Source organism: Nicotiana tomentosiformis, chromosome 2 (genome assembly GCF_000390325.3).
Source record: "Nicotiana tomentosiformis chromosome 2, ASM39032v3, whole genome shotgun sequence".
NCBI classification, from domain to species: Eukaryota; Viridiplantae; Streptophyta; class Magnoliopsida; order Solanales; family Solanaceae; genus Nicotiana; species Nicotiana tomentosiformis.
The window spans coordinates 182665294-182737382 of record NC_090813.1 but is presented as its reverse complement, the minus strand read 5'-3'; the positions used below and the strand labels follow the sequence as shown (position 1 = coordinate 182737382).

Here is a 72089-nt window from a genome sequence, read left to right as displayed (position 1 = left end):
TTTGTCTCCTATTTAGTTTTGGACTTAATTATTTCGTCTAAACCTTTTTCCTACACATATAAATAGTCATTAAACACAATTTTTAGAAAAGGAGACCGACATTAGATCGAATTTTGACCTAAGGAGGCAAGAACACACTAGGAGCAAAGCGGAGAATTCTTCTACAAGTTTTTCACTTCCTTCTTCCTATTTCCATTATTGGTTATGAATTCTAGTATTGTAGTTTTGCATACTATTATGAATAGCTAATTTGTTATCTAGAGTTTTGATGGAACCTATTGGAGGATGATTTTCCTGTTACGTTAATATAGATTTGCCGTAGTATTTTCTCTATTTGTTCAACTATGTTATTATTGTGGTTGGTTGAAGAGCTCTCAATCGACTGTGCTTATTTAGTATGTATTACTCGGGAGAGAGTGCATATTTAGGTAGTTGTTGAACAATATCACTCCTAACGTATATGAGGGATCAATACGAAGGGTTTAAAGGTGAGATTAGGGATAACGAAACCTTGGTGCGATCCGAGTGAGCCGTACGTAATGCCAGTTAGCGTAATTCGGGAGAATATATCTAGTAAATTGTGGTAATTACTCGGGAGAGAGTTACGACAGTTAGAGTGCTCATGATCGATAGAGAAGACTTAGGCAAATTTATAGAAAACGTAGCGGAAAAGATTCCGACAATTGGGGAAATCATAACTCTAGACTTCTTTAGTCTCGTCTCAAATTTCATCCTTGTTAGTTGATAATTTTACTGCTTTATAATAGTTGTTAGTTAATTAGTTAGAAATAAATATTATAATCTCTATAATTAGAAAATTGTTTGGACTTGTGTTTCTTAGCAATATTGAATAGTTGTAGCTAATTAGCCTTAGTTCTTTGTAGGATTCGACTCCGGACTTGTAAACCGAATTATATTTGCAACGACCGCTTAGTCCTTTTTATAAGGCATAGTTGGGCGTGATCAAATTCTCAATAAGTTAAAACTCGATATATATTTATAATAAAACATGAAATGTTAAGTTTTATCAATAACAACTATCCATCAATCCTATACAAGTTGGGGTCGGCTATATAAACTCTTGCTGATCATGTTTTTTCTTTCAAATTTATCGATCTCAGACCAAAATAAATATAATAATAAAAAGGTACGAAAAATTATCTATATCTTCTATTGCCGTAAAAATTTCTATTATATCTAAACACTCCTGAAAAGCATAGTACTTTTATAAATAGTAGATGTAAAATATAGTTTTACTTGCAATTTTAAGACATAACTGCGGCATGTCCAATAAAAAACACATTCATAGTTAATGGACCCCTTAATCCTTAGTAAATGCTCAGTTATTGGAATGTCTTGGAGCAGAAAGGATTGAAGGAGCTAGGGTCGACAAGAAAAGAAGAAAACTATTGCTAATATATACCGTCAGTTTAACTAATTTTTTATACTGTGTGTCACTCAAAAAAGATATCTACATATAAGTCTTCTTAAAATGTGAGAGTATAATTTTGAAAATATAATAAATACTTGCTACTATAACAGGTAAAAATGATCAATAGTACTGTGTATATATATATATATATATATATTACTTAAATACTTTTGAAAAATGGACGGGCTGCTAGTAAAGACAGAAAATGCTAGACACATGCAGGAATGGGACGAATGTGATATAAACGGGGAAGACTCAAGTAATCTACCGTGAAATTCCCACTTTTATTTGATTTATACGAAACCGTTTCATTTAATGTGGCCATGTTTGATTGTATACATAAATATTTTTTAAAAAGAAAGACTTTTAAAACTTATGTTTTAATAAGCTGTGACATTTCTGTTGCTATGACAATACATACTATTTTAAAATAGTAAAAAATGTGTTAGGTTTTTTTAAATAAACTAAAACGAAAAGAATGTAATATAAATAGAACATAAAAAGCGACCAAAAACAAGATATAACCATACCAAATAGGAGTACTTAACACATATGTTGCTCGCACTCTTCTAAAATGTAGGCGGGTGCGTGCCGGATCTTTCAAAAATAATATATTTTTGGAGGATCCAATACGAGTGCGACAATATTTTAAAAAGTATGCGCAACATAATTTAACAATGCAAGGATTATGGTTACATATACTCATTAATGAGTCCATGGACATAGCTTGTTCCAAAAAGGCAACTCAATGTAGCATTAACTAAATAATCCGTGTTGTGGATATTATAGTATTTGTTTTTCATACCCTCGCTAAAATTGGGAAATTTATAATGTGTTTATAATTAATAGAAACCCATTATTCTTTGGTGTTAATGAAGAAAATGACATGAATGATAGTGGAAAATTATTTAATTAGTGGTCAAATCAGCAGAAAGCAATGTTAGCTGCCAGCAAAAGCAGAAAAGGAATGAGGCTGTCTTGATAGCAAATGGGGGAATTGCAAATTTCATATCTCTTTCTTTCTCTGTTCTGCTTCATATGTAATTTCCTCTTCAACTGTAGCTGTCTCACATGGCATTATTTCTTGCTCTCTATGCATGTGAAACAAACCGTCAATCATCCACAAGCATTAAACTCATATTTCACCTTAATTATTGAGTTTATAATTAAATATTTATGCATATTTAATGAATATGCATGATTAGAACTAAAGCTATCGAATTCGTCTGAATACATAGATAATACTCTACCTCGATCCTTGTTCACGAGCAGGGCAGAACCACATGATTTAAAGAGTAATACTAAATCTCCTTTATTGAAAAATTATGTTGTACGTATAGGTAACATATTCATACATATAGAATCTCTTTTATATAAGAGAAGGTTCTATTGTTATGACAAATTTGACTCAAATTTGCTTTAGGATGTAGGTCTCAATCTCATGTGTGGCATTTTATAAAAAATTTCAGTATTCTTGGATATGAGCGGGTTAAAAACGAATAATTCAAAAAACGGATAAATTATCCGATCCGATCCATATTTAATACGGATAAGAAACGGGTTATCCGGCGGATAATATGAATATTCATATTATCCATGGCTTCTTGAATATGATCACTTTTGGGAGAATTTCTAGTCTCCCAAACTTGAGAAACCTCCATTTTGAGACTTTACAAATATAAAAGTTAAACCCATTAGTTATCCATTGGTTATCCATTTTCTAAGTGGATAATATGGTTCTTACCCATATTCGACCCATTTTTAAAAAAGTTTATTATCCAACACATTTTTAATGGATAATATGGGTGGACAATTATTTTCTTTTAACTATTTTGCCATCTCTATATACCGAATATAAAAAGTAAGCAGTGAATCCAACAGACTGTTTGTATAAAGATCCTTTTATCTTTTGTGTAATCCAAAGGAGTTTTTAATGAAGTGGTTGCGTCTTAAATGTTAGCCTTCTTGAAGACTCTTCAAACCAGGCCTTCATTCTTCAGTTTTTCAGAAATAGACCTTTTTATTCTTTTGGGCTTCACGCTTTTTGAATGTCAAACTTTTCAAATGGGCTTTTCAAATATTTGAGATTAATCAATTCGTATAGCTATTTATTAGGGGTTTTTTCGTTCCTATACACTATTTGAAATTTTATTACTAAAAATATCCATGTTTAGTTAATTACCCGACCTAAATAAGTTGTATCTACAAAATATATGCATTCTACCTTAAAAGGCTCTCAATCCATTATTAGTGCCTTCAATCAAGGGATTTAGTTACACTATTTTTCTTTTCTTTTTTTCTCTTCTCTTTCTTCTCTCCGGAATATTGGTACGGGATCCCTCCTACGGCTGCTTTGAACCCTTGGGATCCATGAACAGATGTGTCTACTCAATAAACTATTCAAAGTTGTTTTCTTGTTACAAATTAATATTAGAAAAAGAGAATAAATATTTGTTTATTATAGAAGAAGATGACCTCACAAATATGGGGAAAAAAATCATTGTTTGATCAATTGCTCTGAACTTGTTCCAGTTATTGTAGAAGTATTCTTTACCTGTGAAAACCGTTTGGAATTTTGGCAAAAGTTCTGATGTTGATAGACCTGCTCCTTGGCCTTTTGAGGCAGAGAAAAAGGTTCATACTGAAACAAGGAAGAAACTGGAAACCAAACGGTCAATCCCATGACTGAGCTTATGGTAGGTAATGTAAAGTCATTAATCGAATAACTCAAAGTTAGAAAATTTATTTTAGTTTAACTCAAATTTATTTTTCTAATATCAATGTGAACCTTTTTCATACAACTAATTATATATTATACAACTTATCTACAACTTTCACATATTATTTCTACCCAGTTATATACAACTACAATATCATACCACTTAAATATAATTTTTATACAAATTTTATACAATATGTCTTTTGGATATTTTGTATCTGATTTATACATAGTAAAAATAAATTTCATACAACTAATTATATATTATACAACTTATCTACAACTTTCATACATTATTTTTACCCAATTATATACAACTACAATATCATACAACTTAAATATAATTTTTATACAAATTTTATACAATATTATTCAACCTTCATACTCCCTTAATTATATATATATATATATATATATATATATATATATATATATATATATATATATATATATATATATATATATATATATCATACAACTTAAATATAATTTTTATACAAATTTTATACAATATTATTCAACCTTCATACTCCCTTAATTATATATATATATATATATATATATATATATATATATATATATATATATATATATAAAACATAATACAATTTACCTAAGATTTTCCTACAACTTTACTACAATTTCGTAAGTATAATGTAAATCATGTCTTCTTCTTCTTCTTCTTCTTCTTCTTCTTCTTCTTCTATCTGAAATTCAGCCAAAATCAAGTCTAATCTTCACCAAAATACCCTCAAAATTGAGATATAAACTTCAAGCAATATTCTCAATTGTTTGCAACAACACCCAATCCAAACAAATAATAATTTTTGAAAACCCAAATTCGAATTCAAAGCTTCAAAGATTTTTAATGGCTGTCAATTGTGAAATTATTAATCTCTTTTCCTTTGCTCTATATTACTGGAATTAGGGATTGAGAGATAGACAGAGACGTAAAGAGAGAGAGAGAGAGAGAGAGAGAGAGAGACGGAGAGAGAGAGAGAGCGCGCAGGATGAAGAGAGAATAAGGATGAGAAATAATTGATTCCTAATATAAAGGGATATTTATTTAATTCCTAAAGCAATTAGGGATTGAGAGATAGAGAGAGACGTAGAGAGAGAGAGAGAGAGCGCAAGAGAGAGAGAGAGAGAGAGAGAGAGAGAGAGAGAGAGACGGAGAGAGAGAGAGCGCAGGAGGGAGAAAGAATAAGGATGTGAAATAATTGATTCCTAATATAAATGGATACTTATTTAATTCCTAAAGTGTATATAATTGGTAAATTTATATATAGAATGTAATTAAATTGAAACTTGAGTAGGGATGGTAATAAAGTTTCAAATAGTGTATAGGAATGTAAAAATTCCTATTTATTATGATCATAAAATTTTAAACCTAAAAAAAATGTTTATTCAACCATTATTCCAGGTTTAGATCCTAGAGTGAGTTGCATATGTACAAGGCTCAGATCTACATACACCATAACTTAGAGGCGAATTCAGAATTTAAATTTTACGGGGTTAACTGATAATACCTTTGAATATATGTGTGTGTATTTCTTATGTTAAAATACTGAGTTTGGTTAATTTTGTAGTTTGTTTACCCGGAAAATCGGATATAGTTGAATTTATTAGTAGTTCTAAGGATATGTGATATAGCTTGACATAAATCGTACGTAGAGGTGGAAATGTTTAGATTTTTGGCTATAAAAACGGGATATGAATTATTGAATAAGAAGAGTGAGTATGCTGAGTAAAACAAGCTCAAGAGATTTATTCGTCAATAAGAGAAGTAGTCTTTTCTTACAATGTGCCAACCTTCTGTGCTTACAAGGATTTCTCCTTTTATATTAGGGGGATCTTACTTTATTTACAATAAAAAATATATAGTGGAGAACCCATGATGAATTGTCTCTTCCTCGATTCCCGCCAAGATTCTCTCCCCTAGTGCGGTTGCAACGGCTCTTGTCTGCGAGCTCGATACTAACTCGAGCTCGGTATTGGGTCGAGCCCTCGGCCTTGGTTCGAGTTCGACATTCGGGATGAGTGTTAATCGGCCTGCGCGTCTCCGACTATCTTCACGTCGCCTTGCAATTCGATTTGGTCATGGGCTCGACAATGATACCAAGTCGACTCCTCAGTCGGTCTTGGAGCTCGAAGCTTGTTTGTACTATCTTCGGAACTCATCTCGAAGTCTTACTTCGGTCGCTTACCATTTGACCTCGATCAAACGTACGAGGGCCGAAATCTATTTCGACCGTATACAGATAGTCCCCTCATTTCTCAGGAAGAATGTGGTTAGAAGCGATATGATTTTCATCGGCTCGATCGGGTTATAAGTTGACGTTTTCATCGGGCTCGATCATGACGTACGTGATAGCTGTCCCATTGATTTAGTCTTTCAAGGTATTTAATGCATGTCAGATGGTGGTCGGACACCGCTGTTACTGAATCGCCACGGTATAAACCTATAAATAACCCCTCCATTTATCGTTTATCACTTTTACATCTTCAATCTTCTAAATTTTCTTACTCTTTCTGCCTCTATTTCTCCACTCGTATAGCCACCTTCACCAGCGTTTGGTACCATCAGCCTTTCATCTTCCTTTGCTTTTCTTTTTCTTATGTCAATGGAAAAAACTTCAAAAACCGTACCTCAGAAGGAGAAGGCTTCCTCTTCACGGCCGTCCGGCGACAAGGCACCGGTGGAGCCGCCTCCCCATGAGTATGTTCCTGACCCGTGTACTCTAAAGATCGATTTTAAGGTTGAAAATCCTTCATCGATTCCGGGTCGATGTGAGCATGTGTCGATGTATAAGTGCTCGATAACAGAGGACCATCTCGAAGCTGTGAGGAAAGACTATAACTGGGGTCCCAAGGTTGTATTGCAAATTCCCTCTTCCGAAGAGAGCATCATCACTCATGTGGAGGGGTTTTTAAGTGTTTATGCTTACTCCTTCACGCTGGGTCCCATCGATCCAGTGATCATTGATTTTTGCAAAAGATATCAGGTCTCCCTTGGTGGAGCCGCCTCCCCACGAGTATGTTCCTGGCCCGTGTACTCTAAAGATCGATTTTAAGGTTGAAAATCCTTCGTCGGTTCCAGATCGATGTGAGCATGTGTCGATGTACAAGTGCTCGATAACAGAGGACCATCTCGAGGCTGTGAGGAAAGACTGCAACTGGGGTCCCGAGGTTGTATTGCAAATTCCATCTTCCGAAGAGAGCATCATCACTCATGTGGAGGGTTTTTTAAGTGTTTATGCTTACCCCTTCACGTTGGGTCCCGTCGATCCAGCGATCATTGATTTTTTCAAAAGATATCAGGTCTCCCTCGATCAAATTCATCCTTCTTTATGGCGCATAGTAATCTTACTTTGCTTCTTCTCCGACAAGGCTGGGGGGCTGGATTTCACCCTAAATCACCTCATACGATTGTATCGGCCTCAAATCTTTCGAGGACTAATCAGGCTCCATCATCGGGCATCGAAAGCTTTAATGTAAAGCATCGATGAAGACAAGGATCGGGGTTGGATAAGCCGTTATATTCGGGTGAGGACCCATGACCTTATCCCGGAAGAGAAGATGTCGTTCCCCGAGGAATGGAATTTCGACCGTAAGTGATTTTCATAAGGCGTTGCTTTTCGTATCTTTCTCTGATTCTATCTGATATCTCCCTCCGATATACAGCTGCCCCTTGGATGCCATAAGCGGTACCCGACCTCGAGGATTGGGTTCGAAAGTTAGACTCGACTTTCTCTTATGCCGAACGCGCTCGGCGTGATTTGGCAAAAGGTAGAATGGAGGCGAAGAATCACGGTAAGGGTCACTTCTCATGTTTTTCGAAATATTTTTTATGCTCCATTCATTACTGACTTCCTTTCATGCAGGTGTAATCAAGGATGCCGTTTTGAGGCCTTTGAGTGGTGAGGAATGAACCAAGTCCCCGGTCCCGAAACCGGGGAAAGATAAAAAGCGAAAAGCTGTCTCTCGGTTAGAGGACCCCAAGCCCAAAACTCGAAGGGTGAGGAGGAAGGCAATCGCTCTTTCGATGGACTCGGTCCAATGACTGAGAGAAGAAGAAGAAGAAGATGCTTCGGCTTTGGTTATCCGATCTGCGAAAGATATCGAGGTCGCCAGACCTTCTGAGCCGATGATGGTTATACTGGTCGAGGTCGGTTCCGATACCCCGGGTCTCGATCAGAGCGTCCCGAGCGATTCGCTCGGGACCATGATAGTAGGTCATTTGCCTTCTATTCCGACCTTTTTTTAGGAGGCATTAAAGGAAGCTCGAGAATTGAAGAACCTCGATATGGGTGGAGGCTCTAGTGTAGGGGACCCTTTTTGGGATTGCTTTACTGGAGTTGATGATGCCTCCTATATTAGTGACGCTTCTCTTCTCCTAGAAGAGGCCCAATGTTTCATTTCTCGGGTAATGATTTTACTGTGCTTGGTTTCTTCGTTCTTTTCTAAACCTGACTTGTGTTTTCTCCCTACTGTGTAGGTCATTAGCAAGTTTTGAGCTGACCTCAGCCAGTGTGAGGTCGAGCTTCAGAAGGTATCGGGGGAAGGAGATGCTATGCGGCTTCTTTGTAGCCAAAAGGACGAGGTTATAAAGGACCTCCAAGCAGATTTGGCTAAGGCTCGTGAAGAAGAGGTCGAACTAGATAAACAGGTGAGCCTCGTTCTGTTAGAGTATGGGTTTGACCCAACTGTGGAAGCTAACCCTTCGTTATCTCAGCTGCAGCAAAAGGTTGAAAAGATCGGGTTGCTTCGGGAAGAAATCGATCAAATCAAGGCCGAATGTGACCGGTGGAAGGAGACTATCGACCGCCTGGCTGCAGAAAAAGAAACCATCTTGGTCAAATTATCATCGGCCGATGTTCAACTTTGAAGTGTCAAGCAAAAAGGTTCGGCTCAGGCCAAGAGGATCGAAGAGCTTGAAACAAGGCTTGCTGAGGCCAAGGCAGAGATTGAGTCATCGAAAGTCATGGCGGACAAGTCCATTGCCTTGTATCGAGCTGATGCCGAGGCTGCTCAAATGGAGGCAAGGGAGGCAGCGGATACTGCCGACACTCGAGCACATTGGGTTGCCGAACTTGCTAAGTGTCGATCTCGGAGGGAGACCCTCGCAGAGATACACACTCGAGGTTTCGATCTTGCTAAATAGATAAAAAGGGCTAAAGAACTCGAAGCTGATGCTGAAGCCTTGGCTTCTGATGGTGATGGTGATGATGATGATGATGACGGTAGCAAGAGCGGGTATGAAAATGGGTGGGAGCCCGGTGGAGAAGAGACCGCTCTCGATGATAACATAGAAGCTTAGCCCTTAGCTTCTTCTATGTTGCATTTATTCATGTAAACCATCTTTGTATATCTATACAAATATCTTTTTCTTTTACTGACTTGCTTCGTGAAGATTTCATCCATGCCTTGCGGATGTTTTCATAAGGATTTAGGTGATTTCATCGAATTCGGCCTTTGTAGCCTTTATGGCCGAGTGAGTGTTTTCTTGAACTCGAAATAAAAGTAGCCCACAGGCTTAGTAGTCGAGTGAACGTTTCGAACTCGAAGTAAAGTAGCCCGTAGGCATAATGGTCGAGTGGGTGCTTGCCCGAACTCGAAAATAAAAGTAGCCCACAGGCTTAGTAGTCGAGTGAATATTTTGAACTCGAAGTAAAGTAGCCCATGGGCGTAATAGTCGAGTGGGTGCTTGCTCGAACTCGAAATAAAAGTGACCTGTAGGCTTAGCAGTTGAGTGAATGATTCGAACTCGAACTTAAAGTATCGTAGCCCGTAGGTTTTTTATGATCGAGTGAGTGATTGCTCGAACTCGAAGTAAGATGGCTCTTAGGCTTTTTATGAGTGGGTGGTTGCTCGAACTCGAAGTAAGATAGCCCTTAGGCTTTAATAATTGAGTGAGTGATTGTTTCGAACTCGAACTCAAAGTATCTTAGCCCGTAGGCTTTTATGATCGAGTGAGTGATTGCTCGAACTCAAAGTAAGATAGCCCTTATGTTTCAATAATTGAGTGAGTGATTGTTTTCGAACTCGAACTCAATATATCTTAGCCCGTAGGCTTTTTATGATCGAGTGAATGATTACTCGAACTCGAAGTAAGATAGCCCTTAGGCTTTGATAATTGAGTCAGTGATTGTTTCGAACTCGAACTCAAAGTATCTTAGCCCGTAGGCTTTTTATGACCGCTTGAATCAAAAATTCTTTTGATTGTGGTTAGCCTTTAAGCCTGTTTGAATCCTGAAGCAGGAAGATCTTTTCAAAGTGTGAGATATCTGGAAAAAGAAATTCTCCTTTATAAGTCATTATACATGTGTTTGAATCTTATGCCAGAGTTCGAGCCAAACTATGTGGGCATGGTTCTTCTTGACCATTTGGCCCTTACACTTTTCTCTATTGAGACCTTGTTCGACATGAATTTGATATGAAACAACTTTCTTGTGCTGAACTCGATTTATTCCGATTGGTACCCCCCCCCCTCCAGTATTCGAGGTTGATTACGAAGGAGACTCGGATACTATGGATTTGTCCTCGGGTAGCACATAGTTGTTGCCTCGTTAAAAACCTTGCCGGAAAAACCCATTTGGGATAAAAAGCCGAACCAAGGAAAAAGAGTACAACGCATGCTTTGAAACCAAAGGTCTTGATGTTTTTTGTCCAATTCCTACAATGAGTTAGTGTCGAGTATACGTATATAGACGATAGAGAAGAGAAGATCATACCTTAACAATAATATCGTTTGAGAAGTGATATGTTCCAATTGTTTGGTAATGGTTTTCCATCCATTGCTCCAAGTTTATAAGACCCTTTCCCGACTATATCGAGGATTAGATAGGGTCCTTCCCAATTTGGGCCGAGCTTCCCTTCATTAGGATTTCGAGTGTTGATGGTGACCTTCCTTAGGACCAAGTCCCTGGTATTGAAATGGCGGAGGTTGGTTCTTCTGTTGTAGTACCTTTCAATTCATTATTTTTGTGCAGCCATTCGAACCAGTGCCGCTTCTCATTTTTCATCTAATAATTCGAGGCTAGTGTTCATTGCCTCGTAGTTCGATTCTTCCGATGTATGTCGAAACCTTGCGCTTGGTTCCCCGACTTCGACCGAAATTAAAGCTTCGGAGCCATACACTAAGGAAAATGGAGTCGCTCCTGTACTAGATTTAGATGTTGTCCGATATGCCCAAAGGACTTCGGGAAAAATTTCTCTCCACTTTCCTTTGGCTTCGTTAAATCTTTTCTTTATGTTTTGGATGATAATCTTGTTTGTTGATTCGGCCTGTCCGTTCCCACTAGGATGATATGGTGTTGACAGTATCCTTTTTATTTTATGATCTTCGAGAAATTTTGTCACTTTTTCGCCGATAAATTGCTTACCATTGTCACATGTTATCTCTGATGGTAAGCACCCTCCACTTCCAACCAAGTGGTTGTGAGTTCGAGTCACCCCAAGAGCAAGGTGGGAGTTCTTGGAGGGAAGGATGCTGAGGGTCATTTGGAAACAGCCTCTCTACCTCAGGGTAGGGGTAAGGTCTGCGTACACACTACCCTCCCCAGACTCCACTAGTGGAATTATACTGGGTTGTTGTTGTTGTTAGTGGTTCGAGGCCGGAGTGGTTTCCACAAGTGCCCTCATGGACCTCACGTAAAACATAATTGGTGTCTACTGGTCCCAAGCATACTGCCAGTGGTCCGTCGAACGTCCTTCTGTACAATGTTCCATCTTCAACCAACGTGAATCAAGCAGCCTTGGTTCGTAGAACCCTCGATTCTTTAGAGTTCGATGGGAGTTTTCTGTTCTTTAAGTATTCAATATACTTATTCCTCCAATCCCAGGTTAAGCTTGTAGAATTTATCTCGGCATTCCCTCCCTCGATTATAGATCTCAAAAGTTGAACGACAGTTCCCGAGTCAATCTTATCTTCTTCGACCGACGACCCTAGATTTGCGAGTGCGTCGGCCTCACTATTTTGTTCTCGAGGCACATGTTGTAGGGACCATTCTTTGAAACGGTGTAGAGTTACCTGTAGTTTGTCCAAATACCTCTGCATCCTATCTTCTCGGACTTCGAAAGTTTTGTTCACTTGGTTCACCACTAGCAAAGAGTCACATTTGGCTTCAATGACTTCTGCTCCCAAACATTTAGCTAGCTCGAGACCTGCAATCATGGCCTCGTATTCGGCCTCATTGTTAGTTAATCTAGTAGTTTTGATGGATTACCTAATAATTCCACATGTGGGAGGTTTTAATACGATGCCTAGCCCGGATCCCTTCACATTTGAAGCACCATCTGTGTAGAGGGCCCAAACCCCCGACGATGTACCTGATTTTAACAAGAGTTCCTTTTCAACTTCGGGTACGAGGGTTAGTGTGAAATCGGTCACAAAGTCTGCTAAAATTTGGGACTTGATGGTCGTTCGAGGCTGATATTCAATATCGTACCCACTGAGTTCGACGGCCCATTTGGCCAGTCGGCCCGATAGTTTGGGCTTGTGCAAAATGTTTCGAAGTGGGTAAGTTGTTAAAACGCATACGGGGTGACACTGAAAGTATGGTCTTAACTTCCTAGAGGTGCTTATTAATGCAAGCGCCAATTTCTCTAAGTGTGGGTATCTAGTCTCTACCTCTCCTAAGGTCCGACTTACATAATAAAAAGAAAATTGCGTACCATGCTTTTCTCGAACTAGGACACCACTTATCGCGATTTTCGATACCGCTAAATATAAGTAAAGCTTCTTATCTGTCTTTGGAGTGTGAAGCAATGGTGGGCTCGATAGGTACCGCTTCAGTTGTTCTAGTGCCAGTTGGAATTCTGGGGTCCAGGTGAAATCGTTCTTCTTTTTGAGTAGAGAGAAGAATTTGTGGCTTCGATCTGATGACCTTGAAATAAATCGGCCTAAGGTAGTTGTCCGTCCGGTTAGCCTTTGCACTGCTTTCACACTATCCACGACGATGATATCTTCGATGGCTTTGATTTTGTTGGGGTTGATCTCGATCCCCCGATCCGACACCATGAACCCGAGGAACTTGCCCGATCCAACCCCGAAGCCACATTTCTCGGGGTTGAGCTTCATGTTATATTTTCTTAAAAATTTGAATATTTCCTGCAAATGAGTCAAATGGTCCTCTACGTACAGGGACTTAACTAGCATGTCATCAATGTAAACTTCTATCGATTTACTTATTTGTTCTTCAAACATTTTATTCACTAGGCGTTGGTACGTAGCCCCTGCATTTTTTTAGCCTGAGTGGCATTACATTATAGCAATAAGTTCCATACTTAGTGACAAATGAAGTTTTTTCTTGGTCCTCCGGGTTCGTGCTAATTCGATTGTACCCGGAATAGGCGTCGAGAAAAGTGAGGATCTCGTCGCCGGTTGTGGCATTGATCAAGCGATCGATGCTAGGTAGTAGAAAAGAATCTTTGGGGCATGCTTTGTTTAGATCTTTATAATTTATACACATTCTACGTTTGTTCCCCTTTTGGGGGACTACAACCACATTAGCTAACCATTCGGAATATTTTACTTCCCGAATCGACCCTATTTTTAGAAGTTTAGTTACCTCATCTCTTACAAATGCGTGTTTTACCTCGGATTGAGGTCTTCTTTTTTGCTTCACCGGTTTGAACGACTATCTAAAAATTTAAAAAATTATTTAGCTAGTGAATTTCTTTTCCCTAGTATGACTTCATTTTGATATTGGAGTATTGGACATTAACCATGTTAAATATCTGAGTTATTTGAATTATATGTAAATAATCTTAAAATTTAAACCTTCTAGATAATTATAGATAATCGTTAGATATTAATTAAGAAATACTAAATGAAAAAAGAGTAACATTTTCTCAAATCTCGTAGTGATAATTTTATTTTTGCACCATTCTCATGGTGTCATTGGAACCTAAAAATAGCCACAAAGTGAAATAATAACTCGTATTTATGGCAAAGTACAAAGGTTGACACAATATGAACGATTCTTTGGTTATGACGTGACTCTTTTACTACGACTTGAACTCTTATTTGGTATGATGTTATCCTTCAAAAAATATTTTTATTTTAAAATTCCAATTTCTAAAACTTTATATATATTTAAATAACAATTATCTTTATAATGATGCAAGTGAAAATATTATCCTTAATTTAAAATCCACTTTAATCGGTTATCTAAAAATTTAAATGATTCTTTAGCCGGTGAAACTTTATTTCAGTATGACTCCGTTTTGAGTTTATCGATATCTCTAGCCACAAATTTTAAATTTTGAACAAGCTATGTATACAGATTTTTCGTTCTTTGAATCACTAAATGATAAATTAGTTGATTGTTATTATATAACATTGCATATATTATCTTAAAATTGCCAAGTAGTTTTTTCTCGACACCATATTTTGCTTAACCCAAATGCGAACTACTCAAATTGCATTTAAATTCAAATTCGAATATCATATCAGTTTGTTATTAATAGTGATTTTTTTAAAAGGACACACAATATAAATTAAAAAGCAATATTCTAAGATATCCTTATCTTATAATCTATGTATTTGAGTTGAAACAAAAATTTAAAATCGATGAGATCGGCTTTCAAATTTTTATGCTCAACAAAGATGAAACAGAAGAAGAAAATCATTGTCATATCTTATTTATGGTTTTTTTTATTTTTCATACATTTTTTCTAAATTTATTTTCTTTTATCTTATTTTTTGTCTTTTTTATTTTGTTACAAAATTTAATTTATTTCGATATAAAAGGATGAGTTTTAATAGAAATTGTCTACATAAGAAATTTATTTATATTTTTAGTCTTTGGTTGAAATTCTTTCATATTTTCACTTTTGACTTTATCTAATCAGCCTAAATAGGTTCTTACCCAACCACTTAAATTAAAAAATTGAAGGATGTGTAATTTATATATAATTCATATATAATATGTGTATAATCGTGTGTTGTTTGTATATCATCTATGTATATTAGCTATAAAAAGTAAACAATACATCTGGCGGGATATATATATAAATATCCTATAGGATTTCGGCTTCTTGATTTTATCCATGACATTACTTCTTGTAATGACCCGGCCGGTCATTTTGAGTATTACAACCCTGTTTTCTCATTTACTGCTCAAATTGTACTTTACAGTTGTTGTGTGAATTGCCGGGATAAATTATTCGGGTCCGGTAAAGTTTTGAAATGAATTAGAACACTTAGTTCCAAGGTTTAAAGCTTAAGTTAAATAATGACCGGATATCGACTTATGTAAACGACCTCGGAATGGAGTTTTGATGATTCCAATAGCTTAGTATGGTGATTTTGGAGTTAGGAGCGTGCCCGAAAAATTATTTGGAGGTACGTAGTGGAATTTGGCTTGAAATGCCGAAAGTTAAATTTTTGGAAAGTTTGACCGGGGGTTAATTTTTTGATATCGGGGTCGGAATCCGATTCTAAAAATTTGAATAGGTCCATAATGTGAAATGTGACTTGTGTGCAAAATTTGAAGTCATTTCAGATTGATTTGATGTGTTTCGGCACAAGATATAGAATTTGAAGTTTCAAAGTTTAATGATTTCGAATTGAGGTGTGATTCGTCGTTTCGATATTGTTATGTGTGTTTTGAAACCTCGAGTAGGTCCGTGTTATTTTATGGGACTTGTTGGTATGTTCGGATGGGGTCCCGAGGGGCTCGGTTAAGTTTCGGATGGTCAACGGATCAAATTCGGACTTAGAAGAAAAGGTTGAAATTTCTGTCATCTGATACAATCGCACCTGCGGAAATTCCATCGCAGGTGTGAGCTCGCAGAAGCGAGCCTGGCAAGCGCAGAGCGGGCAAAGGGTTGTGAGGCATTGGTCGCAGGTGCAAGGGAAAATTCCGCACCTGCGTGATCGCGGATGCGGAAGGATGCGCGCAGAAACGAAAACTGGGCAGGCGAGTGAAGTCCGTAAATGCGACGTTTTGCTCACACAAGCGGAGGCACAGGTGCGCAAATATTGTCCGTAGATGCGGATTAACTGGACAGACCCCCCTTAAGTTCGAGGGTTTGCGATATTTCACCCATTTTCGGAATTTGGAGCTCGGTTTGGGCGATTTTGGAGAGGAATATTTTCACACGACTTGGGGTAAGTGTTCTTGACTCCCTTGTGATTATATTTCATGAATTGTTTATGTGAAATTTTTTAGTTAAATAATCTTGGCATTTTCCATGCAATTTTATGTGTTAAAGAAATTGAGCTGAAAAGCATATTAAAAATCTTGTTGAGGCTATGTGCTAGTATTATTGGGACCCACATATGTCATATTTCTTTGAATTATTTGATTTAAATTAAAAATTCATACTTAGTCATATTCATGTCATTACATATCATATCTGAGTCTCTGTTGTTATTTATTGATACATCATATTATCATTTTTGGGCTATTTTCATGACATTGTGAGCCCATGAGAGAGAGACTGGAGAGATTGATAACTGAGTGAGGCCGATGGCCTGATTGTGAGGATTATTATGTGGATCGGGGTTGCCCGCCTACAGCAGGCCTTGTAGGCTTTATTATCGAACTCAATATATCTTAGCCCGTAGGCTTTTTATGATCGAGTGAATGATTACTCGAACTCGAAGTAAGATAGCCCTTAGGCTTTGATAATTGAGTCAGTGATTGTTTCGAACTCGAACTCAAAGTATCTTAGCCCGTAGGCTTTTTATGACCGCTTGAATCAAAAATTCTTTTGATTGTGGTTAGCCTTTAAGCCTGTTTGAATCCTGAAGCAGGAAGATCTTTTCAAAGTGTGAGATATCTGGAAAAAGAAATTCTCCTTTATAAGTCATTATACATGTGTTTGAATCTTATGCCAGAGTTCGAGCCAAACTATGTGGGCATGGTTCTTCTTGACCATTTGGCCCTTACACTTTTCTCTATTGAGACCTTGTTCGACATGAATTTGATATGAAACAACTTTCTTGTGCTGAACTCGATTTATTCCGATTGGTACCCCCCCCCCTCCAGTATTCGAGGTTGATTACGAAGGAGACTCGGATACTATGGATTTGTCCTCGGGTAGCACATAGTTGTTGCCTCGTTAAAAACCTTGCCGGAAAAACCCATTTGGGATAAAAAGCCGAACCAAGGAAAAAGAGTACAACGCATGCTTTGAAACCAAAGGTCTTGATGTTTTTTGTCCAATTCCTACAATGAGTTAGTGTCGAGTATACGTATATAGACGATAGAGAAGAGAAGATCATACCTTAACAATAATATCGTTTGAGAAGTGATATGTTCCAATTGTTTGGTAATGGTTTTCCATCCATTGCTCCAAGTTTATAAGACCCTTTCCCGACTATATCGAGGATTAGATAGGGTCCTTCCCAATTTGGGCCGAGCTTCCCTTCATTAGGATTTCGAGTGTTGATGGTGACCTTCCTTAGGACCAAGTCCCTGGTATTGAAATGGCGGAGGTTGGTTCTTCTGTTGTAGTACCTTTCAATTCATTATTTTTGTGCAGCCATTCGAACCAGTGCCGCTTCTCATTTTTCATCTAATAATTCGAGGCTAGTGTTCATTGCCTCGTAGTTCGATTCTTCCGATGTATGTCGAAACCTTGCGCTTGGTTCCCCGACTTCGACCGAAATTAAAGCTTCGGAGCCATACACTAAGGAAAATGGAGTCGCTCCTGTACTAGATTTAGATGTTGTCCGATATGCCCAAAGGACTTCGGGAAAAATTTCTCTCCACTTTCCTTTGGCTTCGTTAAATCTTTTCTTTATGTTTTGGATGATAATCTTGTTTGTTGATTCGGCCTGTCCGTTCCCACTAGGATGATATGGTGTTGACAGTATCCTTTTTATTTTATGATCTTCGAGAAATTTTGTCACTTTTTCGCCGATAAATTGCTTACCATTGTCACATGTTATCTCTGATGGTAAGCACCCTCCACTTCCAACCAAGAGGTTGTGAGTTCGAGTCACCCCAAGAGCAAGGTGGGAGTTCTTGGAGGGAAGGATGCCGAGGGTCATTTGGAAACAGCCTCTCTACCTCAGGGTAGGGGTAAGGTCTGCGTACACACTACCCTCCCCAGACTCCACTAGTGGAATTATACTGGGTTGTTGTTGTTGTTAGTGGTTCGAGGCCGGAGTGGTTTCCACAAGTGCCCTCATGGACCTCACGTAAAACATAATTGGTGTCTACTGGTCCCAAGCATACTGCCAGTGGTCCGTCGAACGTCCTTCTGTACAATGTTCCATCTTCAACCAACGTGAATCAAGCAGCCTTGGTTCGTAGAACCCTCGATTCTTTAGAGTTCGATGGGAGTTTTCTGTTCTTTAAGTATTCAATATACTTATTCCTCCAATCCCAGGTTAAGCTTGTAGAATTTATCTCGGCATTCCCTCTCTCGATTATAGATCTCAAAAGTTGAACGACAGTTCCCGAGTCAATCTTATCTTCTTCGACCGACGACCCTAGATTTGCGGGTGCGTCGGCCTCACTATTTTGTTCTCGAGGCACATGTTGTAGGGACCATTCTTTGAAACGGTGTAGAGTTACCTGTAGTTTGTCCAAATACCTCTGCATCCTATCTTCTCGGACTTCGAAAGTTTTGTTCACTTGGTTCACCACTAGCAAAGAGTCACATTTGGCTTCAATGACTTCTGCTCCCAAACATTTAGCTAGCTCGAGACCTGCAATCATGGCCTCGTATTCGGCCTCATTGTTAGTTAATCTAGTAGTTTTGATGGATTACCTAATAATGCCACATGTGGGAGGTTTTAATACGATGCCTAGCCCGGATCCCTTCACATTTGAAGCACCATCTGTGTAGAGGGCCCAAACCCCCGACAATGTACCTGATTTTAACAAGAGTTCCTTTTCAACTTCGGGTACGAGGGTTAGTGTGAAATCGGTCACAAAGTCTGCTAAAATTTGGGACTTGATGGTCGTTCGAGGCTGATATTCAATATCGTACCCACTGAGTTCGACGGCCCATTTGGCCAGTCGGCCCGATAGTTTGGGCTTGTGCAAAATGTTTCGAAGTGGGTAAGTTGTTAAAACGCATACGGGGTGACACTGAAAGTATGGTCTTAACTTCCTAGAGGTGCTTATTAATGCAAGCGCCAATTTCTCTAAGTGTGGGTATCTAGTCTCTACCTCTCCTAAGGTCCGACTTACATAATAAAAAGAAAATTGCGTACCATGCTTTTCTCGAACTAGGACACCACTTATCGCGATTTTCGATACCGCTAAATATAAGTAAAGCTTCTTATCTGTCTTTGGAGTGTGAAGCAATGGTGGGCTCGATAGGTACCGCTTCAGTTGTTCTAGTGCCAGTTGGAATTCTGGGGTCCAGGTGAAATCGTTCTTCTTTTTGAGTAGAGAGAAGAATTTGTGGCTTCGATCTGATGACCTTGAAATAAATCGGCCTAAGGTAGTTGTCCGTCCGGTTAGCCTTTGCACTGCTTTCACACTATCCACGACGATGATATCTTCGATGGCTTTGATTTTGTTGGGGTTGATCTCGATCCCCCGATCCGACACCATGAACCCGAGGAACTTGCCCGATCCAACCCCGAAGCCACATTTCTCGGGGTTAAGCTTCATGTTATATTTTCTTAAAAATTTGAATATTTCCTGCAAATGAGTCAAATGGTCCTCTACGTACAGGGACTTAACTAGCATGTCATCAATGTAAACTTCTATCGATTTACTTATTTGTTCTTCAAACATTTTATTCACTAGGCGTTGGTACGTAGCCCCTGCATTTTTTTAGCCTGAATGGCATTACATTATAGCAATAAGTTCCATACTTAGTGACAAATGAAGTTTTTTCTTGGTCCTCCGGGTTCGTGCTAATTCGATTGTACCCGGAATAGGCGTCGAGAAAAGTGAGGATCTCGTCGCCGGTTGTGGCATTGATCAAGCGATCGATGCTAGGTAGTGGAAAAGAATCTTTGGGGCATGCTTTGTTTAGATCTTTATAATTTATACACATTCTACGTTTGTTCCCCTTTTGGGGGACTACAACCACATTAGCTAACCATTCGGAATATTTTACTTCCCGAATCGACCCTATTTTTAGAAGTTTAGTTACCTCATCTCTTACAAATGCGTGTTTTACCTCGGATTGAGGTCTTCTTTTTTGCTTCACCGGTTTGAACCTAGGGTCCAAGCTTAGCTAGTGTGTTGTTATCGATGGTGGGTTCCCTGTCATGTCTAAATGGGACCAAGCAAAATAATCTATGTTATCAATAAGAAATTGAATAAGTTTTTGCCTGAGTTCGGGGGTCAACCCCGTTCCCAGGTATACCTTTCTCTCGGGTAGATGTTCAATTAATATAACCTGCTCCAGTTCTTCGATCGTTGACTTGGTGGCGTCGGAGTCGTCAGGGACGATGAGATCCCGAGGTGTCGGAAACTCTTCCTCGTCATCTTCTATTTCCTGCTTCACCGATTCGGTCGAGACTGGTTGTTGTGATTGCTACTTGGTTTCTCGCCTATCTTTTGTGTTCGACTTTTCTGAGGCCGATAACATTGGTATCAGTGTTATCTCATCGACCGCAAACATTGCCTTCGCAGCATGTTGCTCCCCGTACACTGTCTTCATGCCATCCGACGTAGGGAATTTCATCACTTGGTGTAGAGTCGAAGGCACTACCCTCATATTGTGGATCCATGGTCTTCCGAGTAGGGCATTGTACCTCATATCGCCTTCGATTACGTGGAACTTGGTATTTTGGATGTTCCTACTACATTTACGGGCAGAATGATTTCCCCTTTAGTTGTTTTACTGGCCATATTGAAGCCGTTTAAGACCCGAGCTGCGGGCACGACTTGATTCTGTAAACCGAGCTTCTCCACTACCCAAGATCAGATGATATTCACAGAGCTACCTGGATCCACTAAGACACGCTTAACTTGAACTTTATTTAATAGGATAAAAATTACCAGAGCATCGTTGTGAGGTTGAGAGATGCCCTCGGCTTCTTCAATTCTGAATGATAAAGTGCCCTCGGGTACATAACCTCGAGTTCGTTTTCCTATGCGGCCGGTATCTTGCCGTATTTGAGCACGGGTCCCTGTGGAGTATCGACCACATCGATGATCATATGAATGATATGCAGAGGTTCCTCTTGTTTATCTTTCTTGCTGGCGTCCCTTTCTCTGAAGTGATTCTTGGCTAGGTCACTGAGGAACTCTCGAAGGTGGCCCTCATTGAATAGACGAGCTACCTCCTCTCTCAATTGTCTGAAATCATCGGTCTTGTGGCCATGTGTACCATGATACTTGCACATCTAATTCGGGTTCCTTTGGGAATGGTCGGTTTGCATGGGTCTGGGCCACCTAGTATCTTTGATTCTTCCGATCGTCGATACAATGCCCGATGCGTCGACGCTGAAATTGTACTCCGATAGCCGAGGTGCTTCTATAGGATCGGCATATTTATCAAAGCCACTCTTGCTCATAAACTCTCGGGAATTTTGTTCTCGATCATTCCTTCGATTGTTCCGAGCAGCATTGCGCGTTGAACCGTTGTTCATTCGATCTGCCACGTACGGTTGATATCGGTCTCTGTTTGACCTTTGCTCTCTGTCGATGTCCCTCTGGTTTTTAATAGCTGTCCTGTTCTGATGCATGGATTCGGAAGGAGCTCCCAACTGGTTGTCTTTGACCATAATTTTTGACTGATATCGGTTGTGTACATCCGCCCAAGTTATTGATGGATACTCGATCAAATTTTGCTTCAGATGCTACTGAACTTTGTTCGTTCAACCCTTGGGTGAAAGCTTGGACGGCCCAGTCGTCTGTGACCGGTGGCAATTATATGCGTTCCATTTGAAATCGGGACACGAACTCCCTCAGCATTTCATTACCCCTTTGTTTTACTTTGAAGAGGTCCGATTTCCTTGTTGCAACCTTTATGGCACCAACATGTGCCTTTACAAACGAATCCGCTAACATGGCAAAAGAATCGATGGAATTTGGTGGCAGATTATGATACCAAATCATCGCTTCCTTCGAGAGGGTCTCTCCGAACTTTTTCAATAACACAGATTCGATCTCATCGCCTTCCAAATCGTTACCCTTGATGGCACACGTGTAAGAGGTGACGTGTTCGTTGGGATCGGTCGTACCGTTATATTTGGAAATTTCGGGCATACGGAATTTTTTGGGGATTGGTTTTGTGGCTGTACTCGAGGGAAAAAGCTTATGTACAATTTTTTTCGAATCTAGCCCTTTTATCATTGGTGGAGCTCCCCGGATCTGATCGACCCTGGAATTATATGTTTCTATTTTTTTATCGTTGGCTTCGACTTGTTTTGTGAGTTCCTCGAGCAGTTTAGTAATTTCGGGAGTAGTCCCCGATTCTTGCTCGTTTGACTTCACTATGGCTGGCTCCGTTCTGTGGGTGATTTCTCAAAGCGGATTGGGCTCTGGCCTGCTTTGTACCTGAGTTTGGCTCTGCAACTGAGCTATCGCTAATTGCTGGGCTTCTAACATCTTGAAGATCATACGTAAGCTGACTCTGATCTCCTCCACGTTATGGGTGTCTCGAGCTACGGATCAAATACCGCCCTGAATGCTTTTTTCCGGTTCGGAACATTGGTTCGCCTCAAGAGCCACTTGTGAATTGACATCTAGCGGTACTTCGACTCGAGCTTCGGTGACATCGTTAAGTGGCCTTCCGGCCCTGGGTATCAAGTTGTTGGTTTCATCTTGAAAGCCGGCTTCGTGGTCGATAGGTAAAGCCATCAATCGAGGGTTTGCCATTGTTGATTCGAAGTTGTAAACTGGTGTGTATTGTAGATTTGTATCAAACAACCACTGTTACCCTTAGCCCCACTGTGGGCGCCAAACTATTTATCCGAAAAATCGGATATAGTTGAATTTATTAGTAGTTCTAAGGATATGTGATATAGCTTGACATAAATCGTACGTAGAGGTAGAAATGTTTAGATTCTTGGCTATAAAAACGGGATATGAATTATTGAATAAGAATAGTGAGTATGCTGAGTAAAACAAGTTTAAGAGATTTATTCGTCAATAAGAGAAGTAGTCTTTTCTTACAATGTGCCAACCTGCTGTGCTTACAAGGATTCCTCATTTTATATTAGGGGGATCTTACTTTATTTACAATAAAAAAAAAAATATAGTGGAGAACCCATGATGAATTATCTCTTCCTCGATTTCTGCCAAGATTCTCTCCCCTAGTGCGGTTGCAACGGCTCTTGTCTGCGAACTCGATACTGACTCGAGCTCGGTATTGGGTCGAGCCCTCGGCCTTGGTTCGAGTTTGACATTCGGGGTGAGTGTTAATCGGCCTGCGCGTCTCCGACTATCTTCACGTCGTCTTGCAGTTCGATTTGGTCATGGGCTCGACAATGATACCGAGCCGACTCCTCAGTCGGTCTTGAAGCTCGAAACTTGTTTGTACTATCTTCGGAACTCATCTTGAAGTCTTAGTTCGGTCGCTTACCATTTGAACTCGATCAAACGTACGAGGGCCGAAATCTATTTCGACCGTATACATAGTTCTAAAGTTACAGCTACCACTACATACAAATATACTATTTGTATTATATGGCGATTAACTAATTTGCTATCCATATTAAATATGAACATGTCGGGTATTTATCCCTTTTTGCATTATTCATTTTTGGCCCGCCCGTGTCCATCGCCACCCGTAGTTCCAACGAGTGATATATCTTGCAGTCTTGGAAGTCATGAATAATATGTTTTTCTGCATTTTCTATAGCAAATATGCTGATTGTTTTCTTATTTAGAGTAAACTCAGTCCACAAAGGTACCACACCTTTTGCACAAGGTTACTCCTTATCGACAAAATTGGGCCCACCTGATCCTCCATCTGCGGTATATATGCTGACTGAACTTAGCCACCTATTCTCTATCCGTTTTAGAATTTACTTTGTACCAATTTTAAGTAATGGATTTTTTACCGTAGTTTTTTTAATATGTCTTTTAAGTATTTGAAATTATTAAATATTGTAACTTATAGTATTTTTTAAATATTTAAATTTTATTTTTAAAAAACTTAAAAAGTTCTACGCCACATGGCCAGAATTAAAAAGTTTGAATCATGAAAAGCAAAAAAATATTACTTAAATTGGAAAAAATAATAGTATAAAATTTTATGAATATACAAGTGATAAACTTATTGTTTTGATACAAATGTTTATTAAATTATTGTATTCTCCTCAATCTATTACAAGTGATGAGAATCTGAGCAAGCGTTTGGACAATATATTTTGGTTGAAACAAGAAAAGTGTCAGAAGTTAGAAGCTGAAGTGAAGATTTTACAAAATCTCGAATGCTTTTAGAGGATTATCATTTCTTGTTATACAGAATCTTAATATTTTTTTGGTTTGGACTAAGAGACAAGTAAATCTAGTTGGTCACTGCTTGGCAAGAGAGTCTACAACTTATAAGCTTTAGACAACTAAATCTAATGCTAGTTTTATTGTAAACTTGTTGGTCGCTCATTCACCCTAATAAAAGTCTTTATTTGAGTTTAAATTTTTTTGAAAGTTTAAATTGTATTTGAATATTCAATTTGAATAAAATTGAAAATTTGTGAATAAATACTATTATTATTTCCCTTGAAGTGCTCCTCATACAAAATTTTCAATTATTCAGTAATATTCATGGATTTAACTTACATACACTTGCAACGTAAAAAAAAAAAAAAAACGTTTTCACTTGGAGTGTATTTTAACCTTTTAAAGCAAGTAATCTATCTTATTTTTCACGTAATTAATTTATCTTTTTATGGACGACTCCTCTAGTTACAATTTAGGTGATATGATAGTTTGAAAAATCCTTTTACAATATTGATACATAAAAAGCTAAACTCCTAATTTCAAATACAAAATGTCAGTATTTACAAATGCTGATAGCTAAAGTAGTACATTTGAAAAGTACTGAAATACTATTATTCATGGGCAGATTATCATACATAGCGCTTCATGCATTGGATTGAACAGCTAAAAAATAGTACAAATTTTCTGATACTATGCCTTGGTTCAAGAATCTTATCAAAATTTCCACTACCATTTTGAACCAACCATCTTCCAAATCAATAACCCCATTTGCCTCAGCTCCACTGACCCAATTTTTTCTACAATTCACTAAAGATTACTCTACTAATATTGGTTCTAAACATGCTGGATTGGAACCAACAAAAACAGTAGAAAAACCAAGAATTGTGGTGTTAGGTTCAGGATGGGCTGGTTGCAGGCTAATGAAAGACATTGACACAAACATTTATGATGTTGTTTGTGTCTCACCTAGGAATCATATGGTTTTCACTCCATTGTTAGCATCTACTTGTGTTGGAACTCTTGAGTTTAGGTCTGTTACAGAACATATTGGGAGGATTCAACCTGCTATTTCAAGAGAACCAAGTTCTTATTTCTTTCTTGCTAATTGCACTGGCATTGATTTTGATAAACATATGGTATGGACAATTTGCTCCTCTTTTTCTTTTCTTGTTGATTTCTACTTTAATTTCTAGACCCCCATTATTTGTTTCCCTCTGATTATGCTATCAAAGTGTGCATTCCGCATTTACGCAAGATCTGGGATGTGATGTAGACAACCTACCCTAATACAAGCATTAATGGCTGCTTCTACGGCTCGAACCCGTGACCTATAGGTCACACGGAGACAGTTTTACCGTTGCTCCATTGCTCTAAGGCTCTCCTTCTGTTTATGCTATATGTTGGTATAATGGTATTTATGAGTTCATTGAGGAGTTTAAAAGGCTATCATCTTTTATATTCTGTCGAGAGTTCGGATTGCTCCACCTAACTGCTGATGAAAAGCCAATAGGGCATCTTTAGTTTTATCGGGCGGGAAATTGCATCCGCTAATAGAGGTTCCTGCAATTGCACCCTAGGAGAGTGCAAATGGCATATTTAATGGTATTGCTCAACTTGGTAGCTTAAATTAGTGTACCCCTCCAAGTCCAGGGGCGGAAGGGGTTTATCCAAATCTCCTTTGCCGTAAAATCATACTGTATATATAAGAACATTTTTTTTTCTTACGTATATATAGCAGATTTTGAACCCTCTTGATGAAAATCCCGTCTCTGCACACCACCTCTAACACGCAAGTATGCTTAGCTACTAAGTTTGTAAGCTACCCATTGTCTTACTTCGCAATAGGAGCTTGAACTCAAATATTAGAACGAGTCTTCTTAAATTTTCTGAATATGGAATTTAAGAGTCTGATTTGCAATTGAAGAAGAAAATATTAAAGTAATACTAGTTGAAAAATTAGCTTAAAGAGATCACCTTGTAGTTTAAATTTTGATTATTTAGATGAATTTGGATGCTCGAAAGTTGTAAAAGTTTTACCGAATTTTTTTCAAATGGAATTATGTCAAACATTTAGAAACCTTCTAATACAACTTGGAATGGAGCGAAGGGAGTGCCGTTTCATCCTTCTTTAGACCATGGTTTTAAGTTATTGAGATATTTGAAAATTTTGGATTATGTGGAAAAAATTGGTTGTGGTTCATTAAGGAGATAGAATTTCATTCTTCAAGTATTTTCTAGCCCAATTTCGCATAATTTTCAAAATTTTAAATCTGGAAAGGCAAGAACGATAATGCAGAAACTAGGCGGCTTTGACTCTATATTCTTATGCAAAATGTTGCATTCTTGATCAGCTACTTACTACTCCAAAATAGAGTAATTAGGTTGAAGTCTTAGTTCAATTTTATACTTAGATTTGTTCTCAGTTGTTCTTTTAGCAGTTTGTGGATACTTGTAGGCAGAGGGGGATGTATACAGGTAGAAGCGGCTTCTATTGAGCCCACCTTTTCTACTTAGATCATAGACATATATATCTTGAAATGTAGTATAAAATGTAAGTTTCGAACCCATATTTCCAATAAACTCAAAACTTTGAACCCATTATATATAAATTCTGAATCTGCCTGTACTTGTAGGTACAATGCCAAACTGTGACAGAAGGAGTTGAAACCTTGGAGCCGTGGAACTTTAATATTTCATATGACAAGTTAGTCATTGCCTCTGGAGCACAAGCTTTGACATTTGGAATTAAGGGTGTAAAAGAGCATGCTACTTTTCTTCGCGAAGTTTACCATGCTCAGGAAATTCGGAGGAAATTACTTCTAAATCTCATGATTTCTGATGTGCCTGGTATGATTTTCTTTTAGAGGTTCTTGTTAAGAACGATATAGGTTAATTTCACGAATGTTCATCGAACTTCACCTATTATATACAATATACTCATGATTAATCGTTTATCACATTAAAATAACTGAACTATGTCAGAATTGCTCAAAAAATACAAATGACCATAAAGCCGAATTTTCATCCCCAGTTATGACATCTCACTTGCCACATGAGGCTTTGTCAACCGTAAATTCCGCGTCAGAAAATAAAAGAGTTTTCTGTTAATGAAGGACTTCTAACGTGGAATTTATAGAGTGACAAAGCGCTGATGTAGGGATTGAGGTGTCATAATCTGGTGTCAAGAAATTTGAGCCTTCCTATCATTTGTAGTTTTTGAGCATATCAGACATAGTTCAGTTATTTTATACTGGTAGTTTTGTGACTTTACTGTTGTAGTGGGTGACATTCAGCGATCATACGTGAAAATAAACCAGAACAATGTGATATGTAAAGTATATTATAGACTGATTTCTAACTTTTTGTCATGGCTGAGACAGGAGTTACAGAGGAAGAAAAGCGTCGACTCTTACATTGTGTTGTAGTTGGAGGTGGACCAACAGGAGTTGAGTTCAGTGGTGAACTTAGTGACTTTATCCTGAGGGATGTTCATCAAAGATATTCTCATGTCAAAGACCACATTCGCGTTACATTGATTGAGGCAAGCTTGTTCCAATTTCTATAATTGTTATTATAGTTACTTGTTTGCTAGAAAGGAGTTCTGCTTATATTTAATTATGCTTTGTATTCTTAACTTGACAGGCTAATGAGATATTGTCCTCGTTTGATGATCGTTTACGTGTATATGCAACCAAACAGTTGACTAAGGTGAGATACTGATTAAAAGGGTATGTGAATTTTCTGTTACTGTGTTATAATATATGTTAAAGGATAAATAGAACGTGCGCACACACAGAGTCAAATTGAGATGCATTTGGTAAAGAAGTGTTATCTTAGAATTCTTAAAGTGCATCATTCTACCGAGCATCCGAGAAATGTATCATTTATTTTTGTTAGTGCATGTATTCCTTTATATTATCCAAATTTGAATTTCTGGATCCTATTTTTTGTTAATGTCTTAGTTTTCAGTCAGGAGTTCGTCTAGTACGAGGCCTCGTACAAGATGTGCAACCTGAGAAGATAATTCTTAGTGATGGCACTGATGTTCCATATGGTCTGTTAGTTTGGTCTACTGGTGTTGGACCTTCACCTTTTGTAAATTCACTGGATATACCAAAAGCTAAAGGGAGGTAAGTAGAGATTTCATGTTACAAGTTCTTACCTTCTTGTATTTTAACCTTCTATTATATTACTAGTAAAGGCCTTTAGACTTGACCAATAAGATATATAGGTAATAAACATAGCTGGATATTTGGCTCATTGCTATATGTTACTATGATTTTTCCATCTGTCCTATTTCCGAAAAGTAGACTTTGCCTGTATTGTTTTACTCATCAGTTTTGGTGCTTTAACAGGATTGGAATTGATGAATGGTTACGCGTCCCATCGGTACAGGATGTCTTCTCAATTGGTGACTGCAGTGGTTTTCTTGAAAGTACAGGCAAACAAGTTCTTCCAGCTTTGGCACAAGTAAGTTAAAGGGATGCAGGCAAACTGCTACACCTCAATCTCAAGCTTGTTGGTCGGAAATTATTTAATGCATATCGTCATATAAAAAAATACTGATATTTTTACCAGCCGAAGAAATGTTCAAAATGTTCAACCCTCCTCAGGCTAAAGAATGATCAAAAGCTGGGGTGGAGCTACATAAAACGAAGGGAGTTCGATTGAAATCTCCTTTCCTCGAAAAATTATACTATACAATAGGGTAAAGATAATTATATTTGCATCTATGTAAATTGTTGAATGTCTTGACATAAGGGAAGTTTGGCAATGGTGGCTCTAAAATTTTGTGTTAGGTCATGTGTGGCATTCTTACATTTTGTTTGAACCTCTTTATTAGAATTCCTGACTCCGCCACTATCTACAACATTAGATATTGTAGGTTTTGTACTTTTATGTTAATCGAATTTGAGGTATGATGTCTGCATTGTTGATTATGAGATGTTGTGAAGGTGAAGTTGAAGAGATAACCACTTTTTTATTTAGCTCTTTGTGTAGCATATTGTTTATTGGATACGAAGGGGAACCTTGGAGCAATGGTAAAGTTGTTTCTATGTGACCTATAGGTAAGGGTTCGAGCCGTGGAAGCAGCCACTAATGCTTGCATTTGGGTAGGCTGTCTACATCACAACCCTAGGGGTTCGACCCTTTTCCGGACCCTGTATGAACGGGGGATGCTTTGACATCCTATAATTGTTTTGACATACTTGTGTTTGAGTAAATTATCTCTAATTGTGTTATGATGTCTGGTGTATTCGATCAGGTCGCGGAGCAGCAGGGAAAATATCTAGCAAGTATGATAAACAGGATGGGTAAAGAAGGTGGAGGACATGCCAATTCTGCAAAAAACATGAATTTGGGAAATCCATTTATTTATAAACACTTGGGAAGCATGGCTACTATTGGCAGATACAAGGCCCTTGTGGACCTTAGAGAGAGCAAGGTTTTCTCACTTTCTATATATGAGTTTAATTCTTAGGGCCATTTGCACAAATGGCCTTTTTTGAGGCAACTCCTTAAATTTTGTCCCTCGTAAGCCTAGTGGACTAAATTTGAAAAAAAAAATAAAATGGGTTTCATCCAACTACTTTAGCGGCAAAGTTTTGGCGATTGGGTTAACTGGGGACAGAATTTAAAGAGTTGCCTCAAAAAGGGTCATATGGTGCATAGTACTAATTTGAATGCACTGACAGCATTAATATCCTATCAGTCACCTAAAGAATTACTACAGCTGACTGTCAAATAACATTGGGATTAGTAACCTGAAAAATAAGACAGGTTACGTGCTAGCAGATTTCAGATAATCTGCTAATAAAATTTTTTTATACAGTCAGTGTATATAAGTTAAATCCTTTCCACATATGCTCCTTATCTGCTAAAACTTGTTAGCTTGCTAATTGGTAACATATATATGGTGCAGGAAGCAAAGGGTGTATCTATAGCAGGATTCACGAGTTTGCTTGTTTGGCGTTCAGCATATTTGACTCGTGTAGTGAGCTGGAGAAACAGATTCTATGTACTGATTAACTGGTTGACAACCTTAATCTTTGGCCGTGATATAAGCCGGATATAGACAAACAAAAATGTTCCTTCATTTGATTTTGTGCAAGCGATGTCGGTCTATTATTACAACTCTACTATGAGCTTTGGTTGGGGTGTGAGATTACAAAGTTTGATTATGTGTTTCAGAATGTTTTTACTTTGTAATATTTTCATTAGATATCGGCATACTGTATATATAGGTAATATTTTTTTCAAGAATAATGTTTATATATATATATATATATATATATTGAGCGAATCTTTTTGGCGATGCGATATTGGATGACGCCCCTAGTAAAATGGATGCAGCAGGTGTCTCTGCTATTGCTTGCGTAATCACATTTTGGAAAAGTTATGTCCTATATGAATTTGCCTTTGTACACTACAAGTCTACAACAATATTAAACATAGTATAATCCTACAAAGTGGGTCTGAGGAGGGTAGTGATGTACGTAATCTTAATCATACCTTATGAAGGTATAAAGGTAGTTTCCGATAAACCCTCGACTTCCTTTGTAAACTCTTTGTTAATATAAGATGCCCTATTTGTTAATATAAGATTCCCTAGCCACTTTACACCTTCATAACTAAAAAATTATCAGTCACAAAGTTTAAAATTCTACGGGTGAAACTCCGTGAACCATGATAATGTCTTGGAATTCCAAGATAGCTATTTTTCAATTACATGGGCTAAGAAATATCTAAAGGGCAACCCAATGCACAAAACGTTTCGCGTTCATGCAGGCTAAGGAAAAGGATGCACTCGAGGGAGTGTGATGTAGACAGTCTACCTTAATACAAGCATCAGTTGATTCCACGGCTCGAACTCATAACTTATATAGGTCACACGGAGACAGCTAGACCGTTGTTCTAGGCTCCCCTGGGCTAAGAAGTGGCTATTTACGAATTTTATCCAACCATTCGCATGTTTAGATTGTGAAGTGTGAACCAAATGACTCCTAGAAGTCTAGAACAAGGATAGTGAAGTAGGGACAAAATCATAGGAAGAGATCAAGTTCTCGTACTGTGCCAGACTATGAATTATCATTGAGTGGCAGAGTCGTTGCCACATAAATTTTGGAAGCAATTTGGGAGTAAGTGATTGATGGGGCAAAGGATTTAACAGTAATGCACCAATGCTGCTGTAAATTCACCTTTAAATGCCCTTGGCAGGAAGTTAGGTACAGGAATTCATTTTTTTTTTAATTTAATTTAATTATTTGGTATCCGAAACTTAGTGTATTCGTTCAATATATAGCAATGCAAATACTTTAAAAATTACCTTTAAATGCCTTTTATAGGAAATTAGGTACGTGAATTTGTTTTTATTTAGATCCGTTAAATTATTCGTATCCAAAGTTTATTGGCCCGATGAATCCATATTTGAATTGAGTAGAGCTACTAAGGGGTGAAATATTACCTATAAAGGGTGTGTTTGGTATGGAAAACATTTTCTTGGAAAACAAGAAGTAATCTTACTCATTTTTCGGTATTTGGTACGCAAATTAAGGAAAATAATTTCTCAAGAATATTTGTAAATAATTTAGATACAATAAACATGAAGCAATAAATTTTCGAACCAACAACCTTCTGAACCCACAAATTTTATAAACTTCCGAACCGCTAAACTTTCGAACTAGTAAACTCTATAATTTCTATACTCACAATCTTCCAAACACATAAACCTCTGAACTCATAAAATTTTAAATTTGTAAACTGAAAAATAAAAAAACAAGTTGTGAAAATATGAAAAGAAAAAAAAAATTGTCACGCCGGGGAGATTCTCATTCTTTCTTTTTAGTGGGGAGGAATAGTATGTGAATGACGGTTCTCAGACGAGGGAATCACTCCTCGCTCCTCAGAGGTTCGGTTTGTACACCCCTATTCCATGAGACGTGCATGTAAATTAAAGGCAAACTTAAACCAACAAAACTCTACTTTACTTTAAATGATAAAGAATAGATTCTCATAATTTAGCAAGTACTATTAAAGTAGATGCTTTTTTAAACGTGAACTATTCGATTCACATATTGTTGCTACCGTAATAATTTAACCTTAGAGTCACAAACTAAGTGAATACATATCAGCTAAATGTAGTGACGGAGTCAGAATTTTTATTAAGGAGTGTCAAAATATATAAAAATTAATTAAGGAGAGTCAACACATAATATATATACATATAAAAAATATCTCTTCCAATACTAGCTAAACGTGTTTAAACGATAAAAGTTTATATTAATGCCTCTCTTCAATAGTGAACAAGTTGAATACTACATTTAGACTAGATTAGATGACCCATAGTCTTTGATTGCCAACTACATTCTATGATGAAGAAAAAAAGGGGGAAATTGGCATCCTATGTCCAGTAGGCCATAAATGACACAAAATAGACTACTTTGGGAAGCAGAAACTTGTAGTAGGACCTGAAAAAAACTTGGTTCAATTTTTCGATCTACAATATTGTGATTTGTTTCAATTAAGGGATATCGGATTTTGTCGGAAACATATTAAGATTTAAGGAGCTTAAACATTAATTTGGAAGTGTTCGGAGACGATTACAAGCGGTCGAACTAATTTTCAGATTGAAAACTTGAGGTTGAAGACGACATCATTTTTACTGTATTCGTATATATCCATGTATTTTCTTGTATATATATATACATGTATATCTTTCATGAATACCCGTGTCTCTCATGTACATTTGTGTATATCTATGAAAATCTGTGTGTGATATACATGATATACACATTGTGATATACATTGTTGCCATAACGTTTTCCAGGTTGATTTCATCTTTGAATTTTGACTCCAAAGACATTCCAAATCACCTCAATCTTCCTCAAAATTTGTGTATAATCTTGTCTAGGTGTTGAAACGAATTCAAACTACACCCACTCAAAAAACTACTAAGAAATTTTAGATCCGAATTCTGTTGTGACTTCAAGATTAAGGTCTTGATGAGATTTTGTAATTAATTGTAGGATTGAAATACCCAAAGAACAATTTAGGCACAAGTAAAAAATTCAATAAATACTATATAAAAAAATTAATATTTTGAAAAAATAGGCATACAGCTTATTCTTTTGCTAAAACCCTACTAATAGCTATACACTCTAATTTCTTGAAGGAAAAAAAAAAACATTACTCAAAATTAGTTTTTTTTTTTTTTTGCTTCTCATGCGGTGTTTAATACCCGTATTGGTACCTCTACTATTGTGGGCGTCGGGTAAGGAGAAACGCTCCCTACTAGAATTATTTTGTACCCAAATCTCGAGGCTGAGACCTCTAATTTGATAATTGAAATATTTACATAAGCACTACAAACATACTAACTTTGCTGATGAACTAATTAATCTTCAACGTATAATAAAAATGAGGGAACCACTTATTCATTCCCTAAAAAGCTTGCTATAATCATTAAACTAATTAGGAACGACTTATGCATTCCCTGGAAAACTTGCTAAAATCATTAATAACTAATTTTGCATTGGCATTACCGTGCAAGAAATGTAATTTTCTAAATTAATATAAGAGATGAAAGAGAGTTGAGTCAGCAATTTAAGTTTTTGGATTCACGATGATAATGGTAATTGATACTCTTTTCTCTAATTACGAAACTATTTGGGAAGACTAAAAGAATATTGACCGTTCAAATTTACTTGAGTTCGACAGAATGAAATGATTTACTTATGTTCACATTTGATAGTGATTTTTTTACGTATTTAAGTTATATTTATTTGATGGTGAATTTTTTACATTATATACGTAATTTAACATATAATCACATATTTGTTATCATTTTTACTATGTTACCATTTTTACTTTTAAAATTTACTAGGACACCATTTAAAGTTTATTATTAAGATTTTATGTAAGCAGTGGCGAAGCTACTTTAGACACTCTTTCGCAAGAAAATTACATTATTTAATTTGCTCAAAAAATATATTTTTATGTATATATTATATGTTGAATCTCCTTAATTTCTTCGTATTTTTACTTATTTATATTTTGACATCATTTAATAAAATTTCTGGCCCCGACACTGCCAGTATAAAAAAAAAGTGCTTGACTTTGTATAAAAAAGCAATATTATTCAATTTATAGCGAATCCAACATTCCATTCACAAAATGAACTTTATTCTTCTCACTTTTCTCTCTATATATATGTATAAAATCATATAGATGCTCCAGAGAGAGAGAGTACGTGAAGTAAATTAATGGTATTCTAGGCACATCTTTTTTTGGTTCAAAAGAGAATTTATTAAGGTAGGGAACAACGAGCTTAGCGATTAATGACTTGATTTTTCATTAATTTCCACGACCCACCTATTACGTATTTTCCAATTCCACAGACTTAGACTTTTTCTATTTCTTTATACATATATATAAATCCCCCTGGACTCTTGTCTTTTAACCTGCAGAAAAACTGAACCACTGAAAGTGAAGACAAATATAAAGAGCTATCAAAAGGTAATATATACAGATTTTATTTTATTTTTTGAATTTTTAGTCTTGTGTATGTTACAAAATCTTGAGAAGAACTGTTTCTTTTTATTACTGAAATTGCACCACACATTCATGTTAACTTTTGCTATGTGTTTTTTCTTGAGATGTTATGTAAAGGGAACAGTGCATGTGTTTGCCACTGAAATATGTTTACTTTTTTCATTTTTCGGTTAACTAGATTATGTTCTTAAGCTAATGCAAAATATCTGAAAGAGTTTGCTTTATTCTCTTATTCCTCCTTTTGAGGGCGAATCTAATTTTATAGTCGGTGGATTCTGCTCTTTATATATGTGTAACTTATTAAAATATTTGAGTTTAGAGTCAGCGGGTTCTGCTATTTATATATGTCTTGAATTTATTTATATATATATATATATATATATATATATATATATATAGAGAGAGAGAGAGACTTGCGCCTATATTTGTCTTTGTGTGATTTATAAGTCGCGGGTTCGATCTGTAAAATTAGCCACTAATACTTACGTCGGGATAATCTGCTTACATCACATCCTCTTGGGGTGTGGCCCTTCCTGAATCATGCTTGAATGCGGGATACTTTGTACTGTCTTGCCCTTACAAGTATATATTAATTGTGTGTTAGGCGCAGTGTGTTTTGTTGAACCCATTACTGCCTTGCCCTTACAAGTATATATTAATTGTGTGTTAGGCGCAGTGTGTTTTGTTGAACCAGTTACCTCTAGTCTCCCTCTTTGCTATAAATTCTGAATTTTTATTTTTGTTATTTTGTATAAACTGCAGGTTCTTTTTTTCACAAAATGGGGTCTCTTGGATTGAATTATGAAAAGGGAAATGAAGAAATGGAATTGGAATTTGATCCAAGTGCACCACCTCCATTTAAGTTATCTGAAATTCGAGCTGCTATTCCTAAGCATTGTTGGGTTAAAAATCCATGGAAATCACTAAGTTACGTTTTTAGAGATTTTACTATTGTTTCTGCATTGGTTGCCATAGCCATTTTTTTGGATAGTTGGAAATTTTGGCCACTTTATTGGGTTGCTCAGGGTACTATGTTTTGGGCAATCTTTGTTCTTGGACATGATTGGTAAGATAATTACATTTTAAATTCTTTCTTGTAACTTAAATATTTTTATTGTCTACATTTTAAATTTTTTATTTGTTTTACAGTGGACATGGAAGCTTTTCAGATAGTGCATTTCTTAATAGTGTGGTTGGACACATTCTTCATTCTTCTATCCTTGTACCCTATCATGGATGGTTGGTTCTTCTTCTGTCTCTATCCAAAAAAAAATCCTTTTATCATTTGCTTTACTTACTTTTTTAAAAATTATAGATAAAATTATAATATGTACTAAGGACTATTGTAGATAGTATTTTTTATGATTTACCACCCGTTGTTCGGTATTTGTAATAGGGTGGTAAAGTATTATCTAACAAAGGAAATTCTATTAGAATTGAAAACCTAAGAATTAAAGATGAACAAATACGTATCACTCTATTACAATCTTTGTGACGAAGGAATAACCTTAGTAGCTTTACTTGACATTATTTGTGATGTTGTTTTCAAGACTTAGAATTGATGACTTCTTTTATCTTTGCTAAAATTTTTTTAAAATAATGGCAGGAGAATCAGCCATAGAACTCACCATCAAAACCATGGAAATGTTGAAGCTGATGAATCTTGGGTGCCGGTAACATATAACTGAATTATCTTATGTTAAAATTAATCCTAATAATTTATATATCTTCCTTTTTTTGGCCTGCAGATGCCAGAAAAACTATATAAAGAACTGGATTTTGCTACCAAATTTTTTAGATTCAAGATTCCTTTTCCCTTGTTAGCATACCCTATGTACTTGGTAATATTATTTTGCTTGATTATTTTTCCTTTATAAATTCATCTTAGAAATTTTTTATTCCATGTGCTTTACTAATATTAATATATTATTTTTTGGTGATGTAGATAAGCAGAAGTCCAGGGAAAAAAGGTTCTCATTTTAATCCATATAGTGATTTGTTTCAACATCACGAGAGAAAATATGTCATAACATCAACATTATGCTGGACTGTTATGGTGGCTTTCCTCTACTATCTTTATACTCTTATCGGCTCTCTTCAACTGTTTAAGCTTTATGGAATTCCTTATATGGTTAGTCATACCTAAATTTTACATTATTATTTCTAATATTTTCTTATATGAAGTTTTTTATTTGTTTCTAGAACTCGTTAAATTGAACTGATAATATAATAGTAACTTTTTTTTACTGTCATTTGTACTAAACATGATCTAATGAAATGAATGAGATGTCCTTATATTATGTCCCACTAGAACTGACATTAATAATTTTTGTTCTCAGATTTTTGTTATGTGGTTGGATTTTGTCACATATTTACACCACCATGGCCATGAGCAGAATTTACCTTGGTACCGTGGCAAGGTATTTCCATAATCAAAATTCAATACATATAATTTTCTATATCTATAATGCTAATTATAGTGTAATATTTTGGAAAATATATAGGAGTGGAGTTATCTAAGAGGAGGATTAACAACAATTGATAGAGATTATGGCTTGTTTAATAACATTCAACATGATATTGGCACCCATGTTATTCACCATCTTTTTCCTCAGATACCACATTATCACCTCGCCGAAGCGGTAATAAGAATTTTTTATTTTTATTTCAAATTGAAATTCATGTCTAATTCTAACTTTATATGTCAAATTTCAAGCTTATTCTAATATTTTCGGAATGGCTACATTCTTTTTTTGACAGACTAAAGCGGCAAAGCCGGTACTTGGGAAGTATTATAGGGAGCCAAAAAAATCAGGAATAATTCCATTTCATTTGATTGGAAATTTAGTGACAAGTATGAAGCAGGACCATTTTGTTAGTGACAATGGAGAAATTGTTTACTATCAGACTGATCCACAACTGCTCAAATTATTTGGGAAAAAGGCTGAGTAACTCTTTTCCAGCCTAATATTTATTACAGAAATATAATTTCTAATCAACAATTATTTCCAAATAATTTCCTTTGTTCAGAAACTTAGTTTGATGGCTGTATGGTTTTACAAGGAGGCAAACTATTAAAGAGAATATTGAGGGGGGCTTTGGCTGTTTATTGTAATATTTTTGCTCTTAATACTTTTCCCTTTAAAAAATATTGCCTTAGTTTTGGCGTTTATTGTTTGTCTATTTACAATATTTGGTCTTGAAATTTTACTTTGTCATCTTTCCTTGTTGTTCCTTCACTTTAGAGGCTACATGTATGTTTTAAAATATGTAGCCCGAAATCAAGAAGCTTTTGCAATAATGGTAATGGCTAGGTCTCACTATTTAAAAAATGAAGTGTGACGAAAATTCGGGTGCTAAAAAGAAAATTTCTTGCTAACCCTATTTAGCAAAGGATTAGCGGCAGATTATCAATAAATTTTGTTATTTACAAGCGATGTAAAGACATATGTGTGAAGTTCATAACTAATTTCACTTTTTTTCTTTTATAGTGCCTACTTACAAAAAAATGATTTTACTAAAAGATATCTAGCAATATAATTATAATTTAATAAATTGCAATTGTAATTTCTGATCAATCAATCGACAATACTCAATGAATGCTCTTATGATTTTTGACACAAATTAAAGCCTTTATTGTACGTCCAGCTAACAATTCGGCAAATTAATTAGTAGATGAAATTGTACGTAACATTTGTCATGTTATGTTGGTCATCAGTTTTCTCTAGATTAATAATGTTACTGTGGTGTAAAATTTGTACAACATCAAATTATGATAGAACATGGCTGTGACATAATTTACCACTCTTAAATTTCAAATTGTCGTGTTATTTTGATAATTCATTAAAACCACACAGCAGAGCTCGTGAGAGATTGTTGTTTATCTTGTCCTAATTTAGCAACCAATATTTAAAGAGTTTTAGTTAATTTCTTGTTTGTTAGTGTTTTTCAACTTATGTATAACTAATATCTTTATTAGTTATATTTCTATATTTAGAACTATTTTTTACATAGTCATGGCATTAGTAATAGTATGATTTTTAATACATGGATAAATACATTCATAGCCGAATCTATAAGTTTTATTCCGTAGGTTCAACATTTAAAGTTTTTAGCTTTAAACCCATTATATTTTAAAGTTATGACTATTTATTATAATTTAAATAATTTTTACTTATAAATTTATTTTTCACATCAAAAGTACTAGGTTCAATTGAACCCCATGACGCTATTTGCATCCGCCTTTAGATATAATTATGTATAAAGAGAAAACTACTATTCAAAACCCTTTCCAAAGAATGTGGAGAGATTCTTATAAATCAATAAAATATTTTATTTTTAATACATTAAATCAAACAGTCAATAAGAAATAATTTCATCATAACTAATCCTTTCTTTCAATATGACTCTTACACACCCTACCAAACTGAACCCTAATAGGAGTAGTTTATTATTTTTGCACCGTCACTGTATAAATAGTAAGCTATCTCTATATAGGCATGTATTGTTTTTTCTGAAGCTGTGTTTTTCGAAGTTCAAACAAACTCTGCATTTTGGCACTAGCTGAATCTACTTTTGATATGATATTAGATCTTAATGATGGTGTCTTTTTGTTGGGTGTGCTATCACAGTTTACAGTCCTACACTGGATAATATTTTTTAATAATGGTGCCGTATTAATCAGTTTGTACGCTTCAACTAATTTCACAAGTATCGGTTACTGTCCACCTTGCACAACACAATGAAAAAATTCATTATATTTTTAAAGTTATGAGCTCATATCTATATTTTATTAGAGTTTTAGTAAATTTTTACACATAAATTTATGTTTATTAAAAGAAAGGACTGTCTATCAAGATTTAGACATATAGGAAGAAAAAACCTAGTAGTATTTCTGTCTATATTGTGATTTCAACAGGAAACCTCATGATTCTCCATTCACTTCATTGACGGCTAGGCCACACCCTTGAATATTTGACATTATTTTAAAGGAAAAAAAAGTATTTGAAATTAAAAATGTGTTTGAACATATGAACATCAACTTAACAAAAGACTTCATGAAAGTTTAATATTTGTGCATAGAAAATCATTATTTCACGTGAGATACTCCTCAAACCAGTATTTGAATATTTTATCAAATATTCAAATATTTGGAATGAGAATTGGAAAATTCCAGTTAACAAGTCGTTTCCCCAAGAATACCAACAGTACTTAAAACATGTACTGGACATGAACTATGTCTGAATATCCCTACAATTTCCTATCTTCTTTAAACATAAGAACAAGATTTTTACTTCATAAAGATCCAGCAGCAATATCAGGATTGATGATATAAAATGACTAACTTTTGCAAGTGAAATTCTAAACTCTCATTAAAAAAATTGAACAAGCACTAGAATCTTGTTTACTTGTAGAAAATTCTGTACAATACAAGCCTCTCCAAGGAGAACATAACAACATTATTACAAACTCCTAAAAATGTATGCTAACATTATCCCATGACACACAAAAAAAGAAAGCATGAGAAAAACACACAATAACAAAACCTTATACGAACTCAAAGCGCATGAGTAGCCTCGCGGAACTAAATTTCTCACCTTTTCGGTCACAAAGAGGAACTGCATGAATCCCAGGTTTCAACTCTGAAATAGGTATACATGTTTGGCCTGCAAAATCATCCTTTTCTGACATGTCATACTCGTGTGCTTCAATTCGCAGCAAAGCTAATTCGGGCACAGTTAGTGGGAAGGTAAATTCTTCATCCCAAACTGGCGTCCATTTATCCTCTTTAGTTTTTGTTTTCTTCATTATCTCATCAGCAGGCACTCCGGCTATCCCAACCTGTAATCAGAGGCGGATTCAAGATTTAGATCTGATGCGTTCAACCTTTAAGTTCTTACTGGTGTTTTACTAACTTTCCACATATATTTATACTCCGTATCAAAGTTGGCAATGCGATTGACTTGACATTTTTCATGTCTTTGCATGTGATGGTGTGGAAACATCATAAAAGTAGTGAAAAGAAGGAAACAACGGTGTTAATACAAAGCAAAACCGGCTTACCCTTGTGTAGAAGTCCGGAGGCGAATACAAGTCAAAGTGTGTTTGCTTGAAATCTAAATGCCATCCATCTCCCATATATACTTTCACCTGTCCGAAAAATGAGAGCATAAGAAACTTACATTGGTTAAAGGATGTTGTATTCACACAGTCATTTGCTTACCTTTAAGGTTATCTTAACTGGCAACTTTGCCTTAGGATCAAAAACTTCATTATTAGGACCAACATTTAGCAAGAAATCAGGCTTCTTAACATAACCACAGCCTCCATTTGACCTGAACATCCCATGCATCAACCATAGTGCTCTACCGTATCCCTGTCATGGTAGGTAATACGTCATTCTATTAAGTTAAGAATCTAAAGAAGTTCCAATATGTAAAATTTGTAAATATCTGTTGAAATATGATCGGCAGATAGCGAGTTTGAAGTAAAAGACATATATAGCATTTCGATTTAGAGAATTTAAAATCCAAGTAAGAATTTGAGTTCAAGTTTTCATTTTAAAAAAGGGGATAGATTCATTTTGGGCCGCCCAAAAAAATGTATATGTCTTGTATATTAAGAATAATATACATATAATATACAGAATATACATAAATATACATATGATATACATATCATATTCATAATCGGTGTATACACTTTGCACGCCTGTAATTATTTCGGGCTGCCTTGACAAACATGAAAAAAGCCCTTTGAAAAAAAGGTAAGAATTTGAGTCAACAATTTTAGGGCCCAATGTTTGGGCTACAAGTTGATTTTAGCAAGGACCTGAAATCTATGAGTTCTCAATCAAAAAACTATGAAGGAGAAGTATCAAACAAAATATAAGTAGTTTTTATCTGAACTAGGAGATATCAAATGACACCCGACTAACTTTTTCGAGTGTCTGCAATATAGTTTACATTCAAATACCAGGCTTAGTATCTATAAATCCAATGGATTCTTATGTAATCTAAGGGGTATATGAACACTCACTAACCATGTCCCCAATTTAAATTCATCAGGCCAACATTATTACAATATAAAATAAAAAGGAGAAGTACTAGAAGTTCTCTATATTTCCTACTGACATAAGAATCTATTGAGTTTGACAAACAGCAGGACTAATAAATTTGGTTAAAACGGAGAACGCTTTAGTAATTAGTCTATTGAGATAGAATCACTTAGCATGAGCCATTTACGAACCAAAGAACAATGATATGAAACTAGACGGAATAAGTTTCATTGGGATACACCTATATCGCAGTACCATAAATTAAAAATAGCAGATAGTAGCGAGCTTAACGCATATCAAACATCAAGAAACAGCATCATTAGAAATGAGATGTTGTCGAACAAATAGTAAAAATAACACTAGGTATCACATAATAGAGAAGCAAATGAAGACTCAGAACCAAACCTGCATATTAAATGCAACCATCTGAGCTCCATGCATCCAACCGATTAGTGGCTTGTAGTTGGAGGAGTTAAACCTAGTACCTTTAGGGTACACCCTTAAAATGTTTCTTTGCGTGAACCTAGTAAAAGATTCAGGAAAAATTAGGTTAAGTCCATGACAACTCCACTGACGGCAGCTTAAAGCCACCTCAACTGTCTCTCTTTGTTGCGTGGAAATACAAACCTCACAATTTCCGTTCCATGAGATTCGGCAGCCTTTTCGAGAGCCTGTTCACTTAAACTTAGTCGTCTTACTTTATCAGGATCGACTTTCAGTGCCTCCTTTAATCCACCTTTAGGCTTCCCGGCGTGGATGGCGATCAGGCGTTTATAAGCAGATGCTAACTGTGGTCTGTGATTGGAGTCATCTTCATCTTCAAAATTATCACTGTCACTCTGCAGAAAATGAGCCCAAGGTACCAATATCATTAGTATTTGCACGTTAGACAATACATGGAGAAGAAGGTGAAGAATATCTAAGTTGCTCCGACTCGAGTGCGGGTGTCCGACACGGGTGCGGATCTAGAGGTCGGATCCTTCACTTTTTATTCGATTTCAAAAATCATCGTATCTGTCCCTAATTTCTCCATCGATTTCGGTCAAAGTACCCAGAGTCGGTTGACCAGATCCGGTACAAATCCCACACCCACACCCACGTCGTGTCGACAGGGGTGCGGCACCGAAAGTGAAGAGTCTGAGCAACTTAGAAGAATATCCACTTGCAGCAGACCTTTTCATTTTCTTCTTGATCGGCTGTCAAGCTTGAAGGTTCAGTGCCCCATACATCATCCTCGGAACAATTTGATCTCTGGGAGCTATTTCGTCTCTCTTTACTAGCAGTAGTACTGGCGCTGGCCTCAAGGTACTCTTTAGGAGGTTTGGTTGAAATAATTATACGATGCTTTAGTTCTTCTGGTGTAGGGCATTCCTTTAGAGAATCTGATTCAGGAACAAAGAGCATTTCTCCAAATGTTTCAGTGAGCATCTGCAAGTAAAACATAACGAAAACATCTCATTAACCAATAAAAAGAGGAAATAAGGAATAGCGGTAAGAAATGGATATTCACCTGAGCCACTTTAGCCTGAAGATCAGGCGTTAGGTGATCTTCCAGTGTAATTACAAGAGGATAAGGAGAAGCCACAAATGCATGTTCTTTTATTGACTTGAGACATCTTATTAATTCCACAGGGGTTGTCACTGTCCTACATTTGCCAAAAAAACAACTTATAAATATTTCATGGGAAGTAAAGAAGAAAATTAGTAAATGTAAATGCTGCAATCTCAAAATAGATTACAACCAACAACGGACGTCTTATTGTTCCTCTTTTTTCCCCTTACATAAAGGTTTGGGATGAAGGTGCAAGGAGTTCTAGCAAGTCAGTTATCAATTTATAATCACCATACGTTCAATTCCAAAACTCCAATCTTGAGCAGAACACCAATCCAAATCTTCGTCTTTTGAAAACAAGAACTTACCAATCAAAAAATAAATAAAAGAACCCTTTGAACACAAGAACTGTAAAACTATAAAAGAAGATTAATTTTCTACTTCAACTCATTGTAGCAACTCCTTCTAGCTTTAAAGATCGATTTCCATACTACATGGAAAAAAGAAAAATGAAAAAAAAGAACACCGAGACTACTCGTTAAATATGTCAGACATAATTAATCATGCTTAGCACAATAAGGAAAAGCCGGAATGAGTAGCAGATGGCATAATACTTGCACCATATTGTGATTGACTCTATATGCATGTAAGGATATATTTCTAGTCAATAGATCTACTCAACAAACTAATATAACCAACAAGGCTTTCACAAGGGGTACATGGTTTAGGGACAATTTTGAATTATCACCGCATGAACTACTTTTGCTGCTATTAAAAACCACATGAAGATAACAACACAACTAAAGGACAATTGCACGTAGAGACGTAGTGTATTTTCTCAACATAAGATTACGCCTACACTTACAACAAGTGGTTAACATCCCAAAACCTCACATTAAATTATGTTGCTTCCACCACAAAAGTACAAGGTGATGTATTAAAATTCAATTTAAAACTTTTGTACTAAGCATGCTATCATTCTTCTATAGCTGTCTGATATTTCTGTCCACTTTCAAAGGATAAGTCAATAGTTTCTTTATGAGCTAATTAAGGTATATTTTATTTTTTGGCTTGTTTTAACTTTTAAGTAATAACTCCTAGTACAATTCGGCGTTCAGTTTACCTATCCTCCAGCTTCATATGATATTATGAGAAAACCTGATGGTAAGAAATAAACTCTATGATGGTTAGAGCAGAGTACTGATTTTAGACGAATATTATGTCTCTTGAATCTAACTAGAGTAAGCTGACGGTATTAGGATCTCCAAAAATCAATGACTTACACAACGCCACCTTTTCTACCTTCAGCAAAAGCATGTGTGTATACCACTAAACTGTTCGGGTAGCACAATCGAACCCATAAAATCCGTCTCTTAGCACCCGTTTGGCCATAGATTTTGGGTTATGAAAACACTGTTTGTTCATAGAACATGATCAGTTTTTGAAAAAAAAAAAAAAAAAAAAAGTTGAATTTTTTTTTTTCAAGTTCCCAAAAACTGTTTTAGGGCAGTTTTTGAGTGAAATTTTTTCTTCCACTCACAAAACTTCAAAAACTCTTTTCAAGTTTCAACTAAATTTATGTCCAAATGCTAGCTTATTTGTTGGTGTACATGGCGGGAAATTTAAAACAATTCTCTACTTACGATCGTATAAAATCTTCAATCATTCCACAATCGCTAGAGGGTCTAGGCTACTAATTTTGGGAAAGAGAAACTTGCTTGGAGACAGACTACTCTAATAACTAGGCAGTCAATAAAACGCAACAGCGGGAAGGAGATACACAAACCTTCCGTGAAGTACGTGTATGTCATCCTTGTCAGAATTTGGCCATATATCAAGCTCTATCACTCTTACACCTTTTTTCAGCGCCTTTATAATTGGGACATCACTGCAATCACTCGTCAGCTGATTCCCAGTCAAGTAAGAATTATGCCCCGTGAATATAAAATAATGGGAGAGTGGAGCATTCATATCATGGTGAACCTGAAAGTGCAAACGTAATGAGTTAAAGACCTTTCAAGAAACACATATACATCAACCATCAATCAATCGACTATGCCTCAATTCCAATATAATTGAATTCGGCATATAATCATCTATATCCATTCCGCGATATCCATTCAACAGTTGCTCATTAACACTACAACCTAGTTAGTGATCATATTATTGAAGAATGCCCTAGTTAGTGGTCATGTTAGTGAAGAATGCCCTTTATTTTTCTGTTTGTAGTTAGGGAAGCCACTTTAGTCTATTAAAGATCCAAAGAAGAAAAAGATAAATTGCTCATTTTCCACATTTCTAGAAATATTCAGGTTTTAAGTTCCAACTTTTTTGGTTACCCCATTTCCCATAAGGGTAATGTATAGAAAGTAGATACTCCAAATAATGCTTAATTGGTAAAAAAGATTTGACTTTTGAATCTCTGAGAAACTCAACAACAACAACAACAAACCCAGTATCGTCCCACAAGTGAGGTCTAGGGAGGGTAGTGTGTACGCAGACCTTACCCCAACCTTGAAGGTAGAGAGGCTGTTTCCGATAGATCCTCGGCTCAAGAAAAGATGAAAAGAAAACAATAGTAACAAGCAATAACAACACCAAGATAATAAGAAAACGAAGCAAAAGGAAGAACATGTAGTAATCGATATCTAACAATCATAGAATACAATCACTGAGAAACTCAAAAGGGGAAAATTCACTCCAATTCTCAAACTTTATGCATTTCCAAATAAGACAAAGATCCAACAATAAAAACAGCTATACCTTAGAGATTATTGGGGGATTAAGGTCAGCAGAAGAGACAGTGGTGGAAATCTTCAAGAGTAAGAGTTTGGCGAGTTAACTTTGTACAGAATGTAGACACTTAAAATAATGCTTAAATGATAACAATGTAGTAAATTCAACCCAAAGAGAAACACAAAATGGGAAAATTCACTCAAAGTTTCAAACTTCATGCTTTTCCCAAATGGATTTAAGTTAATACACCCGACAATGTAACGTACTTTTTCACAATCCACTCCAATTTAATCGGCTCTATTTTCTCCACGTTACAATATCAGACATATCAGACTTAGACTCGATACGAGGAACTGCCCATTATCGTAGGCCAAGTTAACTTAATAGTGCAAAAATTCTATATTACGTCACTGCATAGATATAGACCCCAACTTTGTTTAGGACTGGGGCGTAGTTGTTGTTGTACATCACTGCACCGAACTTAAACTCTTTCTAAATAAGAACAAAGATCCAACAACAGAACCAAGAATACGCTGGCAGTCACAATCACTTCAATTTAACTAGCTCTATTTTCCAGGTATGTAAGTAGACGCCTCAAATAATGCTTAATTGATTAAAAATGCAGTGAATTTCAACCCCAGAGAAACCCAAAATGGGAAAATTCACTCAAAAGTCTCAAACTTTATGCTTTTTCCAAATGGATTTCAGTTTTATACACTAACACTGGAAAGAACTTGTACACTTCAATTCAATTCAACCGGCTCTATTTTCCAGGTTACCATCAGACTTGACACAAAGAGTTACCTATTGTCGTAGACCAACTTAACGTGATGGTATCAAAAATCTATATTATGTTAGTGCACAGAATTTAAATCTTTCTAAATAAGAAGAAAGATCCAAAAACAAAAGCAAGAATACAGTGACAGTTACACGATCACTTCAATTTAACTAGCTCTATTTCCCAGGTTACCATATTAGACATTTGAATAAATTACCTTTTACTGCAGGTAAAAAATCTACTACACAGAACTTAAAACTCTTTCTAAATAAGGAAAAAGATCCAACAGTAAAAGCAAGATTACCTTATAATTAATTGGTGGATTAAGGTCAGTACTGAAGAGGAAATGATGAAAATCTTCAAGAGCAAGAGTTTGACGAGTTAACTTAGTAATGGGGTGTCTTTTCTGAAGGATCTGACGAACAATGGCATCAGCATCACCAACAGTCAAAAGGGTCTCTCCTTGTACTTCAATCAAGAATTTCAGTAACTGTTCTGAATTCATTTGGTTCCCATTTTCAGCATATTTCTTGAATGCTTCTTTTACATCTGATGGTGGCTCTGCTTCTGTTACTCTGAATTTTCTTGTAAAACACACACATACTCTATAACTCCCCATTTTCAAGATTTTTTAGACTTCAACAAAATCTTGAGGTTAAAAAAAGAAGAGATTAAATGGGGATTTTGGATCCCAAGTTTTAAGTACTAATATAGAAGAAAATGGTGATGATAGATATATGTATAGATAATATATTTATGTATATATTAATGGATAGGTCAATGAAGAGGTGAAGAAAGTGGAACTGTTGCTGGAAATTGGATTCTTGTTTTTTGTGTTTTAGGTTGGAAGAAAGATGTATTTGTTTCATGGGTTTTGTTGTTATAAAAGTATAGGCTCTTTATGTACTCATTTAATAACTAGAAAATTGTACGATAATTTCTTATTGATATACCGTGTGAATACAGTGTATACAAATAATTTTTTCGTCGGTCAAAACGTAACACGGTAACACCATAGGTTTGAACTTCGAACAATAAAAAAGGTAATGGGTTAAATTTTATCCTTTTTCGGAATTAAGCAACTTTATTCATCCTTCAACAATGACGGACCCAAAATTTTGTGCAAGCGGGTTCAATCTTAGAAGTACATAATTTTAGTGTGGGTTCAAATAAAATATTTATACAAAATTTACGTTGATTTAATAGTAATTTATACATATACACAGTATTATTTTTTGATGAAGTGGATTCAGTTGAACCCGCTTGCCACCACGTGTGTCCGCCACTGCATCCTTAGATTCTTAGGCTCTGTTTGTCCATAATTTTTTTCCAAAAATAAATTCAAAAATGTATTTATCCATAAATTTTGCAAATCTTTGAAAAAATTTCAAAAATGAGTTTTTCAAAATTCAAAATTTTTAGAAAAACTTTTTTCCCTATAACATTTTATCAAGTGAAATGCATGTCCAAACTTAATTTCAAATTTCAAATACCATTTTTCAACTTAACTCCAATACTACTTTTTTCAAAAATTATTATTATTATGTCCAAACGCCTACTTAATCTAATACTATTACTTTTATCATTAAAAAATATTATTTTTCTGTAATATTTGTTAGGATCGAAATAATTATGTGTCATGTGAAAGCTTACTAAGCAAACTTTGAACGACGATAAATCAGACAACAAAAGAGAAATATATCAAAAGAGACACAAATATTTAATATGGTTCGGTCAATTGACCTACGTCCAAAGCCGAAAATGAGCAATCCATTATAAAAAAGATGATACAAAATATTGAGAGAACAACCTCAAAAAGATGCACACAAAAGTGATATGTTAACACTTGTCCCAAAAATTCTTCATCTAAACGAGACTTTCAAATACCTTATGGCTACATTGTGGATGTTGCTAAATAAGAATGAAGTATTATTGAAGTCCAAAATATTTTTTCAAGAAAAATGACTAGTCAAATATGGATGAATTATATTTTTTCTTTTCGCAAAAGGTAAAATTAATTATGGTAAGTATGTTGTCCTTCTTTCGAGAGATAGGAAAATTAAATATGATAAAAAGAACGGGACAAATACCTAATATAATATTTGAATATGCTAAACTTACTCATTTTACTTTAAAGAAAAGTGCAAGATCATTTGCTAATGTTAATAAATCAATAATATAACGAAAGATAATTAGCACTTTAAGATAATATATGCACAAATTTCTTTAATTGAATATATACGTATGGGAAACAACGTGGAAGATTGACGATGATGCTGTGTGCCGCAGAGGAACATTGACACTCATACTGCTCTTTCAAATTATGTTCGATAGAAGCATGAGATACACGTGGACTACAGATATGTGTTGGGGACTAAATAGACTGAAGCAGTGCAGCCTCTCTATTATTACTAGTATTCGCACCCATAATATTTGAGTTATTTGGAATTATACGTGCATAATCTTAAAATTTAAATATTTTCGATAAATATAGATAATCATTGGATATTAATTAAAAAATATTACATGAAAAATATTGACTATTTTTCAAATCTCCTAGTTATAATTCTATTTTTTTGATATCATTCTCGCCGATGTAATTGGATAGTCAGGAAGCAAAATATTAACTCATATTTATGGCAAAATAATCAAAGGTTGAGACTATGAAGGACTATTTGGATACGACTTGACTCTTTCACTATTACTTGAACTCTTATTTAGTGTGTTGATATCTTTCAAAAAATATTTCTATTTTAAAATTTGAGTTTCTAAAACTTTATTTTTTAATAATTATTATTTTATAATAATGTAAGTGAAAAATATTATCCTTAATTCAAAACTCATTTTAGTCGACTATCTAAAAATTTAAAAAATTATTTAGCTAGTGAATTTCTTTTCCCTAGTATGACTCCATTTTGATATTGGAGTATTGGACATTAACCATGTTAAATATCTGAGTTATTTGAATTATATGTAAATAATCTTAAAATTTAAACCTTCTAGATAATTATAGATAATCGTTAGATATTAATTAAGAAATACTAAATGAAAAAAGAGTAACATTTTCTCAAATCTCGTAGTGATAATTTTATTTTTGCACCATTCTCATGGTGTCATTGGAACCTAAAAATAGCCACAAAGTGAAATAATAACTCGTATTTATGGCAAAGTACAAAGGTTGACACAATATGAACGATTCTTTGGTTATGACGTGATTCTTTTACTACGACTTGAACTCTTATTTGGTATGATGTTATCCTTCAAAAAATATTTTTATTTTAAAATTCTAATTTCTAAAACTTTATATATATTTAAATAATGATTATCTTTATAATGATGAAAGTGAAAATATTATTCTTAATTTAAAATCCACTTTAATCGGTTATCTAAAAATTTAAATGATTCTTTAGCCGGTGAAACTTTATTTCAGTATGACTCCGTTTTGAGTTTATCGATATCTCTAGCCACAAATTTTAAATTTTGAATAAGCTATGTATACAGATTTTTCGTTCTTTGAATCACTAAATGATAAATTAGTTGATTGTTATTATATAACATTGCATATATTATCTTAAAATTGCCAAGTAGTTTTTTCTCGACACCATATTTGGCTTAACCCAAATGCGAACTACTCAAATTGCATTTAAATTCAAATTCGAATATCATATCAGTTTGTTATTAATAGTGATTTTTTTAAAACGACACACAATATAAATTAAAAAGCAATATTCTAAGATATCCTTATCTTATAATCTATGTATTTGAGTTGAAACAAAAATTTGAAATCGATGAGATCGGCTTTCAAATTTTTATGCTCAACAAAGATGAAACAGAAGAAGAAAATCATTGTCATATCTTATTTATGGTTTTTTTTTTTATTTTTCATACATTTTTTCTAAATTTATTTTCTTTTATCTTATTTTTTGTCTTTTTTTATTTTGTTACAAAATTTAATTTATTTCGATATAAAAGGATGAGTTTTAATAGAAATTGTCTACATAAGAAATTTATTTATATTTTTAGTCTTTGGTTGAAATTCTTTCATATTTTTACTTTTGGCTTTATCTAATCAGCCTAAATAGGTTCTCACCCAACCACTTAAATTAAAAAATTGAAGGATGTGTAATTTATATATAATTCATATATAATATGTGTATAATCGTGTGTTGTTTGTATATCATCTATGTATATTAGCTATAAAAAGTAAACAATACATCTGGCGGGATATATATATAAATATCCTATAGGATTTCGGCTTCTTGATTTTATCCATGACATTACTTCTTGTAACGACCCGGCCGGTCGTTTTGAGTATTACAACCCTGTTTTCTCATTTACTGCTCAAATTGTACTTTACAGTTGTTGTGTGAATTGTCGGGATAAATTATTCGGGTCCGGTAAAGTTTTGGAATGAATTAGAACACTTAGTTCCAAGGTTTAAAGCTTAAGTTAAATAATGACCGGATATCGACTTATGTAAACGACCTCGGAATGGAGTTTTGATGATTCCAATAGCTTAGTATGGTGATTTTGGAGTTAGGAGCGTGCCTGAAAAATTATTTGAAAGTACGTAGTGGAATTTGGCTTGAAATGCCGAAAGTTAAATTTTTGGAAAGTTTGACCGGGGGTTAATTTTTTAATATCGGGGTCGGAATCCGATTCTAAAAATTTGAATAGGTCCATAATGTGAAATGTGACTTGTGTGCAAAATTTGAAGTCATTTCGGATTGATTTGATGTGTTTCGGCACAAGATATAGAATTTGAAGTTTCAAAGTTCAATGATTTCGAATTGAGGTGTGATTCGTCGTTTCGATATTGTTATGTGTGTTTTGAAACCTCGAGTAGGTCCGTGTTATTTTATGGGACTTGTTGGTTTGTTCGGATGGGGTCCCGAGGGGCTCGGTTAAGTTTCGGATGGTCAACGGATCAAATTCGGACTTAGAAGAAAAGGCTGAAATTTCTGCCATCTGATACAATCGCACCTGCAGAAATTTCATCGCAGGTGTGAGCTCGCAGAAGCGAGCCTGGCAAGCGCAGAGCGGGCAAAGGGTTGTGAGGCATTGGTCGCAGGTGCAAGGGAAAATTCCGCACCTGCGTGATCGCGGATGCGGAAGGATGCGCGCAGAAACGAAAACTGGGCAGGCGAGTGAAGTCCGTAAATGCGACGTTTTGCTCACACAAGCGGAGGCACAGGTGCGCAAATATTGTCCGTAGATGCGGATTAACTGGACAGACCCCCCTTAAGTTCGAGGGTTTGCGATATTTCACCCATTTTTGGAATTTGGAGCTCGGTTTGGGCGATTTTGGAGAGGAATATTTTCACACGACTTGGGGTAAGTGTTCTTGACTCCCTTGTGATTATATTTCATGAATTGTTTATGTGAAATTTTGTAGTTAAATAATCTTGGCATTTTCCATGCGATTTTATGTGTTAAAGAAATTGAGCTGAAAAGCATATTAAAAATCTTGTTGAGGCTATGTGCTAGTATTATTGGGACCCACATATGTCATATTTCTTTGAATTATTTGATTTAAATTAAAAATTCATACTTAGTCATATTCATGTCATTACATATCATATCTGAGTCTCTGTTGTTATTTATTGATACATCATATTATCATTTTTGGGCTATTTTCATGACATTGTGAGCCCATGAGAGAGAGACTGGAGAGATTGATAACTGAGTGAGGCCGATGGCCTGATTGTGAGGATTATTATGTGGATCGGGGTTGCCCGCCTACAGCAGGCCTTGTAGGCTTTATTATAGCATGTGAGTTGTCCATGTAACACATGAGTTGGCCGTGCGGATCCAGATATTATTATAACACGTGAGTTGCCCGTGCAACACGTGAGTTGGCCGTGCAAATCCAAATATTATTATAGCACGTGAGTTGTCCGTGCAGATTATAACGCTTGGGCTGAATGAGCCCCTCCGGAGTCTGTACACACCCCCAGTGAGCGCAGGTACCTACTGAGTGCGAGTGCCGAGTGTGAGTGCTGAGCGATTGGGAAGACTGAGTGACTGGGAGGACTGAGTGAAATGATACTCTGAGAGTATGTATATGATTTGATCACTGAGTTGCATCGCATTGACATACACATATGACATACATGCATAGAGATGTATTTTTCTCACGTTGTACAGTATCACATCATTCATGATTTCTCGCACATGTTGACAGATGGGCATAGTGATGCATTTGTTTTACATGAGTTATCTGGAAAGGAAATGAAACGTCTCATTTATTATTGAAAGGATTTTGGGAAAATTATTGTTTTCAAACTTATTCATATTTTAGAAATTTCGGTAAACGGTTTGGGTTTTTCACTGATGTATTTGAAAGAAAGAACTTTTTTTTTGAAATCATAATTTAGCTGAGCATTGTATTTCTGAGTTACTTCTTATATTATTTGCTTTACGTTGTTATGGATTGTGGTGAACTATTGGTTTTGGACCCGACCTTGGTAAAAGCTCGTCACTGCTTTCAACCTAAGGTTATGTTTGTTACTTACTCAGTATATGGGGTCGGTTGTACTGATACTACACTTCTGCACATTGCGTGCAGATGTTGGCTGTTATTGTTGCTGTGCTCGATGGTTGCCGGATTTGAAGATATACCTGCATTTCTGTTGTAGCTCCCTCTTGTTCATGGTAGCCTTAGATTAATAAAAGCTCTGTTTATGTACTATTCAAACAGACTATGTATTTATTTCATCTCCGCTTGTAAACTCTATTCTTAGAAGCTCATGATTTGTACTACCAGTTTTTGGGGGATGTATAAGATTAAGATCTTTATTTACTTAAATTGCTTTAATAATTGCTATTGGAATTGGATAATTGAAAGTTGGCTTACCTAGCGGGTTGGGTTAGGTGTCATCACGACTAATTGAATTTTGAGTCATGACACTTCTATTATAATAATTTTAAAAACTCTCTACTAAAATTCAAAAATATCTTATCTTTTTATTTTAAAATTACATTATATTTTAAAAATATACTTTTTGTTATACTTGAAAATCATTATAGAAACTATCAATTATAAACCAATATTCCTCTTGTAGAATTCTAGAAAAAAAACCTTTCACATAATCTAATGATTCAAAACTAATATTCTTCAACCAAAAAAATACCTTTGCAATGTTGCCTTGACTGCAGCTAAATGAAGAGGTTTCAGCTTATACCCTTCAATTACTAGAAGGTGCTAAATTGAAATTAATGATAGCAATTATATAGCCAATGTTTGGTCATTTGTTTGATGGCCATTTATACAAATTGACTCTTCAAACAAACATTCTTTAAAAGAAAAAAAAATGTTTTCTTTTTGAATATTGACTGATTTTTGTGATTTTTTTTTTTAGCATGTAGGTTTACTTCATTATATATGTAAGTAAACTTTTATTCGATTTTTAAACTCCTCTTTGTTATTTTAAAAGAAATTCGCTTTATTCAAATCTAGATATAGTGTTTTAAAGAACTATAATTATAGGGTGAAAGAGTTTTATCGTTATATGGCGTAAAGTTTTTTCTCTTTTTTGCCAGAGGCGAAGTAGTATTTAAATAATTAGAAAAGATAACAAAAGTTTCTAACATGATTGCGTATGAACATTAACTGAATTAAGTATGATAACATGATAATAAAAGATAAATTTTTTTTTATTTTAATTCAAATTTAAAAACTTTATCTATAAATTCGAAAAATTTCTTTAATTTAAATTCATCCTTATATATATATATATATATATTTGACTAACATAGTCAAATATAGAATAAAGTTACCATATATTATTGGCATTTATTAGCTTGCCACTTGGCAAGCTAATAAAGTAAAATAAAGTACGATTTATACAAAATAGAGAATCAAATGAGTTTAGTTTAGAAATCAATAAGGTAAAGTAAAATAACATTTTAAATTAAATAAAGCATTGGATAAGTTAACGAATTAAATATAGAATTAGTTAAAGTAAAACATGATATCAATTTTAAGTAAAGTAAATCATCAAATAGGGTAGTTAGTTTAATTTGAGAATCAATTAAAGTAAAGTATGATAACCATTAAAGAAAATAGTAAAACACTGAGTGAGATACGAGTTTTATCTTAAAATTCACTTAAAATAAAGTATCTTAATAATTCTTTTATTTAAACCATTATGTTACCAACAACTCAATAAAATATGATATAGTGACTCCACACAATTCAATTCACATTGACAATCAATTCACCAAGTTATGACGGAGGTACAGATTGGCATGTTAAAGCAACATAACAAATCACATAGAATGCATGACTCATACAAGAAACCACAATCATTCCAACACAAAGATAACAACGAATAACCAAACACAATCAAAATACGGATGAATGATTGAAGGAAGAACGATGACTGTTCAAATCAATAAGTTGTTCCAACATGGAATGTACAATGAAAATTACAATCGAGGTACTGCCTCATATTCACATTTCACAATTTCAATCACAATCTTTCCTTATATCACCATGTGAGCCTTACATTTAGTTTTAAAAATTATTTTTTCCGAAATAGCTACAAGCATTTTAGCCCACCTTATCTCATTGTGTGACTTCAAGTAGTTCCCTTACTAGCAGCACGCGTATTAACCCACCTTATCTCACCGCATGCATATCAACCCCTAGCCTTATACTACTGCATGCATGTCAATATTACAATACAATTACAACTCGCACCACAAGTGCCCATATGCCACAACTTGCCACAAAGTCAACAACACCAATATTTTCACAACAAATAGCTCATGGATCAACCACAATGTGTACAAGAATTTTAACAATAACAAAATGAAAGAGAATGCTCAACAAGGAAAGGTATCTCAACATTTAACAACTTCGCCTCAATGTAATAACGACTCTTACAACTTCAACATCAATAACTCAACAAGATGATATTCCACGAAATAACAACTTCAATTAAAAGTGATTCAACAATTAAGAGGTAACAAGATAATATGGAGGGCAATAACTTTAACTATATAGAGATATTTAAAGTATCGAATATCAATTACAATCCAATAACATCAAAGTCAACTCTTGGTTAAATTTACGAACTCTTATGTTTTTCAAATTGCCAACTTTCAACAAATAGTGTTGAATTCTCCTAGGAACTTCCGAAACCAAATTCGAACTTACGTACAAGTCCAAAATTATCATACTAACCTATCAAAATAATCAAAATCCGATTTCGGGTTTGTTTACGCAAAAGTCAAAAATTGATAAACTCTTCCAACTTAAAACTTCTAAAACAAGCATCATTCTTCCAAATCAATTTCAAACCGCTCAAAAATCGAAACCAACCATACACACAAGTCATAATAGATAATATAAAGCTACTCAAAGTCTTAAACCACCGAATGGAATGTTAAATATCAAAATAACCGGACGGATCATTACATTCTCCCCTACTTAAACATACGTTCGTCCTCGAACGTGTCAAGAGTCATTCCAAAGCCATAAAATTGCCATATAACCTCATCATACACATAACCATGGGTGGCCTATGATTTGTTATCAGGGGGTTGGTGCCTTGGAGTCATCATCTTATTTTATTATGCTACTGTTAAATTGTAATTTAAAACAGTATTGTGTTTAGAAATTCTAGTGTGTTTCAATAGTGCTTATGACTCCGTACTACCGATTTTAGAAAATGTATAACTATTGGCCGCTTGCGGCTATGTATGTCATTTAATGGTTTATGATTAATGATTAAATACTTTAATTTTGTTATTAAATCAGCATGTGTTAGGCGTACCTAGTCTTAGAGATTATGTGCCATCACGACATCCTAAGGTGAGAAATTGGGGTACAAAGGTAGATCCCGACTACTCATAACCCTACGAGCCCATATATGTGTTATCCAGACAGAGGACATGGATGTATTGATGGATCTTTCAGTATTTCACGTGTGGGGTGCAGCGGGTTCTGGTATCTGGTTGGTGTTGTACGAGCTTATAAAGGTTGGTATTGTAGATCAATGAATATTAGGTCCTATGGTTTCGCAACAAGTGTGGGGGTCTAGCTACTATCAACGATCAGATTGCATGGTCATGTATCATATCCGTTTTGGCCGTGTATGATGAATGTGTTAGTCATTTGAGTAGTGTAGTAGGTATCAGATGTGGAGATTATGGTATTCTAAGGATCTGAAGACTAAGAAGATTCTCAGAGGCTATGTACTATAGATATGTTATTGTGCGCTTTTCGGGGGCTATCTCCCTACTTCAGAAGGATTAGAATTGATTTGGAGGCTACTAGTAGGTCTAATAAGGATGTGTGTTCTAAATCGGGTCAGACTTATCTACTCAGCACAATTATTGTGGATGTATATGTTATCCGTTAGGGTGGATCACATTTGTGTTCTAATATGCCTTGATGGTAGGCTAGAAACCTATATTTTAGCCATAGTATTGCACTCTAATTACTGTATTTTACGTGCGTTTGATCTTAAATGATAATGAATTACACTTATTACGTATTTTATGCCTCGCAGGAAATGATTATGAGCTATTAAGATAATTTGGAGCTAATTTGAACAAGTTGGAGCTTTGAAGTCTGAGTAAAAGCCTAAGAAATTAAGCTGGGATCACGTTCGGGGGTCGAGGACCAAGTGTGGAAGTCAAAAAGTGAGAAAAAAAATTGCTCTGAGAAAAATGCACTACCGCGTCGCGCCACGGGGTGTGGGGCGCGAGGCGCTAGGGCAAAATTCCTGTAGAGTGGATAAAATAGGCCTCTGAACTTTCCCACTAATGCGGCGCATGGTGTGCCGCCCGATGCGCTGCGGTAGTGTATTTTTTTGCCCAACTTTTTCCCACTTCGACTTGGAAAGGATAGTTTCATCCAGGCTGGTTCCTATATGGTATAAATACATCAAAAACATAAAATTTAGAGGACTTTTGACATACGGAAGATTGGAAGAGCATTGGAGACTCAAAGCACAAGGATTCATCATTCTTTCCTCAACTCAACACCCGAGTTTGGATTGAATTCATATTTTTTTATTATTCAACTTTATTTATGATGACTTCTTCCATGATTATGGAGTAGTTTCCCTTAGGATTTGACAGATATGGTGTGTTGATTGATATTTGTGAATTTTAACTCTAATTCTTTGCTTAAATTCATTTGTGGAGCTTTGAATTGTTGCAACTTTATTCACCGACTTACTTAATTAAAAGAGGAATATTTTGGTGATTATCTTTGAATTATTTTATTTGGTTTAATTCAATGATTCTCTTAAGTAATCGAAAGAGTTTGTTGAATTGTTGATTAAATCAAGTTAGAAGAATATTCGAGAGACGTTTTCCTGAAGATAATCCATTAACGCATGCTTGCATATTTTCACAGTGCTTATATTAGTTCATCTCGTAGATAAGATTTAATCGAGAGAGGAATCTTGAATACACGTTTGAACTAATCATCGAGTGAATTCGTGAGAAACCAACTTTATCCTGTCAAAACCCTTATTCCTCATATTGATAAGAAACCAATTTTGCTGATCTATAGTTCTTTGCACTCAATTGTCAAGTGCTTATATTTTAATAGTTAATTTTAGTTCATAATTACCCCAACTAAAGTGTTAATCATCTTGAATAGCATTAAACCATAAATTACTTGAATATTATTTAAATCCAATCCCTATGGAGACGATAATTAAACTATACTATCTTTGACTAGCGAGCATTACTTTCGTGTTATGTTTTGTGCTCATAATGCCTCATGTGTTACTCTCCTATGCTGCAATGAGTTGTGATCTATTGGTTATCTGCACACCGATGCGGTTATGTTTGGGCTTTGTAGCGAAATTCGAGTGAGATTGCTCTCGGGGTAATTCTTGTTGTAAGTCCATGCGTTAGGAGCGATTTGATTATTTGAGTTGTCATCCGTTTTTTCTTATTTGAGTTCATTTACATCTCATCGGTGTTTTGATTATGTTGTTTCTTTATTATTCGTTTACTACTTGCTGCCATTTGTATTTCTATTACTTTATTGTTGGTTGTAAATCAATAATCTTGCCGTCGTTGGTCTTACATTGATGTTCTTTCCATTGTTAGCTTATGTATGTATTGAACAGGTTTCTATGTCTAGTAGGTATCTTGATCTGGCCTCGTCACTAATCTACCGAGGTTAGGCTTGATACTTACTGGGTACCATTTGTGGTGTACTCATGCTATAATTTTGTACATTTTTGTGCAGATCCAGGTACTTCTGAGCGTGACAGTCTTTAGCTAGTTATTGGAGATTTGCTACGGAGATTTCAAGATATACCTGCCATTAAGCTCGCAGGCCTCGGAGTCACCTTCTGTTATTGCCTTTACTACTGGTTACCTTCTTATCAAACATTGTTGTATTAGGGATTCTTAGTATATTTCAGTAGAGCTTATGACTCAATTCCACCAGTTTTGGGATTAGTGTGACTATTGTTCTATTTTGGTTTTATTGTGTTAATTATCCGTTTAATTTAATACGTTAGTCGTTACTTCTACTAAATTCTCAATGATTGTTAGGTTTACCTAGTCTTAGAGACTAGGTGTCATCATGATATCCTAAGGTAAAAATTTGGGATCGTGACAACGTAGTACTAAGGGGTCATCTGGTTATCAGGAAAATGATATTAATCCCGGTATAAAAATTGGAATTATAATTAATTTATATTTGATTGTGGGTATTAACTAATTTATATATAAATTTATTACTAAAATAGTAGTATTAATTATCCCATATCAGAGGTGGGATAGATAATCACATCGAATATTTCAAAATTATAATCTCATGAGATATTCCAGAACTGAACAAAACTACCCCAAATTGTATTGAGATTTCTTCGTTTATATTCAATATTTGAAACTTATTTACTAAAATTGTCTTAGTTTTCTATATTACCCGTCCTAAACAAGTATTGTTTATAATTTATGAACAATCCATTATTAGAGCCTTAAATTAGGGGATGTAGTCATGCCCTTTTCGTCTTTTTTTTCCTCCTCTCCTCTTTCTATAAGTGTAAAACGTTAACCAAAAAAAAACGTTAACAACGAGTGTTTGGTGTTTTGCATAAGGAGATCGTTTAATGGTGGCTCTTGCGTTCTTGACTCAACAGGATCAAGCTTATTCTTTTGTTGTTGCAAGATTTGATTAGACAAAATATTCATCTCTTATTTTCAGTGTCATCTATTATTTATTAATAAAAAAATACGAGAGAGATTGGAAACTTCTAGGTTTTGAATAGCAGATTCATTCCTTGCCAATTCACTTTATTCGCCCAACAAATCACTTTAATTCCTGGCCAAGTCACTTTTGCCTTTTTAACCTCAGTATTAGCAATTTCAAGCTCCGATTGAAGCTCTTGACTTCGTTTTTTTCGGAGTTATTATTCTTCCTTCTGAAAATTTTGAAGTATTATTTGCTCAAAAAATCAATTTTAATTTGTGTCAGTTTCTAGTTATCGAATATGTTGAATAATTCAATTATCAAAAAATTAATTTTAATTTGTATCCCCACTCTGTGCCGCATCTCTCCACCCAAAACACGGAGTGTTAAATATTAAATTCAGAACGCACACCTCTGTGAAAGTCAAAATTTAAGTAAAATGTTCAACGCCTCCACCTCTGTCGATGTAGCACTAGCAGCAGCAACAATAGAACTCGACGATGATAAATTTGTATGGTACCACATACATTTTTTTTAAAAAAATCATACAAATTTGACACATCTACAACAACATATAAACTAAAAATAAAATTTATACAACTAAATATATAGTATACAACATATTTATAACTTATTTACAACTTTCATACATCATTTTTACCCCAGTTAAATACAACTACAACATCATAGAACTTAAAAATAATTTTCATAAAAATTTTCATACATTATACAATAATTTTTCAACTTTCATACAACATTCAAATAAAAAAAATAACTACAACAGAATACAACTTAAATATAATTTATATACAACTAAAATACAACTTTAAATAATTTTATAAGTATATTGTATGTTATGTGTTCTTCTTTTTCTTCTTCGAGTTTCAATCTGAATTCAGCCAAAATTAAGTCTAAACTTCACTAAACACCCTCAAAATTGAGATATAAACTCCAAAGAATATTTTCAATTGTATGCAACAACACCCAATCTAAACAAATAATAATTTTTGAAAATTCAAATTCGAATTTAAAGCTTTGAGGATTTTTAATGGCTGTCAATGGTGGAGAGTCAAACACCTTCAAAATTTATTGATTGACAATTTCAATTCGAACACCAATTGTGCAACATGAAAGAAAGTTGCTAAGTTAAAACTCTATAGTAAAACGATAGAAATCCATTGATGATTCCATTATATAAAACGTGAAAGGCTAAAAAGCAGAGAACATTACCGGAAGAACAACTGGGGAAAGAATAGAGAAGGAGAGATAAAGAGACGGAGAGAGAGAGAGAGCGCATGTATAAAGAGATTAAGAAATAACTGATATTTTTATTCAATTTCTAAAATAAAGGGATACTAATTTAAAACTAATTTATATATAATTGATAAATTGTATATGACAATGTAATTAAGTTAAAATTTCATTAGGAGGGGGAAGGGGTAAATAAATTTCCTATGTAGTATAAATAGGCATGAAAATGAGTGTTCCATAGGCACTTAAGAGTGCCATCTAGTAGGCAAGAAGAAGTAGGTGAAAATGAGGAGACTAAAAGTTTAGATTTCATTAAAATAAAAAAATATTATCTTGTCTAAGTTTTGATTGCAAAAGTTAATCCATACATATATTGATAGGAATTAATCAGTGACGGAGCCAGGATTACATACAAGAGAATTTAACTAAACATTAGAGTATTACCTAGAATTTGAACTTATAACTTAAAAGTAATTCTTAAATTCTCTTTTCTATTATATTATATTATTAAGGGGATTCAAGTAATTTTTTTCTATTGAACAGTGTAATTTCCATAAAAGGGAATTTATAAATCCCCTTACCAACACCGAACTCTGCCACGAAAGATAGCAGATATGTCCATCACCATCGTTATTAAAATAAATTTCTGTTCCATAAAGATAAAGCAACGTAATAGTAGCACACTGGAGTAGGAGCAATTAACACGTTGATTAATGGGGCTTTTAATTATACTCCAATTTGGTTCAATATTTTGAATCATCGAGCATAGGAGGAAGACAAATCTTGTCGAGAGATTGTGATTTTGACAGTTGGCATACACATGTGGAAGCTGACTATAGAATTTAGATAATTTTTAATGAATTTTATTCAGTGAATCAATTGAATTTTATTTGTCAGAAAATTCCATTTTGCATCGGCAATTTTTGAAATGTATATACTATAGATTGATTGTTTAATCATGTTAACACAAGGAAAGTGTAATAACAAAGGATACTAGAAAAAGTTTGGAAAACTACATAATATAGCCCGTTTACCCTTAATAATTGGACTAATTCAATACAAGTGATTAACATCGTTAGATGAGTTCATAGATCGAATAAATGGGCAAACCAGTGGTAGTACCGAGTTCGGGCTCGATTATGATCCAAACAATTAGCCTGCCTTCGATTCGGAACCAAACACTTATGAAGGGCTATGAACAAAATTAAGAACTTTGAATAACCATTAGAAGGAGAGAAAACAAATGTATATTGCCTTGATGTACGTGTTACATTCTATTTAATGAATAATCAACTTCCCCTTTATATAGTAGGGGAGTTTTGCCCTAAGTACAATTCTAAGAAAGGTAAAAATCTTCTTTTCGCTAATCATTAATCTATCGCTGATACGGGCTGAGATTCACGCAGTGATATCCGGTTGGACACGGATATAACGGCCCTTTGTTAATCGTGCGTGGTCGTTTGGTAATGCTCTATGAGGTCTTGGAACTCGAACCGGACCCGGGGTGTGTGGTCTCGATGGCTCCGAGGGTAGGTGTTTTGCTCGGGCCTTGATGCGAGAGGCTCCTAGCTTCGAGTCCGATTCCTTGCAGTCATGTCCTTGCTTCGTTTGCCTCACCGGGAAATTGGGGTATTCATTAGCCTCGGTTTTACCCGTATACAGATAGTCCCCTCGTTTCTTAAAGAGTAGGTTTGCCGAAACGATGGGAAACGATAGATGTTCTCCGGTTCCTTCCTCCGTACGTTACGACGAAGGAGCCAAAATGTCCCATCAATTGTATCGTTCTGACTTCGGACACGTGTCAATCATCGGCTGGTTGCCTCCGAATGCGAAGCGTCGCGTACTTCCTTATAAAAGCTTCCATCCTTTGTTCTTTTTCTACTTTCGACCAAGCTTTTACCTTCGAGCTTCCTAGCTATCATCAACTTCTTCCAAACCTTCATACCTTCATCTTTTGATCTTTAAATCTTCATAATTGTTCTTAGATTCTTGCCCAGATCTTCTTAAATTCTTCATATCCCATTGTTCAGCCTTCAAACTTGTTCTTCCAAAGCTCCATACTTCTTCTTCAAATCTTCAAATTTTACGAGCCAACAATGGCTAAAACTTCCAAATCAGTTCCCCAATAGGCTGCCTCTTCGTTGCTGGTACTGAGGTGGTCGATCCCGAAATAGTTGTCCTCAAGGTGGCTGCTCCCGACGTGGCTGCCACCGAGTCGGCAGCCGCTGAACCGGCTTCCGAGCCCCTTTTAAAAGTGTTTATTCCCGGGGGTTGTTCTATTACGGATGACTTCAAGGTTGAGAAACCCTCGCCCAAGCAGGATCGGGGTCAAAGAGCATCAAGGTATATATGTTCCGTGACCCAAAATGTCCTTGCCGTGGTCCGAGAGGACTGTAATTGGGAAGGTAAGTACGTGGTAGTACCCGGGCCCGAGGACGCTATTACTACTCACGTTGAGGGGTACTTAAGTGTTTACACTTACCCCTTCACGTTGGGCCCGGTGGACCCAGTTGTTTTAGATTTTGTAAGAGATACGAGGTGTGCCTGGGGAAAATCCACCCGTCTCTATGGAGGATCGTGATCCTCCTTCGTTACTTCGTGAATAAGATCGAATCTCGTCAGTTCACCCTCGATCATCTACTCCGTTTATATAATCCCCGAATCTTCCGAGGGGGACTAATCAAGCTTACTCGCAGGGCCAGCAAGGCCCCCTTTTCGAGCATTGATGAAGACCGAGACAAGGGCTGGCAGGGGGGGCTTCCTTCGGATGAAGACCGAAGACTTGATTCCTCCCGAGTTCATGCCATTCCCTGAGAAGTGAAATGCATTTCGTAAGTGCAGCCTCTCCTTAAGTGTCAACCTTTCTACATTTTCTTTCCTTTCATTTACTCTTTTGATTGTGCAGCTATTTCTCGAGTTCCAAATGCTGTCCCTCGGGTTAAGGAGTGGATCGAAGGCATCTGCAAACAGATGTCATACTTCGAGCGCTCATGGCGCAAGTAGTCGAAGGGATGATGAGATGACCGTTCTCATGGTAAGGTTCCCCTTCAAATAGTTGCTATCACGTCCTTGGCTCACATCATACTGACTTCTCTTTTTTTCTTTTATAGGTTTGCCTAAGACCACCGAGCTTAGGCCGTTGGAAGGGGACGAGGACGTATCCTTATCCGTTGATCCCTCTGTTACGGGACAACCCAGGGTGGCCGCGGGGGAAAAGAAGAAAAGGAAAAGAAAACCTTCGAGCTCCCCGGGCCCTGAGGTGAAACCAAAGAAGAATGCGGCTTGCAAGCCCATGAAGAGCACCAGCTCCCGGGTTCCAGATTTCGATTCGCTTCTCCAGCTCAGAGATGAGCCGGAAGAAGATGGCATTTTCATCGCCCATGGATCGAACCTTCCCAGGGAGCAGGATGCAACCGAGGGGGATACTCGTGAGGCCGACCTCCGTCAGACTTGAGATGTTGATATGGAGAACGGGGATGGGACCCTCTGGGACGCTGGCTCCTCTCCGAAGTGTGGACCCCGATCGTAAGAGATCAGTTATCCTCACTGTTCCATAGGATGCCCAAGTTTTATCTACTACCGTGGGAGTAGCCAGTTACCTCCGATGGCTAGTGACCGAGGAGGACCAGGCAAAAATGAATAAGGTGGACGTGCCATGTCTTTTCAATGAGGCGCTGCAGACGCTAAACCGGGTAAAGCGTCATTAAATATTTTTGAATTTTACTCAGGTTTGGGTATTTCTCACAACTTTCTTTGTTTTACAGGCCTCAACACCTCATCATAAAAGCTTCCTACGGTACCGTGTCGAGGTCAACCAGCTCGAGCTTGAGCTCAAGGAGAAAGCTCAGAAAAGGGATACGTATAAGCTCCTCAGCGAGCAACAAGACGGGTTCATTAAGGACCTTCAGGACGAGCTGGATAGGGCTCAGAAAGAAGCATCGATCCTGAGGCGGGAACATGCCGACTTGGTTGAAAAGGTAAAGGTCTTTGAAGTTACAAACGAGGAACTAGTCGTAGTGGCTAATGACAAAACCTCTCAAGTCCAGCAGAAGATCGACCAACTCCGAAAGGAGATGGACGAGATCCAAGTCATGGCCGATGGGTGGAAGAGCAAGATGGATCTGCTGCACTCGGAGAAGGAAACCGCCTAGGCAAAGCTGTCTTCGGTAGAGGTTCAACTTCGGGTGGCAAAGGAGAATGCTGATAAACGGGCTCAGCTAAATGAAGATCTCTAAGCACAGCTGAGCTTGGCCGCCGCAGAATGGGACTCCCTTGGAAATGAGCTCGAAGCAACGAGGTCCAAGCTAGAGACAACCTCTACCGATGCCGAAGAGATGGTGGCCCAATACAAGGCCGATGTCGAAGCAGCCGAGTCCCGCCTGAAGACCAATGCCGAATATATGAGGCGACTGTCTCGAAGGGAGACCCTCGAAAAGATCCATTCCCAAGGCTTCGACCTGTCGTCCGAGATCGAGTAGGCTAAAAGCCTTGAGGCTGAGGCGAAGAAACTATCCAAGCCGGAAGGTGCGGAGGGCTCCGAGGGTTCCGAAGGATCCGAAGGCCCCGATGGTTCTGGCGACGAATCGGGCTCTGGTGAAGATCAGGCGTGAATTTCTTAGAATTTTTTAGTATTTGTGTTGTGTACCTATTTTTTGGCCCTTTTTGTTGGGCCTTTGTAAAGATATTCCGGAATATATAAAATTTCCCCTTTTGGCAATTTCAAGTCTCTAATGTTTTAGCATTTTTTCACAATTTCTATTCTTGCAAATAATTCTAATGCCTTAGCATAGAATCAAATGTAGTAATAAGTCATTTGTTTTTCGGAGGTCCAAACAGAGTCTGACCTCGATGCAATTTTTATTTGGTCCACTATTTGAAAACTCGGAGTGACAGGAAGTTTTCCCAATAAGCTTAAGTGTTTTTAGACGATGCTTTTGTCGAGGGTAACCTTTTGGCAGGTTTGAATTTTTATTGAAGGCCTTACATTTTGATTACGGGCTTCAGATGTCTCCGAGCCATTTTTTTAGGGTGGCCGTATACTTTTAGGTTTAGGAACTACCTAATGGGTTTTGTACCTCTAGGATTCGATTACCCGAGTAGCCCGAACATATTTCGGACAATAGTCCCCGAGTGGGGGTAGCCCTTGGGTTCGATAGTCCCCGTATATGGATAGCCCTTAGGCTCGGGTAGGGGTATCCCTTTGTCTTGATAGTCCCCGAATAGGGATAGCCCTTAGGCTTGATGCTTTAAGAGGAAAAAATACGTAATAGCAAGGTGGAAACTTTCTTTCATTTCTATGTGTAAAGTACATGATCAAAAGCTTGTAAAAGCTTGTATTATGGTTAAGGTGTTCTATGTGGGCACGGTTCACTTGACCGTTTGGCCCTTACAATAAATCCTAACCACTGAGCCTAGGCTATTTAAGTACAAAGTTCCTTCTTTCCTTGCTAAGAAGCTTAACCCGAGGATGATGGCCCCCAGTATTCGAGGTAGATCTTGAGAGGGCTTGAATACTATTGATGAGACCATTAACTCTGATTAAAACCGGTCTTCGAATTTAAGTTAGCACGATTTACTATTGCCTTGTTAAAAAACTTGCCGGAAAACCCATTTGGGACAAAATCAGTTCAAGGGAGACCTAATAATCACATTTTCCTTTGGTTGTTGCCTGCAAGTGTTAGTCCAATTCACAATATTAAAAAAAGGTAAATGAGATCGTACCTTAGGAGTAGTACCGCTTTAAGTGTGTCACGTTCCAGTTGTTCGGTAGCTTTGCACCGTTTCCTGCTTTGAATTTGTACGAGCCTTTACTGATAATCCCGATGTCTCGATATGGTCCTTCCCAATTCGGCCCCAGCTTCCCTCATTCGGGTTCCGAGTGTGCATTGTTACCTTCCTTAACACCAAGTCCCCGATATTGAAGTGTCGGAGGTTGGCTCTTTAGTTGTAATACCTTTCTATCCGCTATTTCTGGGCAGCCAACCGGACTAGGGTGTCCTGACGCCTTTCATCCAATAGTTCCAGGCTCGTACTCATGGCCTCACCATTTGATTCTTCGATCGCATATCAGAACTTGAGGCTCGGTTCTCCTACTTCGACCGGTATTAGTGCTTCGTGAACGTAGACCAATGAAAATAGTATGGCCCTGGTACTAGATTTTGAGGTTGTACGATATGCCCACAAGACTTCGGGCAGAATTTCCTTCCATTTCCCTTTGGCATTGGTCAAACTCTTCTTTAGGTTTGAAGTATGGTCTTGTTTGTTGATTCCGCCTGTCTATTCCCGCTAGGGTGATAGGGTGTTGACAAGATCTTTTTGATCTTATGATCTTCGAAAAATGTGTTTATCACACACTATCTCGGCAGGTATCCCGAACCGCCATATTATGTGGTTGATAAGTGGGGATTTTGACTACTTATTAGCACCTTTTTAATTTTATTTTAGTCCAAAAGTATTTATTTATGTTCTCGAAACTAATGAAAGTGTGCAAATTGCAGGAATGTTGGAAGTTTGGTCTCCCATGATGAATTCTGACTCGAAAATGAGTGTTCCGAATCACAAGGCAAGAAAGGGCGCTGAACTAAAGAAGTGCGGTCTGCAGAAGGATTTCTGCAGCCGCAGAAGAAAGTGCGGACCGCAAAATTCCATCTGCGGCCGCAGAACAAGTGGAAGAGCCCAGCAGGAATTTGGCCAATGTGTGGACTACACATAAATTGTGCGGCCGCAGAACAAGGTCTGCACTGACAAATGATTCAAAGTTGAGAGAGTGTGCAAAAGACCAAGTCCTGAAGCCTTACTGAAGTGCGGACCGCACAAGAATTGTGCGGCCACAGAAGATGCTTCGCAGCCGCACTCCAGAATTGTGCGACTTCAGAATCCAAGATCTTACAACTAAAGAAATCTGCGGACCGCACATGGAATTGTGTGGCCGTAGAACCTCCTGAGGGGCATTTTTGTCAGTGAATTTTGGGCCACTATAAATAGACGAGTTTCACATTTTTAGGTCAAGTTTCGAAGTTTGAGTTGCTGTAGCCGTTACAGTTTTCCATTTTAGGAAGTTTGTGACTATTTTAGTGCTTAAACATTATATTTTATCATCTTTATCTTAGATTATGAGTTTAATTAGCATTTCTTCTTTATCTTCTTCAATTCCCACTATGAGTAGCTAGATTTTTACTAGGTTTGAGACTCAACCCTAGTGTGTAAACCTTATGGGTACTTAATTTAATGCTTGTTTATGATTGGGTGTTTATTATTTAGCTTAGTTTATGCTTCAATTTTAGAATTAATGGTTGCAAACATTGATTCATGCCTTTTCGACTTAGTCTCTTCTTGAGAAAGAGGAACCTAGTCTAGGATAACATGGCTAACAAGGAATTGGGCTAATTGAGGATTTTATTAGCCTAATTAAAGGGTTCAAACTAGAGATAGTGAGAACCCGACTTGCGCTCATATCAACTATTTTGTTTGATACCAATTTGTACTTAAGAAAGCCAAATTGAGCAAAATCACTCTTTGACCGAGAGGTATTGAGTGTGTAACGTAGAGTTGAGAGATATAATACATCCCAATCAACAAAATAAGTATTAATGTATTTTACCCATTAGGTGAACACCTAAGTTATGGTCACATCCCTAGGCTTTTTAACTATTTGGAAAAAATACCAAAAATAATCAGTCGCTTCTAGTTTCTTTTCTTAGCTTACAATTGCTAGAGTCAAAATTAGAGTTAGAAATCAAAACTTTTTGTGGAAGTGCAGTTTAGCTATTCCTTTCGATTTCGTCAAGTGTATACTCCTAACACCCCTTGTAACTCCCTATGAAAATTGACCCCGACTCTTGTTTAGTACCATTCTTCCAACGACTGTTTTCACTCACTATTGAGTGCAGATTGGACGTGGATCAATTTTTGGCGCCGTTGCCGGGGAGTTAAAATGGTGTTAGATATATATTTGTGTTTGTTTTTGGAATATCTTATTTTTCTTCCGTGTTACTAACTTGTGTGAGAAATCTTAGGTACAACCATGGCGAATAATGAGCTCCACAATTTGCCTTTAGGGGATTTGGATGCGGAGGACGATCAAGTAGAGTAGGTACCTCATGAGCCATAGGCCAATCGGAGAGGCCAGATACATTATGACAATGTGCCCGTTCCACCCCTACCTCTACCACGAGCAGCTCCACACCGGATATTGCCCAATTAAGGTTATGCTAGTGCAATAGTCCCTCCCTGTATTAGGGCGGGAAACTTCCAAATCACCAATCTGATGCTCACTTTGCTTGAGCAACGGGTTTTCTTCACCGGTGCTCCGATACAAAATGCTTATAAACATTTGAAGGGGTTTGTGGACACTTGTTGGGGGAGCAAGCAAACAAATGTCTCCCAAGATGTATTGAGGCTAAGGCTTTTTCCCTTTTCTCTACGGGGGAAAGATTTAGATTGGTTGGAACGATTGCCGAACCATTCAATTCACACATGGGATGAGTTTGCGAAAAAGTTCATTGCTAAGTTCTTCTCTCCCGGACACATGGCCACACTTCGAGATGAGACCTTGGCATTCAAACAAGAGCTGAATAAACCACTACACGAGATATGGATACGCTATTGAATTATGGTCAAGGAATGTCCCAACAATGATATGATGGAAAACATGATTCAACAAACCTTCTAGCCAGTGGAAACTTTATGACTATGCCTTATGCATAGGCGTGTGAGATTTTGGATGAGATGGCAGAAACGTCGTCGGCTAGGCAATCTCGGGCCAATGTTCCACAAGGTGACCCAAATATGATCCAACTTCACAAAGAATTGCAAGACTATGGTCAAGCCATTGCCGAATTGACAACCACCATGACTCAACTAGCAAAGGCCCAACTAAATCAAGTGCAAACTCCAAAGCAAGTCAATGCCATGGATGGAGTGATCATGATGGTGAACAAGAGGAGGACCAAGGGTCCACAAGTGCAAAATCGAGTTGAGAACTATGTGCAAGAAGATGGTAGTTTTGATCAAAATGATTCCTATAATGAGCAATTAGAAGAAGTGCAATATGTGAATAATTTTCAAGGGCAAAGAAATAATTTCCAAGGCCCAAGCCAATAACAATGGCGACCTCAAAACAATCAAGGCAGTTGGAATTCGAACAATCAAGGAAATTGGAGTGGAGAAAATAATCAAGGGAATTGGCAAAACAATAACAATCAAGGAAATTGAAGTGGAAACAACCATGGAAATTGGGGAGGTAACAATCAAGGCGGATGGAACAATAATCAACGCAACGGGGGTCGGGTTTTCGAAGGCCCCCAATGTACCAACAACCAATCAACCCACCTCCTTTTCCTTCCCATGGTTCGAGTTCTTCAAATAATGAGATGGGGCGTATTGAAAATATGTTCAAGAAAATGATGGAAAAGAATGCGATTCAGATGCCCAACTTGCCTCACAGAACACATCAATCCGCAACCTAGAAGTTCAAATGGGGCAAATCTCTCAAGCCTTAAATTCTCGTCCTAAGGGGGCACTACCAAGTTACACGGTGGTAAACCCTGTAAGGCCTCGTAAATTTCCGACAAGTAATTTAAGGTTCCGTGGTGCCAAGGTAGGCTAAAGTATTATATTTTTGGACTTTTTGGGTTGAACAGTGCATTGTGGAGTTGAATCATTTCAACTTCGCGTCGCCCAGATCCTAGCGCGCTAGACCGTGCTATATCCCTCGCGAAGTCTGGTCTGTAGCGCGCTAGACCGTGCTATATCCCTTGCAAAGCCTGGTCTATAGCTCGCTACAGAGCTCGTGAAGCCTGGTCTATAGCTCACTGCAGAGCTTGCCTAGCCTGGTCTGTAGCGCGATTCGGATTTCGGAGGGTCCATTCTTCTATTTTTATAACCCGACCCTATCTCGATAACTAGATGTAAGGGACCATTTTTGAAGGGAATATGTGATATTTTTAGAGAGAGGAAGTGCCCTAGAGTGATAGGAGAAATCCCTAAGCTAATTGTTCATCAAAATCTTGCTCAAGCCTTGAAATTCAACAAGAAAGTTCACAAGGTCTTCATCTAAGAGGTAAGGTTCCATACCCTAGTTTTCAATTTCGAATTTAGGTAGAAAGATGGTTGATTGGGAATATGATTCTTGGGTGTGAGAGTATTATTTATACATGCATATACTAATAAGGTTTATGGTAAGATTGTTGAGATCAAATGGGTAAAGATTGGGTTGTGGAGTGAAAGAAATCTTGTGGAAGAACCTTGCAATCAAATTTGCACATCTAGTGTTTGATAAAGTGCTCAAACGAGCTGAAACCATGAATATCTTTATAATTTGTGTTCAATTCTATTATGTCTCAAAATAGATTGGGATTGCTAGGATTTTCGGAATATTGTAGTAACTTAAGGAAAGCTAAAGCAAGGTATGTTGGCTAAACTACTCTCTTAGAACTGAATTCCATGATGTTCCCGTAAGTTTCAAGTATGGTTGGCTCAAGTTCCTTATTCTCATGTTTCGAGTTGTTCCCTATA

General features: G+C 36.3%; 4 protein-coding genes across 9 annotated transcripts; 3 read left to right on the top strand and 1 right to left on the bottom strand.

Moving 5' to 3' along the window:
• The first annotated feature begins 25031 nt into the window (after positions 1–25031).
• LOC104114072 (internal alternative NAD(P)H-ubiquinone oxidoreductase A1, mitochondrial) lies at positions 25032–30796 on the top strand. The gene is made up of 8 exons (XM_009624426.4): positions 25032–25611; positions 27109–27322; positions 27856–28016; positions 28118–28183; positions 28445–28605; positions 28831–28945; positions 29742–29921; positions 30399–30796. Exons 1-8 carry the CDS (start codon positions 25168–25170, stop codon positions 30549–30551), a joined length of 1494 nt encoding a protein of 497 aa, XP_009622721.1. The 5' UTR covers positions 25032–25167; the 3' UTR covers positions 30552–30796.
• Positions 30797–34714: 3918 nt separating this feature from the next.
• On the top strand, positions 34715–38198 carry LOC104114074 (omega-3 fatty acid desaturase, endoplasmic reticulum-like). 6 transcript variants are annotated; one of them, XM_009624432.4, is made up of 10 exons: positions 34727–34786; positions 34942–34990; positions 35789–36092; positions 36176–36265; positions 36633–36699; positions 36775–36867; positions 36972–37157; positions 37366–37446; positions 37531–37668; positions 37787–38198. In XM_009624432.4, exons 3-10 carry the CDS (start codon positions 35806–35808, stop codon positions 37976–37978), a joined length of 1134 nt encoding a protein of 377 aa, XP_009622727.1. In that variant the 5' UTR covers positions 34727–34786; positions 34942–34990; positions 35789–35805; the 3' UTR covers positions 37979–38198. The 6 variants fall into 6 exon arrangements, with proteins under 6 accessions (XP_070052469.1, XP_009622727.1, XP_009622725.1 ...); XM_070196368.1 differs by having other exon boundaries at positions 34715–34990; XM_009624430.4 differs by lacking the exons at positions 34727–34786; positions 34942–34990 and adding an exon at positions 35436–35588.
• Positions 38199–40371: 2173 nt separating this feature from the next.
• Positions 40372–48033, bottom strand: LOC104114075 (phosphoinositide phospholipase C 4-like). The gene is made up of 9 exons (XM_009624434.4): positions 47454–48033; positions 45422–45618; positions 43594–43729; positions 43257–43511; positions 42711–42922; positions 42489–42606; positions 41250–41402; positions 41090–41176; positions 40372–40867 (listed from the first exon to the last, which is right to left on the bottom strand). The coding sequence occupies exons 1-9, from the start codon at positions 47766–47768 to the stop codon at positions 40574–40576; spliced, it is 1767 nt and encodes a 588-aa protein (XP_009622729.1). The 5' UTR covers positions 47769–48033; the 3' UTR covers positions 40372–40573.
• Positions 48034–65209: 17176 nt separating this feature from the next.
• On the top strand, positions 65210–65725 carry LOC138906216 (uncharacterized). Its single transcript, XM_070194747.1, has 2 exons — positions 65210–65266; positions 65339–65725. Exons 1-2 carry the CDS (start codon positions 65210–65212, stop codon positions 65723–65725), a joined length of 444 nt encoding a protein of 147 aa, XP_070050848.1.
• Positions 65726–72089: the final 6364 nt, after the last annotated feature.

Coding starts and splice junctions, on each gene's coding strand:
- LOC104114072 (XM_009624426.4), top strand. CDS start 25,168: ATGCCTTGGTTCAAGAATCTTATCAAAATTTCCACTACCATTTTGAAC. Junction 28,017..28,117: donor TTCGCGTTACATTGATTGAG/GCAAGCTTGTTC, acceptor TTAACTTGACAG/GCTAATGAGATATTGTCCTC. Junction 28,606..28,830: donor ATACCAAAAGCTAAAGGGAG/GTAAGTAGAGAT, acceptor GTGCTTTAACAG/GATTGGAATTGATGAATGGT.
- LOC104114075 (XM_009624434.4), bottom strand. CDS start 47,768: ATGGGGAGTTATAGAGTATGTGTGTGTTTTACAAGAAAATTCAGAGTA. Junction 43,512..43,593: donor TTCAGGCTAAAGTGGCTCAG/GTGAATATCCAT, acceptor TTTTACTTGCAG/ATGCTCACTGAAACATTTGG. Junction 42,607..42,710: donor CATGGAACGGAAATTGTGAG/GTTTGTATTTCC, acceptor ATCTTTTACTAG/GTTCACGCAAAGAAACATTT.
- LOC138906216 (XM_070194747.1), top strand. CDS start 65,210: ATGAATAAGGTGGACGTGCCATGTCTTTTCAATGAGGCGCTGCAGACG. Junction 65,267..65,338: donor CGCTGCAGACGCTAAACCGG/GTAAAGCGTCAT, acceptor TTTGTTTTACAG/GCCTCAACACCTCATCATAA.
- LOC104114074 (XM_009624429.4), top strand. CDS start 35,575: ATGCGGGATACTTTGTACTGTCTTGCCCTTACAA. Junction 35,609..35,788: donor GTACTGTCTTGCCCTTACAA/GTATATATTAAT, acceptor TATAAACTGCAG/GTTCTTTTTTTCACAAAATG. Junction 36,868..36,971: donor TAGCATACCCTATGTACTTG/GTAATATTATTT, acceptor TTGGTGATGTAG/ATAAGCAGAAGTCCAGGGAA.